General features: G+C 26.2%; 3 protein-coding genes across 5 annotated transcripts in view; 2 read left to right on the top strand and 1 right to left on the bottom strand.

Moving 5' to 3' along the window:
* Positions 1 to 11,131, top strand: part of LOC135924830 (uncharacterized) — a 15,959-nt gene extending 4,828 nt beyond the window's left edge. The window contains exons 3-4 of the mRNA XM_065459951.1: positions 10,214 to 10,377; positions 10,984 to 11,131. Of these exons, the coding sequence (XP_065316023.1) occupies positions 10,214 to 10,377; positions 10,984 to 11,073 (254 nt within the window). The 3' untranslated portion in view covers positions 11,074 to 11,131. The remainder of the gene's footprint in view (positions 1 to 10,213; positions 10,378 to 10,983) is intronic.
* Positions 11,132 to 15,472: 4,341 nt separating this feature from the next.
* On the bottom strand, positions 15,473 to 16,677 carry LOC135924643 (ubiquinone biosynthesis O-methyltransferase, mitochondrial-like). 2 transcript variants are annotated; one of them, XM_065459733.1, is made up of 4 exons: positions 16,327 to 16,677; positions 16,044 to 16,286; positions 15,784 to 15,943; positions 15,473 to 15,734 (listed from the first exon to the last, which is right to left on the bottom strand). In XM_065459733.1, exons 1-4 carry the CDS (start codon positions 16,606 to 16,608, stop codon positions 15,610 to 15,612), a joined length of 810 nt encoding a protein of 269 aa, XP_065315805.1. In that variant the 5' UTR covers positions 16,609 to 16,677; the 3' UTR covers positions 15,473 to 15,609. The 2 variants fall into 2 exon arrangements, with proteins under 2 accessions (XP_065315805.1, XP_065315806.1); XM_065459734.1 differs by having other exon boundaries at positions 15,612 to 15,744.
* A 14,371-nt stretch (positions 16,678 to 31,048) lies between these two features.
* LOC135925506 (traB domain-containing protein-like) lies at positions 31,049 to 60,395 on the top strand. Of its 2 annotated transcripts, none has more exons than XM_065460873.1 (7): positions 31,049 to 31,233; positions 31,283 to 31,423; positions 31,466 to 31,576; positions 31,615 to 31,754; positions 58,540 to 58,604; positions 59,768 to 59,867; positions 60,147 to 60,395. In XM_065460873.1, exons 1-7 carry the CDS (start codon positions 31,060 to 31,062, stop codon positions 60,256 to 60,258), a joined length of 843 nt encoding a protein of 280 aa, XP_065316945.1. In that variant the 5' UTR covers positions 31,049 to 31,059; the 3' UTR covers positions 60,259 to 60,395. The 2 variants fall into 2 exon arrangements, with proteins under 2 accessions (XP_065316945.1, XP_065316943.1); XM_065460871.1 differs by having other exon boundaries at positions 58,540 to 58,724; positions 60,147 to 60,360.
* The last annotated feature ends 11,694 nt before the right edge of the window (positions 60,396 to 72,089 follow it).

Below are 72,089 nucleotides of genomic sequence, written 5' to 3'. Positions count from 1 at the left end.
AATTTTAACTTTCTCAGAATTTTCACTATTTTTTTATTTTTAAGTGCATAAACATGATTTTTTTAGTTTTAAAATTAATCATTACTCTATGCAAGTTTAGTCATGAAGGGTGGGAGGGGGGAGGTAAACTCTATTTTTTTTTATCTAGACAAGGGTATCAAATGAAAGTCAATAAAATGACTTTGATTGTTATTAAAATTGCCCATCACTCTATCTATGACCTCGGGTCTAGGTTTGGAGAGATTTAAATATTTTTTATAAGAAATATCGGGCAGGGACATCCAGAGTATCAAACCGTTAAGCATAACGGTTCGGTTCGTTCCGGTTTTTAGTTTAAAATTTTATAAAGGTTTTGTTCCATTTCGGTTTTTTAAAAAAAATTTCATATCGGTTCGGTTTATAATTTATAACGGTTCTTTTCGGTTTGTTCCGGTTTTTATAAATTTGATTTTAAAAAAAATTAATCATTAACCATGTATATATTAATTTTAGAGAAAAATCTTTTTAATTTATAATTTCTTTTAATTTAACAATGATAATCTTATAGATATTTTTATTAAACTTAGTAAATATAAATACAAATTAAATTTTTTTTATTTCATAAATAAGATAAAAACAAACATGCCTAAAATGATAAATAAAATAACGCATAAATATAATAAAATGCATACTATTTATGTTTAAAAAGAGAATTAGAATGGATAACTAACATATTTTCTAATATTTCAGGATTTTATTTAGTTCTCTGCGCAGAGAGTATAAACTTAAGGCTAGAAAATGCTCTTTACCTGCGTAGCTGGAACTGCTAGCAGAGTGCTTATAAAGTTCTGGCATACTATTATTTACATTTTCCCAATAATTCAAAAGATTGGTATCTTTTTCTAATCTCTCTATATTATCAAATGACCGATTTATATATTCTATTTTTATACATTTATTATAATTTTCTATTTGAGAATTATTCTTATTAAAACTTTCATGCGACTTTAATAAATCTTCAAAATCATGATCTAAATTATCTTTCGAATGCGAACACGTAGGCATAGTATTTAGAATTTCAATATTCTGATTAATTAGACTTTGTATCAAGTTCCAAGTTTTACAAAGATGTTTTCTGGCGATCTCTCTTTCTTCAAATGTTAAAAATATTATTTTAATAATAAATAATTTATAATGACTTAAATGAATATTAGAATTCTGAATTTAAAAAAATAATATGATTATAAATAAAAAATTATTATATCATTAAAATATTGCTGACCATTTAATTTATTGTCATTTAAATTTTATGATCCAAGTTTTTATAATGAGATATAAAATAAACCATATTATATAAAAATGAATGTAAAAAGTACTTGATTTCTATTAGATGTTAGTTATTAATAGTAGAATTATTTAATTTTTTCCTAAATTATTAGCAAGTATTATTTTAGAAGTTTATTAATAACTTATATATATAAACTTGTTAATTTAGCCAAGAATAATTATGTGTGATTTTAAGATATCTTATCTAATTAACAGATAATTTGCCTAATCTCTAATAAATTAAGTATTTAAAGAAAAAAACAATAAACTTGATAATTGATATATAATGTTGATAATATAAAAATATTTAATTTGAAAAGAAATCACCAATTTAAAAAATGCCCCAAGGAAAATTAAAATTTCAAATTTAGGTTAATAATTTAAATTAATTATTTTTTAAAACCGTTTTGAACCGGTTTAAATCGGTTCAAAATATTTATAACGGTTCGGTTCGCTCTTTTAATATTTTCTTTATAACGGCTCGGTTAAGGTTACGGTTCAGAAAATCATAACGGTTTATTCCGGTTTGGCGGTTCGGTTCGAAACCCTGGGGACATCAAATGAAAGCGAATAAAAATATTTTTCTAATGCTATTATCTAAAAGGTTCCTAATTCTAGCTAATTGATAGGAACATTGGGAGAGGGGGGATGTAAAATCCTATTCTGAAAAATCTCGATAAGAGTATTAAATTAAAGCTGATTAAATTTTTTATTTAATTCAGTTATAGACACGTTGTTTCAAGCCTGAGTTTGGTTGGAGGGACGGGAAGGTTAAAATATTAATAACATAATATTTCCGGTTTTAAATGAAAGTTAATAAAGGGATAGGTTTACATTGTTACTCGTCATCTCAATTAAAATAAATATAATATTTTGATATGGGTTCTTATTATTTAAATTATTTTAAAATAAAATAAAAAATAGCTATACTAAAAAAAAATTAACAAATAATTAATCTATTATTATTTAAATTGACATATTTAAAAAATTATAACTATTAAAAAAAGTATTACCTAAATTTTTTTAAAATATTTTTACTCGTCTGGCTTGTGCCATTCCCTATGTCATAAATTATAAATATTTTCGCCATTCTTTCCTCTTTATTTCGGTTTGAAGTATGTTATCAAGCAAAAATAAGGAGATCTTAAATTTTAAAAATTATTTGTTCCGCCTGGATAAAGTTATCTCAAAACTATTACAGATGCCTTGACCATGATATATTTAAATGTCCCATACGACTTACAAAAAAATGGTAATATAAAAGATAATAAAGAAAAACATAATCCCGAAAATCCAATCGAAATGGAAACCAAGAAAATTATTAATTTAATTAAGAATGAAGCTTTGAATAATACTATGGAAACTCCAAACTTTATTGTGGCGAAGTACGTATCTCAATTAAGTGATTTCATATCAATGGCACCACCTTCACCGAATCTTATGAAGTGTAATTTAACGAACACGGTGTTCAAATAGTTTTGCACCTCCGAATCCTAGCAGCCTTATCGAGCTGGTAATTCCGCATGAATATACAATTACAGACAAGTATTAAGATTTCAAAGACTTTCTATAAATTTTTTGAAAAAGTATAACTATAAATCCTAAATTTTATTACGATAAGAGCTACCCGATAAGAAACCCTATTTTCTAGATTATTTATTTATCATATGTACTAGGTTCACGACCGTGTCGGAACAAGAAAAAATTAACTTCTTAGTTTTAGGCGAACATTGGTTTTCTTATGGCACATTTAAATCGTCGTCACCTTTATTTACACAAATTTATACAATCCATCATGGGATTAAAGTAATGTTTTACCTCATTGACCAATAAAAAGGATTATAAAAATATAATTACGATTATAGGTGACAACTTTATATGCACACAAAAAAAAATTATGACGGATTTCGAAATACCAGTGTAATCTGTAAAGTGTTTCCAAGTTCACACAAATGTTGTTATTTTTATTTTAGCCAATTCTTTTGGATAAACATGCAAATATCGCGAATTTAATTTACAACTTAGAAAGATGGTTTGCTTGGCATTTGTGCCATCATTAATTGAAATATTTGAATTACTAATAAACTTCGTTTTTTATTCTAACAATCAATTGTTACTCCAGCCTCTTATTGACTTTTGAAAAAACTTACATTGGTAAAACATTTGAGAGGCAGGCTACCTGCTCTGTTTGATATTGAACTATGGAACTTTTACCAATCACCTCTGAACGGAGAAGTGAAAACTAACAACGCCGTCGAAGAGTGGAATAGATGCTTCAGTTTCCTCCTACCTAACAAGCCCCATCTAAACATGTGGAAATTTATAACAAATATCTATATTATATCTATTATTTTAAAATAATTTAAAACGTATAAAAAATTACTAATTAACTTTATAATTTATGTTTTAGACATAAAAAAACAATAGGGGGTTGACAGAGTTAAAAATTGCTCAATATAATTCTGGGGAAACACCCCGAGAAAAAAATATCGAAATCCGAATAACAAGAATTGTTTCTAATTTCGAAAATCGATCAAGATTAGATTATCATTGAAATTTTTTAAATTCTTATCTGCAATAATAAAATTTTGTTTGTTTTTATATAGTCTGAAATTTTTTATATTCGCATTATTTATTTGTGACAAAAAATATTATTAGGAATTTAAGATTTGTTTGGTTAGATTCATTTACCAAGATACAGGTTTTATAAGGGAATTTACAAAAGACCCAGTCTTTCCCTACCACATCAATCCCACGATTAATATTTCAAAAATAACTTCTTTCGTTAGGCATTATAAAATTATATTTTAAACATTCGTATTCCTAGCCCTTGAGTCATATAGTTGTTTTCCCTTAAAAATGTCATCAATTTTGATGAGTAACATTATTAGTAAAATTTTATTATGAAATAATTCTCAAGGATTACACTATACAATAAGGGCAAAGTTTAAAACGAGGAAATTAAATTTTTCTTTACATTAAAGCATGTAAAATTTTTCTATAATTGTGGTATTTTTGTCCTATGTCTTTTTTTTTGTGTGGTTATTTTTACCAGTTTTGTCAGGAGAATTTTGGTCCGCATCTTTTTGCCCAAATCATTTTTGTCAGTGATTCCTTTAAATCTATAATTACACCTCTGTTTTATATTTAACAAATAAACTTTATTGGTTAAACTATTTGATATGGCTATGCTCTTCTCTTTCGTTCACATATTTAGTAAAACAAAATCATTTTTAAAAAAAAATTTTTATTATGAAATTTATTTTGTAAGGATATTTATTAACTATATAAATTAAATATCAAAAAATATGGCCTAAAGGGATCTAATAAAAAAAGATAATACTTTGCCTTACCATTTCCTATTTTAACCTTTACAAGAAAAAGACAGTGAAGAATATAATATACTATAACAATGTTGATATCAACTCTCAAAACTTTTAACCTCCTTCTACCAAATCGAAATAATAAAAAAAGGACGAAAATTCAAATAAAAATACCATTCATCCAACTCTAATTTTATTCAAATACTGATAATCACTTCATATACATCATTTGTTTTTGTTATTTTTTTTTTAACATTTCTATTTTTTTGACTATTAAATATTAAATAATGCGCAATCCCAAAATAAATTTCTGTCCTGCGAAGAATAACGCTACATCCCGCGAAATTAAAAAAATAAAAAATCCCGCTAAATAGTCATAAATTTTAAAATTTTTATAAAAACTAGTTTATTTAAGAAATTTACGTAAGAAATTTTTTATAGACATTTTGATTTTCTCTAAAACATATAATTTTAAAATCATCCTTCGAAGACAAATAAACAGAAGCATATTAAGGCTTTATTTTAATTGTATGAGGTTTTAGATGAAATAATTAAAATGCTTAAATCCAATGTAATTATAATCAATTTGTTGATATGATAAACATTACCATATCAGTTTGAATTTTACATTGCAAATGTAAAATCGTTGTTAAATAAGTGTTCTGACCAGTGGCGTAGACAAGGGGAAGGGCTGAAACCTCTCCCTGGAAAATATGATTAGGTAAAATTTTTGTTTTCATAATACTTTTATATTAATATCTAGATAAAAATCCTCCATAATTTTCTAAAAAAATAATCTCAGAAAATTCTTATTTAAGTACGTAAAAAAACTTACAAATTTAGGAATGAACAATAAATATACTATTATTTTATTTTATAATATAATTTTCACATTTTTACAAATTATTAAAAATACGTAACGCTTCTCGGAGCGGTAAACACTTAGTATTACTTTACTAAACAATAGCTCAACCTAGTAGCCTGATGAAAAAAAAGCTATTCTAATAGTTTTAAATTTTACCATAACCAATCCAACTTATTTTGATATAACATTTCCGATGCCACAAGTTAATGAGTATCAAAGATATAGATAATGTTGTTAAATGACTCGCTTTATGTCATTTGTCGGAAAAATTTCCAAGCTTAGTTAATTTACTTTTGGCTAAAATATCGAGTTAGCCTTTTTTAAAAATCCTCATATTTTGAAATTAGGTTAAAAAGTTGATTTTATAAATGATGACAGTAATATATTTTTCTAGATATTTCATTTAATTTTTTTTATTATAATTGCTTTCCTTAGATTTTTTGTTCAATCTTAAATTTTGATACAAATTTTAGTAATGCTAATAACTTTTTGGTTTATACTTAAAGGCGTGCTATCTTTATTTCGCAATATAACTAGATTTTGTTTTTTGACTGGAAAAACTGATTGATGGATTAGTATGGAATTTATGGATTGAACTCACCCAAAAATATCCAGTGCTTCTATAATGTTTGTTTACGCATGTTACTAATCTTGGTAATTTTATCTTATTTTGCCATTAATGCTTAAAATATCTACCAAACGAATTGTAGATCAATGTAATAATTTTAACTAATTATTAACGTAAGTTCCAGATTTAATGATATATTTTATTTGGCTTAAAATACCTTTTTGTGTGTGAAAAAATTGACTGAAGAATTATTAAATATTAACGTCAACTAGGTTTCCATTCAATCATGCATGCCAAATTTGACCATTTTTTCTTATTTTCCTAATAATCTTTTTCTTTATGCTGTCTATTAAATGGATTAAAAATTTAATTAACATGGAACATCGATAAAATTTTCGGAATAAATGATTTCGTCGCTTAAATCATTAGTCTGCCAAAATTTTGTAAGCACTCTATTAATACTAAAAAGCAAGAAATGTTGACATACAATTATTTCTTAGAACTATTCAGCCGCTAAATTTAAAGCCGATGATATTAAGATATATAAATCCTGGCTACGCCATTGGTTCTGATAAACAAAGTTGAGACATATAAAGAAATAACTCAGCTCAGAATTATCAAACCATCATTCATATTGAAAAAAGAGATGATTTTAATGATTATAAATATAAATATCTTAAAGCTATGATATTTGAACGATACAATCAAGTTCAAATATTTTGAAAGAATTGTATAAAAATGTAAATATAAACCTAAAAAGATATATTTTTAATTCTACATTCAAATGCTGTCTCATGACTGGGTGAAAAAATTGTTCTTCGGTCTCATTTGATCTATTAGAGGCCGAATTAATAGTAAAGCAGAATTTTGACATGAATGCGAAGAGTTATTTAATTTTTATATATTTTGACTTTATAAATATGCATATATTCAAATAAAGATTTATAAGTTTGTAATTTAGCAAAAGAATTCACCAATATTTAGAAATAAAATGTGAGTGCGTTTGTCAAGCTTAATTCCGCTTTTTATCATTTTGATCGTTGAAAATTCCACCTCACTTTTGTAATATGTATGCCTATTCCTAAACCTAAAATTTTTACAATTTACAAAATGAGAAAATTGAATAGGTTACCTATTTAACCTCAGAACTAAAATAATAGGGACTTTTTATAATTATTTTTTATTATCCTTCTCAAATACTCTTGTCAAAATTTAGAAAATGCTTTTAACGCCCCCCCCCCCGTCGTGATCTAGATATGATTACTAGTGTGACGATTTAGAGCTCAATTTTTTAAATTATCTTTCATTTGATATTGATGCCTATATAGAACTCTATGATAAAAGATATTTATAGGTCTATCTCCCTATCCAACAAAAAAATGTGTAAAATATGTAAGAGTAAATAAATAAGCAATTATCCCATTTTGCCCCTGTTTCCCGATATTGGAACATCTTTATTTTCTTGATTTGAAACATTTTCTATTTATATTTATTTTCAAAAAATCCTGATATATTTTAATTCCATTTTAGTATAAAAAATGAGTAAAAGTGATTACAAATTTAATGTTGTTAAAAGGCTCGATTTGAGCCATTTTTTAAAAATGGCTAACTCAATATTTTATCAAGAAAAATATTACGCGAGCCTGAAGATTTTGGTCATAGGTGGCACAAAGGTTTGGTCATCTATTAGCAAAATCTCGATGCTTAGTCAATATTTTCCTGGCTAAAAAAATTAAGCCGCTTAACATCACTATACAAATTGAGTGGAAGCGTTTAGCATTGTTTTTCCCCAAAACGATGTTAATTATTGAACAGGTATTATTTTTAAAAAATGGCAAAAAATTTTCCTTTATTTAAAAATTGTTTTATATTTTCTAGTTAGACTATACTATAGAATTTTCTTTTTCATATTCAATTGTGTTAAAATTTAATCATTCATGGTCCTACATTGGAAAACCGGAAACTCAAACAAGTATAATATAAATTATAAAATTTTTTACAAAACTGTTAATTATTTATAAAGTATAAATCTTATAATTATCTATATAATATTTATATAGCTACAATTGGAGAATAAAGATAAGATTATCAAGCACAGTGGCGTAGCTAAGAATTTTCCTTAGAGGGGGTCCATACAGATAAAATCCTGGGGGCTTCGCCCCCAGGCCCCCTTTATGCCCGGCCTTCGGCCGGGTTTATCTTAAAAATCATAACCACATCTTCGACAATATATATAAATATTTTTAAATGCATGAATAATGTTATTATAATTTAGTAGATTATTCTCAATGACTTTATAATAATACTACCCAGAATAAATTCAATAGTAATATAATATCCTTTCACAAACATCAAAACCAGAAAAATATAAATATTAATGGTATTTATTTGATACAAAGTCACTTTTAAGTCTTTTAACGTATAATCTAAAAAAAATTTGCTCTGGGAGGGGTCCAAACCCGAAAACCACCCCCGTAACTACGCCACTGATCAAGCAGTATTAATTTTCTATAAACTATCTCGTGATAAGAATCAAAGTAAGGAATAAGGATTGTAGAGATGAAGATGAAGGTTGTATAATAAATAATATTAGTGGTAGAAAGTTATAATCTTAGACAACCATGGAATCACATAGAGAAAGAGTTTTTATTAATGAAATATGTGAAATCAGAAAAATTAAAAAACTAAAACAACTGAAGAGTAAATAATTTATTCCAATAAAATCACATAGAGAAAGAGTTTTTTTTTATTAATGAAATATGTGAAATCAGCAAAAATAAAGTACTAAAACAACTGAAGATCAAAAAATTTATTCCAATAATTTATTCTTCATAGCCATTACAAATTTATCTGATAATGAATATTTTGAAATTATTTTTGCTTAATCATAACTTTGCAGTTATTTCTATTTATTGAAATGCGGAAAGAAGAAAAAGGGGATGTCAAAATATTCAAAAGAAATAGTTACTATTATATCAGGAAGTTATATCGATGTGCATTATATAAAAATTATAATTGGGAGGCATATAAAAAAATGTGGCATGAATCTCTTAAATTTTTTAAATAAGTATATCATATTAGACATTATATATAATTTACATTTCTATTTTTACCTCTGGGTTCCGATTAAGGAACAACAATTTTCTAGATAAACAATTTTTTTAAATGAGATTCCCATTTATGATTTACACAACATTTAGAAGAATCTTTAAAAAATATTAACTCGGAAAATTTAATAAAAATATTAACTCATAAAAATTTAATAAAAAATTTCCTAGAAAATTAAAAATAATTATTAGCAAAATCTTTTTTGATTTTAAAAAATAATCTGAGAAAATCAGTAAAAATTCCTAGCTTTCCGTATTTTTTTTTTATCTTGATTGGAAAATTCTAAGCTTTTCAGAATATTTGTTAAAATTTGCTTTTAATGACATAAAGCTCATTTTAAAAATTTAGGTGGGGGTAGGGAACTTAAATCAAATCCCCTCCGTACTTATAACCATGAGTGAGAGAAAGGCTAATTTCTTTCTATCACATCATATTTAAAACATTTCGCGTTTATAATTTAAGGAACTTTGCTAGGTAAATTGATATTCAATATGTTGTTTTAATTTAAATAAATGAATCGCAATATATAAACTGTTTTGTGGTCATGTGCTCGCTATAATGATTTCGCACAAATACATTCGCAGTAGAAAATTCGCTATAAAAGGTTCGCGATAATTCGCAAAGATGTATTTGCTCTAAAGTATTCGCGGTTAAGGTTTAGCGATATTGTCTTCGCTATAAATGTTATGCAGGAAAAAATTTGCAGAATTGGTTTTGCGATATTACCTTCACTAAAATAATCTTCACGATAAACGATATTCGTGATAAAGGTTTCGCGAAAAATGTTTCACTGAATTTACCTGATACGGTTATAAATCACCTGATTTTTATATTTTCTTTACATGTATTCTTGTAATTCTGGTCCCGATAATAGTCTATTTTGCAAATCAAATAATTTTTGTCAATAAAGTTAAAATTGACCTTACAGATTGGTTATTTGTGACTTGATTAAAAGATGATAATAGACTCGTTCGGGGTTTAAAAAAGTGTTATATAGGTCCGGTTCTACTATGATCAATTAAAAAAAAATATATAATTTGACAGATCAGAAAATTACGGGTGGAAATGTGGAGGTCAAAAAATTTGAAAATGAAAACTATGAAACTTCGTCTATATCTCTGTGTTCCCCGGAAGGGCCATTTACATGTCCATCGAACAATTCTTTCATTAGGTTAGAGTGGAAATACAATGATACTATTCTGAATTCGGTATGTATTTACTAATTTTAAATTTGGCTATTACTTTTAACAAAAATAGCCTTTTTGATAATATTAAAGTTTTCAAGTTTGTAAATATTAAATCGATTTTCAGGAATTTTTTTCTTCCCATTCATGATTAAAACAGTCGATTAGAAGGGGTGGGAGGGTAGTGCTATACTCAACATTTTATCAGAAATATTCCAATTTTTTATTTATATAGGAATGCGATTTCTATTTTTTATATGGAAATATTTATGCTGAAATTTAGGAATTTATAATAATAATATAAATGTTTTTTAATTATAAAAGAAGTCTCGCATTGTTTATTGTAAGATGTTAGGATGAAATATCCATTAAAATATTAAACTACTTACTCAATCTAATTTACTATTTAAAAGACAAGCTCTTACTAGATTTTTAAAACTCATTCCCCACATTTTATGTTTAGATGAATCTAGTTAATTATTTTCTTTGCTTTATTATGATTAGATCGCATTTTATCTATATACATATATCTTGTTCACGATGTTGCTCTTTATAAATTTATAATTACAAATAATTTTCGAGATATATTGGATAGTATAATCTAAATTTATTTCTATTATTTTTAAAAAGATCACTTATCAATATCTAGGCAGAATGCTGGATTCACTTAATACGACTATTTTGTGTTTTGACTTCAAGATAAATAATTATATAAACTAATAAGGCTGAAGATGATCATCCTTTACGAAATGCGAATCCATTTTTGTATGTATTTATTTTATAGCTTTTGTAATGATAAATAGTGATATTTATAAAATGTTTATTTATTGTTTCCTAATTTTTTATTTTTAGCAATTTATTATGAATAAATATTTTTTTACAACAGATGAATTTTAGGCCTTAGTTAAAAGGCTTTAATTATATTTAGAGTCGGAAACGTTACTCTAAAAAAATTTAAGGGCTATCGTTATTTAGAAAAAATGTTAGTTGTCGTTACTTCGAAAAGTGTGTATCACTTACTTACTCTTCGTTATATAACTAAATTGCTATAAAATAAGCAGAATTTTCCAAAATTTATAAGGACTCCCAAAGTTTCTGTTTAAAGTTGGCAGAAGAAATAGGATAATGCGATGACATTGCTGCATCTTATTTACTTAGATTATATTTTTACAACTCTAAGGTTTGGCAATATGTGTTTTCGATATTTATATTGAGGTCTGCGCATAAGTAAAAATCGGAAAATAGAATTTTTAAGCAGAGACCGGGGTAAAGCAATTATATAATAGATATCATTCTGGTGTAAAGCGGTTAAAATTTTTTGCTTGGTAAAAGCAGTAAAAGAATTCAGAGATTAATATCTATCCCATATGAAAAAAATACTGGGTCGAATTTTATTTATATTGGAGCCAGGGTAAAATTGCATACTTATACTTTACATAATATAGCTTCTAAGAGATATTATAGGTAGAGCCACACTTTTTTATTTTGTAGTTGAGGGATTGTAATACATTATGATATAAGATTGTTTTATTCTCCTTTTGCTTTTAATTTTTAAGGTAAAAATGCAAGATGCTGATTTTTTGACTATCTACTTCTTAACTTTGGTATTTGTTTGAAGATTTTATAAATGTATCATTTATTCGATGGATCAAAAATATAAATAAACGTTTTTATTACACTGTGAACAAAAATTGAGATACATCTTTTTGTCTAACGAGAATTTACGCATTCAAATTTATAATATTTTATAAATATAATCCTTACACTTTAAACTAAGAGCTTTGATTTTATAGATTAATGTTTGAACTATATTAAATTGAAAAACGTGGCCCCTTACCCCTAGTATCCCCTATTGTTTATAGGTGTAAAGGGAAAAAGATTTTTAAAAAACACAACCGAATTAATTATTCAATTCTTTATTTCGAATATGAATAATTAATTATCCGATTACGAATTTAATTTTTTTATAATTATCTTCAAATTTTCATATGTACACTTTTTATCAACAAACGTAAAATATTCCAGTTTAAAATTGAATTGAAACTCATATTTTTGTAATCTAATAGTCTATTATTTCAAAATCAATAATTATCCGGATTTTGTAACAATGACCATTGTGGGTTATTCAATGTCAACTGACGAAAAAAATGCACTCTAGGCCGATCATTTCAATTCCGAAAAAAATTTGTACGAATGTTATATACATTATATTTTGAACAGAAACGAATTTTGAACTCGCTACCTTTTATATAATCTAATATTAAGAGTTAAATGTGCAAAAATCGCCATTTTTACCTTTTGAATTTTAAATAAATAGTTATTAAATTAAATTTGGTATATAAACTAAGCTAAATTGATTTGAGAAAAATAACATTAAAATTTTTAGGGCTGTGCCGATCCACATATTTTTCACCGATTCGATATTACTTCGAAGATCAGATACCGATACTTATTTTTCACCACCCCCTATTGAACCAAATGTAATTAAGAAATCAATATTTTTTATGCAAAAAATCGAATTATGTATTTAATTTTTTTATTTCTACGATTAAGACTAATTAAAAAAATATATTTAATAATATAACCATTTTATGTTTGTATGAATTATAGAATTGTAATAATTAATATATCTAAATATATAATCGCCGTAATCAAGAAATGAACGTTTTCTTATAATCTTAATTTTTTCTATCAACTTTCCTATCATTTTAATGTTAAATAACGAAGGAGTCTATATACCTCTAATGTTAAATTATTTATTTTTTTTAAAGGAAACTTAAATTTTTTTTTTTAATACATCAACGAGATTCGAAATACTGACTATTCGATAGGCAAACGTTCTTTCCAGTCAGCCCCCTTCTATATTAAATTTTGCAATACAATTCTTCTTATATATATATATATCAATATTTATTTTTTTTATTGGAAGCTCCAGGCTTGGGAAAACAATTTCAAAATTATTATTGGTTGGCCAGGTTTGAGAATTTTTTTTTAAAATTATAGTGGGTCGGGCTGGGCTTGGAAAATATTTCTATATTTTTTTTTATTGGAAGCTGAAAAAAATTTCAAAATAGGTTTGAGAAAATTTTTTTAAAATTATAATGGCTTGTTGGAAAATATTTTTATGAATTATATTGGGCTACGCTTAGGGAAAAATTTTCAAATTATTAACAGCTTGGATGCTTGAGAATTTTTTGTTATTAGCTATGGATCAGAAATTGACCTATAACAAATAAACCAAGGTGCATAAAATCTGATTTTGATTGTATTTTTAAATTCATTAAGGTTTTTTTAAATATTTTATTCCAGTTCTAAACTACCAAATTATTATGGCCTTGGACCTTGTGTGGGAATTTTGCAATATAAAATATTAGGTATAGATGATCAGTAATATTTTAACAAATAATATTGATATGGGTAACAAGTAAAATTAAATATATTTTAACTCAAAACTTAGCATTTATTTAATGGATTGGACCTGGGCTGAAGGTGGGAGGGGGTTATAAATAATAAAAATTGGATAGTAGTATTTTCAAATAACAGGTAACAACTATCATAAGAGTAAGGAGAAAATTCTCATTCCCCGTCATTTTTGACGGGCTCAGCAATGCTAACTAACGGGAGCTCTGGTACTCTTAGTTATATATTTTTCATATTGCCCTTCAAGAAAGACGAGTCATCATACTTTTCTCCCTTATTCGATGATAGATGAATTAGAAATTAAGAATATCTTATGAGGTGTGATTCATAAATTTACAACTTTTTCGCCTAAATTTTAATATTTTTATAAAATATATTAATAAAGTATATTTAGTACCATATGCACAAACTAATTATTCCTCAACACCGTCATTCTTGACGGGTTATTAACTTGTATAATTATAATATATTAGATTTTTTAAAATAAATATGAGAGCCTTTAGATTTTCTGGCAATAAGCTTCTACAATATGGACAATCTATATCCCCTGCCGTATTGAAGGCAGACTCCGATGATTGCAGATAACGCATTTTGCTAAATTTTCTTTGTCTTTTCTATATTTCTATAATTCAGATACCATATTTAAAAAATTCAGTAAAAATAATAAAATTGGCGTTATTATTTATTAAAAAAAATTAAAATAAATAAAACTTTGGGTGTTCCTTTTTATTTTTATAAAAATACTTTTAAAAAACTAACTATAAATCTATTTAAAAAAAAATTTGGAGGGTGATGTGCATTTTTATTATTTAAAAAAAAATTATCTAGAAAATATTATAATAATGCAAAATAAATATACATAACATAAAATAATAAAAAAAAGAAAAGTAAAAAGATCGGATCGGTTTCTTACAGGTATCGGTTAGATCCAATATTTAATAACAGCACAGCCCTAGAAATTTTTTTTATATATGGCCATACCATTTTAGGTCAAGTAGAAAATTTAAAAATAAATTACTTCAACTTGTCATTATTTATCCCTAATGAATGTATATTAAGGCTATATAATTAAGTAGGAACCACAAAATGGCGCTACAACCGACTCCTATATAAGGACACGTTTAAATGCATTTAATGAATTTCAAAGTAGTATATATACATCATTGATTCATAGTGGGATCCAATCCATGAAAATGCAATAGCTGATTTTAAAAAATCTGTTTATAAGATAACTTTTTCTTTATTAAAATAAATATTCTTAAAATATTATTAGGAATGATTTATATTAATAAAAAAAATTGATCTCACCACAATAGATTTTAAAAATTGAGCAGCTGTTAAATTGTGTTGGATCGCATTGCGAATGTGAAATCAAAGGGATAATTTATTGTTAAAATATTTTTTTCATTGCCTTAAAAGTTTGTAAACCAGAAACCCTTTTAATTAGCAGAACTGGAAAGAGAATGGAAAAACATCTATATAAAAAACAGGCAATAAAAAGAAAGGTACTTTTGAATTATTTGATTATATTCTCAAAAACTATGAATTTTATAAGAAAAATTAAAAAAAATATATTTAATATATATAAGAAAATATAATTTTTTTATTAAAATTACATAAAAACAAGTATTCAACTAATTTTTAGAATGTTTAATAATTTGGTATTTTACAAAAGCAGCAAATAAAAGTATTCATTGCTATAATATAGTGTATATTATTGTTTTAGAAATATATATTCTTTTTATAATTATGTAAAATTGTTAGTTTAAAAATGATATTATATGATATATAATATATATAAAGTAATAAATTTTTTTTAGTGTTTATCTGGAAATTTTATTTATATTTAGTGTTCTTTGTGGCATAAAGAACATAATGAATGGATATATTAGGGATCCAGTGCCAATTAGAAGATAATGGATTGTACATCATGCCTTGGATGAGATTAACAGTGAATCCATCTAAGATGTTCTTATAAAAAAAAATATCTATAGGGAATTTAAATCTTACATTTTTCTAATGTTCGAATTAGATGAAAAGGATGAATAAATTTTTGCCAATGATGTGTGCCTTTGGTAACAATTCCCATAATATTTTCGGCAACATTGATTACAAAAAATTTTGAAAGTCTTGTTTTATTTATGGTGGTAACAAAGATCTTACCATTTGGCTATACAAAGTTTTATTAAAAAATAAAATTAAATAAATCATATATTAAAATAAATAATTTTCTAAATTATCAATCTTCCAAATGACTAATAATTTCATACCTTGACTGTTTGACAGCAGCTTTTAACAAAAGACTCATAGTTATCAACATGTTCCAATACTTCTGATGCTATACAAGCATCATAGTAATTAGGTTTTTGTTCACAATGCTCTTCTACTATTGTTGAAATATAGTTTAATCTGCTTTTTATGTCTGGTAAATAATTGAATGAATGGTGAATAGCAATATTAATATTCTCTTTTGTATCAATACCAGTGACATTTGCTCCTATATTTGCTAATGGCTTGTTATATAATTTATTTTTAATTATTAAAAAAAAAAACTTCGGAGAGTATTCCACCTCCACACCCAACATCAAGAATATTATAACCATTAAGTGGCTTGAATATGTTGCTCTTAAGATTGTTTATAATGAGCTTGTCTCTTATAAATGGAACCCTAATATTGTTTAAGCTATGAAGTGGTTTAAATTCTCCATCTTCATCCCACCAATTTCCAGATATTATATTTAGTGTTTGGAGATTGGAAGTAAAGTCACCAGATGATGTAGAAATATAATTTTTAAGTATACCAAAATATTTTGCACATTTAATTTTAAATTTCATATTTCAATTAATAAAATTTGGGCATTATTTAGCGGTCGTTGTTTACCAAATCATCCACTCAAATGTCCTTACAAATTAATCCACGAAAATTTAAGATATTTTGCTCTTCTAGGTGATTCAGAAAATTTTAATGATATTTTTTTTTAAAAAATGGGTAAATTATTAAAATATTATAGGAATACTATATGTATGATTGAAATAGAATTCTTACGACATTGAAAATAAGCTAATTGAATACAAATTCATAAATAAACATAGAATCATGTTAGGGTCTTCTGATTCTGAAAATTCTAATGTTAGTTTTTAAAATAATAGGGTATAGAAATACAGTTTTTTCCATAAGAATCCTCACGATTCCTTATCTAATATATAAAATCTCTATAATCAAAACATGATCGTTTTCGTATCTTCCTAATATTTAAAATTTAAAGAGACTATATAGTGTAATGTTATTTTTTTGCTCTCTACGAGAGTCAAACCACAAACCTCCCGTTTCAAAGTCGCATGTTTTAAGCATAAACCAACTTGAATGTAATTAAATTGAAATTAATTATATATATATATTTATTAATAGCTGATGTTTTTAAAATTATGCCGTTTATTACCATAATAGCTGACGGGGTTGAAGATAATTATTTAGTTTGTGTGTATGGTACTAAATATACTTTATTAATAAATTTTATATAAATATTAAAATTTAGGAGAAAAAGAGGTAAATGAGCATGTATTAGAAATATCAAAATATGAATTTGTGATGGAAATCGTATTGGATAAAATTTAAAATAGAGATGCTTTAAGATTTTTGAATTTTAAATATGGGTTATACATTGGCCTGAAATTTTTTTTTTGCAGACATAGCCAGGCCTCTGTCTGATCAAAAAACCAAGTCCCATACAACTTTCATAAAATTTTGCAATTTATTTTTATTGATTGTCTTAAATTTAATTTTATATTTAGAATAAAATTTAGATTTGTGATAGAAATCATATTGTGTAAAATATAGAATAGAAATGTTTGAAAATTTTTTAATTTTAAATATGGGCTAGATATTGGCTTAAAAATTTTTTTTTGCAGAAATCGTCAGGTCTGATTAAAAAACCAAGCTCATGCAACTTTCATATTTTGATTTTATTTTTAAATGAATTATGACTTTTATATATTTTATTTCAGTTCTCTCAACTAACAGTCTTTGGCGGGCTTGATAAAATTTTCCCAACAATATGGTTTTCAGAAATTTGCCTATCTACAGGCTTGGGAAAAAAATACAAAATTATTATGGGTTGGCCAGGTTTGAGATAAAAAAATTCAGGCCAATGTCTGGTCCATATTTAATATTAAAAAATTTCAAGCATATCTATTTTAAATTTTACCCAAAATGATTTCTATCACAAATTTAAATTATATTCTAAATATAAAATTAAATTTAAGACATTGTTATTAAATTACAATAGAAATAAATGGCAAAATTTTATGAAAATTGCAAGGGTCTTGGTTTTTTGATCAGGCCTGGCTATGCAATGATCATTGTGGCTATGTCTGCAAAAATAAATTTCCGGCCAATGTCTACCTCATATTTAAAATTAAAAAATTTTCAAGCATATCTATTTTAAATTTTATTCTAAATATAAAATTAAATTTAAGATATTGTTATTAAATTACAATAGAAATAAATGTAATATAAAATTAAATTTAAGACATTGTTATTAAATTACAATAGAAATGGAAAAAATTTGGGAAAGTTGCATGGGACGTGATTTTTTGATCAGGCCCAGCGTCTACATGGCCGGGGGGGGGGGGGTAGGAGACAAATGCCTCCAAAATATATTAGCATTTTTGGGGGTAGGTATCGATTTGAAGGGGTTGATATTAATTTTTTGGGGGTAGGCATTATTTTTTTGGGGGTAGGTATTGATTTTTGGTGGGTAATTTTTGATTTGAATTATAATCTTTTTTAATCCATTAATTGATACGATTATGATGGTTATCGTTTGATTTTCTGAAAAATGTCAATTAAAGTAAAGATATTTGTCAATTAATAAATAATATAAATTTTCTTTGTCAACGATTTTCATTTAGCATTTTATCAAGTTAATATTTACACATTTCCTATTTGGTACTTTTCTTAGAGGTTAATATATTTATATTATGTTTTTTAATAAATTTATAGATTTTAGCAGGATAAATTTTAGGTAATTTTTTGAGTCATGCATAAAAACATATATCAGCAAGCAAAGAATAATAAAAAACATAATATGTAAAAAATTATATTATAATAATTATTTCTTTCTAGATGCCAAGTAACAAAACCATATTTAAAGTTAAGTGCAATATTAAAAATCAAAACTTCTAAAATAAGAAGTGACAAGATACATGAACATTATAAACATAAACATCCTCATGTCAAGCCAGGATATGAAATTTACAAAGGTAGCCATCAAAAGAGATAATAATAATTGGGTATCTTTAAATTGTGATATTCCATAATTGTGATATTCCATATAATATCACAAATGGAGTTGAAACCCAGTTGCAAAAAAAGACAATAACATCTTACTTCCAAAAAGTAATATTTTTTATTTATTATTGTAACTATAAATTTGTGAATTAATAGAAACTGATTTAAAATTTTACCAGAATAATATTAATATTAAAGTAGTCAGGGTATAGAGAAAATAAATTATATATATTATTATTTAATGTTTTTTAACTGTTTATCACACTATTTTTATATCTATATATACTTTATAAAGTTCAATTTAACAATATGTTTAATAAGTTAATAATAATAATTTAAAACCAAAGTATTAAAAAAACTTATTAAGTTAATATAATGTAGTAAAATAAGGTAATGTTAATTTCTAGGAATTTTTAAATTTAAATCTTTTCATCTTTAATTGAATTAAGACTCCAAATTCTTTTACTTTTTTTAAATATAAATCTTATAAAATATGATTTGGATTCAACTATTTTCAAAATGTTATCTGTGTGAATTTCATCCCCTTTATTTACATTATGTGTTATATTAGGTATGTTTATTATCATTGTTTTATTTAGCTATTAGAATTTCTTATATACTTTCATCATGAATTTCACAATTTTATTTATACTTAATATTGTTTTTATTTTTACAGTCATTATAATATTGTTTTATGATTTCTTCATGTGATCGCAGTTTTATATTAATCTGCATCTATCATGCCTATGAATCTTTCAAGTATATTTTAAAAATGTTTTTACATGATCTAACAAAGTCATATTGATGTTTATGATTATCGCGTTCAAAATATGTGAATTCCCTTTGTATTCTACATTCACTTGTGCTGTACCTATTACTTGTATCATCTTTCCATTGTAACCTGATAACTTTATGTTGGACTTCATAATATTTTTAATACCTGTTTTCTCAATCATGTATTCATGTAGAATTAAAACATTTATTAAAAACTTAATTATAATGTAGTTAAAAAAAATTATCATTTGCCTAAAAATTTATTAAAAATATAGTTTTCATAAGGAAAGAAATTAAACTCCTCTTTATTTATAGAAAATCTCAGTTATTGAAGATTCACAAATTGTATTATCTCCTCATCCAATCCCCAGTTCCAGTGAGGTGTTTACTTTGCATGATGAGGTATTTAATTTAAATACGAATTATATGAAAACTTTTGAAAGAAATAAATTATGATTATGAGGTTAATTAAATATTTCCAACCTTTATTAAAAACTTAATTATAATGTAGTTAAGAATAAAATGACCATTTGACTAAAATTTTATTAAAAATATAGTTTTTCATAAGTAAACAAATTATACTCTTTATTTATAGCAAATCTCCAATATTGAAGATTCACAAATTGTATTATCTTCTCATCCAATCCCCAGTTTCAGTGAGGCGCTTACTTTGCATGATAAGGTATTTAATTTAAATATGAATTATATGATAACTTTTGAAGAAAATAAATTATGATTATGAGGTTATTCAAATATTTCCAACATTTATTTAAAACTTAATTATAAAAGAAAAAAATTACCATTTGGCTAAATTTTATTAAAAATATAGTTTTCATAAGGAAAGAAATTAAACTCCTCTTTGTTTATAGAAAATCTCAGTTATTGAAGATTCACAAATTGTATTATCTCCTCATCCAATCCCCAGTTCCAGTGAGGTGCTTACTTTGCATGATGAGGTATTTAATTTAAATACGAATTATATGATAACTTTTGAAGAAAATAAATCATTTGGCGGAAATTATATTAAAAATAGTTTTTCATAAGTAAACAAATTATACTCTTTATTTATAGCAAATCTCCAATATTGAAGATTCACAAATTGTATTATCTCATCATCCAATCCCCGGTTCTAGTGAGACACTTACTTTGCATGAGGCATTATATTTAAATAAAATTTTTATAATAACTTTTGAAGGGAATAAATTATGAGGATATTCAAAGTCCAAGTCTTATTCAGCTATACAAAAAAAACGAACCAAATGACCCTTTTCACTTTATATTATTTAGGATGACAAATATTTTGATAAATTTCATAATTGCTGTAGGCCCTTGTCAGCCATGTACAAATAAATTTCAATATCCTGTTACTAACAAGAGGTTTTAAATAATATTTATTTTCATTAATTTTTACCCATCCGTTATTTCTATACCAATATATTTTTTTTTACTTTTTAAACAGGAGCATGAATATAACCTATTATAGAAAGGTTAATATAGATGGTTCCCTCAACCCCGGAAATTGGCTATCTTATAGCACTACTTTAGACAAAGTCTTTTGTCTATATTGTATTATGTTTGGTGGCCCTAAGTCCAATACTTTTTGGACTCAACATGGGGTAAATAATTGAAAAAACATAAAGCGTGACTTAGAGAGACACGAAGCATCTTCTCTTCATAAAGATTGTGAATATGCAAACATGACTTGGCTTGCAAATAAACGCATTCAAGATCATTTGCTATCAAATAAGCTTGATATAATCATGGAAAATCGTAATATAGTTCATAATATTATCGATGCCATTATGTACCTTATAAAATGTAATATAGCCTTTTGGGGTTCTAATTCGAATGAAGGTAATTTTATGTGTCTCATAAAATTAATGGCAAAAACGGTTCCAACTTTACGTGCATACATGGATAACAACGAAAAATTGCGGAGAACAAAATCAGATAAAATTTAGAGACCTTATATAAATTTACTGTCATATGGCCACGTAAAAAAAATAACTGAAATTATTAAGATAAAAATAACAAAAAGCATTATTCAAACAATTAAAGAGAATCGTGCCTATAGCATCATATTAGATGGAACATATGATGTGTCTAAAAAAGAATGCATGGCTTTCCTTGTACGGTATATAGAAGATGATCTGCATCCACATCCTGTAGAAAGGATCATACATGTTTTTACAACATCAGAAACCACTGGGGAAAATAAAAAGAAACATGTTTTTTCTAAGTTTAATGATCTAGGTCTTACTCTTGATTATTTGGTTGGACAAAGTATGGATGGAGCAGGGAATATGAGAGGAGTATACAAAGGAATGCATGCTTTAATATTGAAAGAGGCTCCAAAAGCCATCTATATTTAGTGCCATGCACATCGGCTAAATTTAGTAGTTGCTCATGTTTGTGGATGCAAAATTGAAATGAAAAAGGCAATGGGAATATTAGATGAGTTATATAATTTTATGAATGGAGTTAGACGTCAAGGTGTGTTTGTTAAATATCAAATGAGAAAGTCCAAGAAATCTCTTAAAAGAATTAAAAACACAACAAGGTAAATAAAATATTTTTAATGAAACTTGAAACTTATACATTTTCATAAATTGATCATCATCCTACACAGCGTCTACATGGCAGAAAATTTGATGGAGACAAACCCCTCCAAAATCTACCCATACCCACCTAAAAAAAATCCTGCGGCCTTCGGCCGCGAAATTTACAGACCTACGATGGTATAGTGATTTTATTTAAAAAATCTTATCTGCCACCATTTATAACCTTACAACATAATTCTATTTACAATCTTTCAAGCCTATTTAGGGAAAAAAAATTTAAAAATTTGTAAGTGATAATGAACTTTTATTTAAATAATGCAATCTTTTCATAATTTGGTATTCACTTTATTTTCATAAAATATATATAAGTGAATTAAATGAGATAACATATTAATATTTCTATGAAAAAGATCTAAAATATTGTAAAAAATATAAGACGAATAAATTTAAAGAGGTATATTTAGCTTGATTCCACATAATTAAAAACATGTATTGTAAATAGAGCTATTATATAAAATATTAGAATAAAATGAATTATAGTATATTTTGCATTGAAATTATAAAATGTTAAATTAAATATACATTATTTAAAAGCCTATATATTCGCTGTGAAAAAGATACATTAATTATTTTATTAATAATTTGGATAACCTTATTGATGTTAAAGCAAATTGTGTTATAATATCATCAATTGTAAATTTTTCAAAAACATCAATTTCGCTGGATATTAACAGTAAATTTTCCAAAAATGGGTCCGAAATTTTATTCCGCATTCGAGTTTTGTTAATTTTTACTTTACTCATGGCTCTTTCGGCTGAACAGGAAGTTGTAGGAAGGGTTAATAAATATTTATATAATAAATTTAAATTTGAATAAGAATTAAATTGATTTAAATGTCGGTATGGTAATATAAAAGAAAATTTTATCCATTTTTTTATTTTGGTCATGATTTCGCTGTTGATATTTTCTTTGGTAATTTGATCGTTTGCAATACCTTTAATTATATACAATTACAAATAAAATATCAATAAATTACTTTCATCAATATATAACGCGTCATTCTTTTTAACTTTTAAAAGATCTTCGCAAAAAATGATTGATTGAGACTCCAAATATAAAAAGCGAAAATCATTATATTCATCAACAATGTTTTGGACATCCAATTGATAAGTATTACAAATTTCGGATATTTGCCATCCTTCTATTTTTTCATTATCCATAATTCCAGCGGGAGTAAAAATGGATATCTGTGATAAAAAATTTAAACAATCATAATTAAATCGATCATTTAGGTGATTAATTATTGCATTTAGAACAGGGAAAAATATTTCCGTTCTATATCTATAATAATAAATAATAATTTAAATTTTTTTAATTTATTCAACTTGTTTTTTTTGTTCAACATAATTATTGAATTCTGTTTGATCCAATTTGAATATTGATTTCATATTATACAAATCAGTTATTACATTATTCTTTTTCAAAAAACTATTAGATAAGGAATGTAATTTTAAAAATATATTGTTTCCATTAGCTATATTTTAAAATTATTTATAGAAATAGTAACTAATATTAACCTTTTAGTTTTTGTAATTTATTTTTTGTATGTTGTATTAATTTGGTTACCAAAGCCAAATCATTACCAACTGCCTGCATTTCAATACAAGCCTCATGTGTACATTTCAATATTTCTTTCAAAATAAAAAGACTTAATATAAAATTTTCATCTTTAATTCTTGATAATAACCCATCGGCAATGGAAGAGGTGCTTGGGTCATTAGAATCTTTTAATTCAACTAATGATGCTAAAATATGTTCATAAACATCTAAAAAGATTTCTACAGATTTGTAGGATGATGACCAATTTCTGAAAATATATAAGTTTCAAGTTTCATTAAAAATATTTTATTTACCTTGTTGTGTTTTTAATTCTTTTAAGAGATTTCTTGGACTTTCTCATTTGATATTTAACAAACACACCTTGACGTCTAACTACATTCATAAAATTATATAACTCATCTAATATTCCCATTGCCTTTTTCATTTCAATTTTGCATCCACAAACATGAGCAACTACTAAATTTAGCCGTTGTGCATGGCACCAAATATAGATGGCTTTTGGAGCCTCTTTCAATATTAAAGCCTGCATTCCTTTGTATACTCCTCTCATATTCCCTGCACCATCCATACTTTGTCCAACCAAATAATCAAGAGGAAGACCAAGATCATTAAACTTAGAAAAAACATGTTTCTTTATATTTTCTTCAGTGGTTTCTGATGTTGTAAAAACATGTATGATCCTTTCTACAGGATGTGGATGCAGATCATCTTCTATATACCGTACAAGCAAAGCTATGCATTCTTTTTTAGACACATCATATGTTCCATCTAATATGATGCTATAGGCACGATTCTCTTTAATTGTTTGAATAATGCTTTTTGTTATTTTTATCTTAATATCAGTTATTTTTTTCACGTGGCCATATGACAGTAAATTTATATAAGGTCTCGAAATTTTATCTGATTTTTTTCTCCGCAATTTTTCGTTGTTATCCATGTATGCACGTAAAGTTGGAACCGTTTTTGCCATTAATTTTATGAGACACATAAAATTACTTTCATTCGAATTAGAACCCCAAAAGGCTATATTACATTTTATAAGGTACATAATGGCATCGATAATATTATGAACTATATTACGATTTTCCATGATTATATCAAGCTTATTTGATAGCAAATGATCTTGAATGCGTTTATTTGCAAGCCAAGTCATGTTTGCATATTCACAATCTTTATGAAGAGAAGATGCTTCGTGTCTCTCTAAGTCACGCTTTATGTTTTTCCAATTATTTACCCCATGTTGAGTCCAAAAAGTATTGGACTTAGGGCCACCAAACATAATACAATATAGACAAAAGACTTTGTCTAAAGTAGTGCTATAAGATAGCCAATTTCTGGGGTTGAGGGAACCATCTATATTAATCTTTCTATAATAGGTTATATTCATGCTCCTGTTTAAAAAGTAAAAAAAAATATATTGGTATAGAAATAATGGATGGGTAAAAATTAATGAAAATAAATATTATTTAAAACCTCTTGTTAGTAACAGGATATTGAAATTTATTTGTACATGGCTGACAAGGGCCTACAGCAATTATGAAATTTATCAAAATATTTGTCATCCTAAATAATATAAAGTGAAAAGGGTCATTTGGTTCCTTTTTTTTTTGTATAGCTGAATAAGACTTGGACTTTGAATATCCTCATAATTTATTCCCTTCAAAAGTCATTATATAAATTTTATTTAAATATAATGCCTCATGCAAAGTAAGTGCCTCACTAGAACCGGGGATTGGATGAGGAGATAATACAATTTGTCAATCTTCAATATTGTAGATTTGCTATAAATAAAGAGTATAATTTGTTTACTTATGAAAATCTATTTTTAATATAATTTCAGCCAAATGGTCATTTTATTCTTAGCTACATTATAATTAAGTTAATCAATAAATGTTGGAAATATTTAAATGTCTTAATTTATTTTCTTCAAAAGTTATCATATAATTCGTATTTAAATTAAATACCTCATCATGCAAAGTAAGCGCCTCACTGGAACTGGGGATTGGATGAGAAGATAATACAATTTGTGAAATTTTAATATTAGAGATTTGCTATAAAGAGTATAATTTGTTTACTTATGAAAAACTATATTTTTAATAAAATTTTAGTCAAATGGTCATTTTATTCTTAACTACATTATAATTAAGTTTTTAATAAAGGTTGGAAATATTTAATTAACCTCATAATCATAATTTATTTCTTTCAAAAGTTATCATATAATTCGTATTTAAATTAAATACCTCATCATACAAAGTAAACACCTCACTGGAACTGGGGATTGGATGAGGAGATAATACAATTTGTGAATCTTCAATAACTGAGATTTTCTATAAATAAAGAGGAGTTTAATTTCTTTCCTTATGATAACTATATTTTTAATAAATTTTTAGGCAAATGATAATTTTTTTTAACTACATTATAATTAAGTTTTTAATAAATGTTTTAATTCTACATGAATACATGATTGAGAAAACAGGTATTAAAAATATTATGAAGTCCAACATAAAGTTATCAGGTTACAATGGAAAGATGATACAAGTAATAGGTAAAGCACAAGTGAATGTAGAATACAAAGGGAATTCACATATTTTGAACGCAATAATCATAAACATCAATATGACTTTGTTAGATCATGTAAAAACATTTTTAAAATATACTTGAAAGATTCATAGGCATGATAGATGCAGATTAATATAAAACTGCGATCACATGAAGAAATCATAAAACAATATTATAATGACTGTAAAAATAAAAACAATATTAAGTATAAATAAAATTGTGAAATTCATGATGAAAGTATATAAGAAATTCTAATAGCTAAATAAAACAATGATAATAAACATACCTAATATAACACATAATGTAAATAAAGGGGATGAAATTCACACAGATAACATTTTGAAAATAGTTGAATCCAAATCATATTTTATAAGATTTATATTTAAAAAAAGTAAAAGAATTTGAAGTCTTAATTCAATTAAAGATGAAAAGATTTAAATTTAAAAATTCCTAGAAATTAACATTACCTTATTTTACTACATTATATTAACTTAATAAGTTTTTTTAATACTTTGGTTTTAAATTATTATTATTAACTTATTAAACATATTGTTAAATTGAACTTTATAAAGTATATATAGATATAAAAATAGTGTGATAAACAGTTAAAAAACATTAAATAATAATATATATAATTTATTTTCTCTATACCCTGACTACTTTAATATTAATATTATTCTGGTAAAATTTTAAATCAGTTTCTATTAATTCACAAATTTATAGTTACAATAATAAATAAAAAATATTACTTTTTGGAAGTAAGATGTTATTGTCTTTTTTTGCAACTGGGTTTCAACTCCATTTGTGATATTATATGGAATATCACAATTATGGAATATCACAATTTAAAGATACCCAATTATTATTATCTCTTTTGATGGCTACCTTTGTAAATTTCATATCCTGGCTTGACATGAGGATGTTTATGTTTATAATGTTCATGTATCTTGTCACTTCTTATTTTAGAAGTTTTGATTTTTAATATTGCACTTAACTTTAAATATGGTTTTGTTACTTGGCATCTAGAAAGAAATAATTATTATAATATAATTTTTTACATATTATGTTTTTTATTATTCTTTGCTTGCTGATATATGTTTTTATGCATGACTCAAAAAATTACCTAAAATTTATCCTGCTAAAATCTATAAATTTATTAAAAAACATAATATAAATATATTAACCTCTAAGAAAAGTACCAAATAGGAAATGTGTAAATATTAACTTGATAAAATGCTAAATGAAAATCGTTGACAAAGAAAATTTATATTATTTATTAATTGACAAATATCTTTACTTTAATTGACATTTTTCAGAAAATCAAACGATAACCATAATAATCGTATCAATTAATGGATTAATAAAGATTATAATTCAAATCAAAAATTACCCACCAAAAATCAATACCTACCCCCAAAAAAATAATGCCTACTCCCAAAAAATTAATATCAACCCCTTCAAATCGATACCTACCCCCAAAAATGCTAATATATTTTGGAGGCATTTGTCTCCTACACCCCCCCCCCCGGCCATGTAGACGCTGATCCTACAAATCTGTAGAAATCTTTTTAGATGTTTATGAACATATTTTAGCATCATTAGTTGAATTAAAAGATTCTAATGACCCAAGCACCTCTTCCATTGCCGATGGGTTATTATCAAGAATTAAAGATGAAAATTTTATATTAAGTCTATTTATTTTGAAAGAAATATTGAAATGTACACATGAGGCTTGTATTGAAATGCAGGCAGTTGGTAATGATTTGGCTTTGGTAACCAAATTAATACAACATACAAAAAATAAATTACAAAAACTAAAAGGTTAATATTAGTTACTATTTCTATAAATAATTTTAAAATATAGCTAATGGAAACAATATATTTTTAAAATTACATTCCTTATCTAATAGTTTTTTGAAAAAGAATAATGTAATAACTGATTTGTATAATATGAAATCAATATTCAAATTGGATCAAACAGAATTCAATAATTATGTTGAACAAAAAAAAACAAGTTGAATAAATTAAAAAAATTTAAATTATTATTTATTATTATAGATATATAGAACGGAAATATTTTTCCCTGTTCTAAATGCAATAATTAATCACCTAAATGATCGATTTAATTATGATTGTTTAAATTTTTTATCACAGATATCCATTTTTACTCCCGCTGGAATTATGGATAATGAAAAAATAGAAGGATGGCAAATATCCGAAATTTGTAATACTTATCAATTGGATGTCCAAAACATTGTTGATGAATATAATGATTTTCGCTTTTTATATTTGGAGTCTCAATCAATCATTTTTTGCGAAGATCTTTTAAAAGTTAAAAAGAATGACGCGTTATATATTGATGAAAGTAATTTATTGATATTTTATTTGTAATTGTATATAATTAAAGGTATTGCAAACGATCAAATTACCAAAGAAAATATCAACAGCGAAATCATGACCAAAATAGAAAAATGGATAAAATTTTCTTTTATATTACCATACCGACATTTAAATCAATTTAATTCTTATTCAAATTTAAATTTATTATATAAATATTTATTAACCCTTCCTACAACTTCCTGTTCAGCCGAAAGAGCCATGAGTAAAGTAAAAATTAACAAAACTCGAATGCGGAATAAAATTTCGGACCCATTTTTAGAAAATTTACTGTTAATATCCAGCGAAATTGATGTTTTTGAAAAATTTACAATTGATGATATTATAACACAATTTGCTTTAACATCAATAAGGTTATCCAAATTATTAATAAAATAATTAATGTATCTTTTTCACAGCGAATATATAGGCTTTTAAATAATGTATATTTAATTTAAAATTTTATAATTTCAATGCAAAATATACTATAATTCATTTTATTCTAATATTTTATATAATAGCTCTATTTACAATACATGTTTTTAATTATGTGGAATCAAGCTAAATATACCTCTTTAAATTTATTCGTCTTATATTTTTTACAATATTTTAGATCTTTTTCATAGAAATATTAATATGTTATCTCATTTAATTCACTTATATATATTTTATGAAAATAAAGTGAATACCAAATTATGAAAAGATTGCATTATTTAAATAAAAGTTCATTATCACTTAAAAATTTTTAAATTTTTTTTCCCTAAATAGGCTTGAAAGATTGTAAATAGAATTATGTTGTAAGGTTATAAATGGTGGCAGATAAGATTTTTTAAATAAAATCACTATACCATCGTAGGTCTGTAAATTTCGCGGCCGAAGGTCGCAGGATTTTTTTTAGGTGGGTATGGGTAGATGGGTTTGCCTCCATCAAATTTTCTGCCAGCTGTGTCTGCAAAACAAAATTTTGAAGACAATGTCTAGCCCATTTTTAAAATTCAAAAATTTTGAAGCATCTCTATTTTTAATTTTGCCCAATATGATTCCTATCGCAAATTTAAATTTTGATATTTCTAATACCCTTATTACTCACGGGTTATATTGCAACAATTTTACCTCTTTTTCTCCTAAATTTTAATATAAAGCATATTTAGTACCATATACACAAACTAATTAATTACCCCTCAACCCCGTCATTTTTGACGGATTATTAGCTAGTCAATTATAGTCATTAATTAAAAATTGACGTATATTTCACATATATTTAAAATAGTAGTTTTAAATAATTATTGATAAATGTCAATCAATTAAATAATTTGTATTTTAGAAAAATAATAGATATTAATTTAAAAAAAAACATATATTATATTATTTTATGATTTTCTTTTTGTTGATTGAATGGAAAAAAAAAAATATATTAAAAAGAGTTAAAATTGGAAGAGATTTATATATATATATATATTATTGTACTCAAAAATTTGGATTCGATATTTTTGTTGGATTATTACAAAATTGATAAAAATATATTATCAAGAAACATATATTGTGATATATTATATGAAGAATGTATTTTAAATAAAGAAATTGAAATTAAATTAATTTAGTAAAAATGAGAAATATTTTAATGGGTAATGAGAAATATGTTTAATATCACCAGTAAGATCTGGGTTAAATGCTAAACCTTCCATTTTAAATAAAGAAATTGAAATTAAATTAATTTAGAAAAATGAGAAATATGTTAATGGGTAATGAGAAATATGTTAAATATCACCAGTAAAATCTGGGTTAAATGCTAAACCTTCCATTTCACGAAAAAAAAAGTTTAAAATATTGATAAAACACGTTATCTAAATACAAATATAACCCTTCCCCCTCTCTCAAAATTCTCAATTAGAAAAATCTTGGATATGGCGAATATTGACATTATTACTTTTTTAAATTTTTGACTAATAAATTCTGTATTCAAAAAATTTATTATAATTTTAAAAAGGGAAATAAAGTGGGGTACCTTTTTCTCAGGATTACTATATCTGATACAGTGTATCTGATATCTGTCAGTAAACTGTCGCAGGCCATGTGATAAAAAGCATAAATCAGTTATATTCTTTTATGGTATCGGTATATTCTTTCGATCACGATCAATGGTTAGCAAGATCAAAAAAAAGATCTGTTGATCCAGTATTGCCGAAAACAGTTACTAAATTTAAAACTGATCATGGAAGCGAAGTTTATTTAGTAGGTACTGCTCATTTTAGTAAAGCTAGTGAAGAAGATGTCTTAAAAGTGATATTTACACAATAAATTAAGCTATTAGATAAATTTATTTTCACAGACCATACAGATTACACAACCAGATATAGTTTTGGTTGAATTATGCCCTAGTAGATCATTAATCATGCAATTAGATGAAAATACTTTGCTAAAGCAAGCAAAAGAAATTAATTTATCCACTCTTAAAACATCTATAAAGCAGGTATTAAATTTAATTATAAACTTCTTTAGCATTATTTTATAGTATGGTGCTATGCAAGGTGTTGTACATATATTACTATTATCAATATCTGCTCAAATAACAAAACAGTTAGGAATGGCACCAGGTGGGGAGTTTAGAACTGCATACAAAGAAGTTTTTTTTACTTATAATTTCAATCTTAATATTTTTAGGCTTTAAAAATACCAGGATGTAAACTTGTTTTGGGTGATAGGCCAATTAATATAACTTTAAAAAGAGCTATTTCATCACTTTCACTATGGAATAAAATGAAATTTGTATGGTGCTTACTTTTTAGCAATGAATCAATAAGGTTTATATAGAAGCTTGTTTAAAATATTTCATAGTATGAACAGTTTTAATTGATCATATCAAAATTTTATTTCAAATAATTTTATTATATTATTAAATTTATAAATAATTGAATAATTTGCTAAAACAATAATAATAAGGTTATTTACTTTATTATTTTTTATATGCATAAATAAATGATTATTAAAATAAGGTTTATTTTTAGTTTTCTATATAATACTGGATGCTCAGATAATTAACTATTGATCATATAAAACTGAAATTCTCATAACCTATTTTTTCTTATAGCAGCATATTAACTAACATAATATGTTTAATAATGAATAATTTTGTTTTATAAGTATAGCATTGGCTAAATACGATGTGGGCTCAAAATATATTCTAAATATATCCCCTCTTCAATTTTTTTTTTGAAAGAAATATTTATTGTAATTTTTTTGTTAAAATTTTGATTTAATCACAAAACATATATTGGAATTGATGTGGCCAGATTTATGTTTGATTATTAATTTCACTTCTAAAGCTGATCAACCAATTGCATTTTTTTTCCAGAAATTTTTCACTCAACTAAATATGCACTCTGAATCAGCATTTTAATATGGTAACTACTAGTGATTTGAATTGGCCTAATTTTTCAAGCCTGGCCCAGCCCAAAATTTTTTTAAAAAAGTTTTGCTGGCCCCCCTGCCCTAATCCTATATTTTTAAAAAAATTAAAATCAAATATTTATTTTATTTAAAAAATTCAACATAAATAGATCAATTTAGATATATAAAAAAATTCCAAGGTCCGACCTGTCGGGGCTATGGATCAGCCTACATTTGCAGATCTCTAGTAACTACAATATAATATTGCATATTTTTTCAAATTTGGCACAATGTTATTTGAAAAAAATCCACACTTTTCAAAAGCAAAATTTTACATATTATTTTATTCTATAAATGTATTTAAAGCTAAATTCATAAACAATTCATTTAATCAATTATATTAAAACTGGTTATTATTTATTCAAGTTCCTTGAATTTAAATTTATTATTGAGCTTAATATTAGATTTTCCCATTTATTATTTGTATATTCATATTTTTTTCAAAATGCGAAATGATTGTTTGATGAATTTATTCATATCAGGTCAATTCAGCGAAACTTATCTCAAAACACTTTTTCCCGAAACTTTTATCGCGAATGTCATTTACCACCAAAGAATTTTATAGCGAAGACAATATCGCGAGTTTATTTCTGCGAAACCTTATCCGCGAATACATTTTAGCGAAACTTTTCTTTACAGCGAATTTTTTACCGCGAATGTTTTTGCGCGAAGTCATTATCGCGAGCGCATTACCGCGAAACAATAAATATATTGCGAATGCATTTATATAAAGAAAAACAACATATTGAATATTAATTTACTCACAAAATTACCTTAAATCATAAATGCGAAATATTTTATGGATCTTTTGTACATATTGTCTATTAAGTAAGCATGTAACCTTTATGATAAGAAATAAATTAACCAATATCTTTCTGGGTTCTTCTCCCACATGGTTGTAAGTATGCAGGAGATATTTGGTTAAGGTTTTTATCCCAATAAATTCACCTCCCCCCCTCCAACATAAATTTTTAAAATGTGAAAGTAAGTTTGAACAAATATTTTGAAATACTTAGAAATTTTTCCAATCAAGGTAAAAAATAGTAAAAGCTAAGAATTTTTGCTGATTTTCTCAGATTATTTTTAAAAATTATAGAAGATTTTGCTGTGATTTTTTTAAAATTTTCTCAGAATTATCTTATTATTAAGACACAGAATAATGATTAATTTGGAAACTTAAGAAAACATGCTTATACGCTTAAATAAAATAAATAGTAAATATTTCTGAGCAATATAGTACATTTTTTAAGAAATTCTATGAGAAAATTAAAATTTTTACTTAGCAAAATCATCTTTTGGGAATTCTGTAAAAATTATTTTATTTTAATTCTGAATAATTAAAGGAAAAATAATAATATATGCTGTGGCACTAACTTAAGAACATTACATATTGGTTTAAACTATAGAATTAATGTATGAAAAGTTTAGCAAACTATTTAAGCTGCGTCTCAATATTAGATTAAGATTCCTATTAAATTTTGAACTATTATTTCACAGAAAAGTTGCATCACTTTATTGTCGGAGTAAAAATATAATTGTAAACATGTTAAATTGAGATTTCATTGAAGATGAGCCATAGAAAGTAACAATTGTCATGTAATCTTTATTTTTTAAATATTTTTGACGCAAATAAATAAAAAACAAATCTTAAACATTTAAATTGCGATTTTAAGGAAGATGAATTATAAAAAAGTGACAATTGTCATAATCATTATTGAAGCAAATAGGTAAAAACATATATTTCAAACATGTTAATAGGGAAGATGTACCATAGAAAAATGACAATGTTTATAATCGTTATTTTTAAACTTTTGATCATTTTTGAAGCAAATGAGTAAAAATAAAAAGTGTAAAATTAAAATTTCAATGAAGATGTACAGAAAGTGACAATTGTCAGAATCTTTATTTTTAAGCTTTTTTGAATTATTTTGCTGAAACGAGCGAGTTTTAAGCTCACGCTTGCCATCTAAGATGCGGGAGAGTAAAATAATTTTATAAAACGGACGAGTGGGCGGATTAAATAATTTTTAAACTCTAGACATGTTAAAGTTATAAACAGCAAAATAAATTTTAATAAAAATATAATTTATCGATTTTAAATCTAGACAGATTTTATAGACTTTAGATCTAACTGATATAACGTTTTTTTAAAGAGCGCGTAGTCAGCGAGGGGAGAAATCCCGCTCCCCTCACCACCGTAGCAAAAATTTTTCAAAAAATATAATAGATTCAATATATTATGTTTACAATTTAATTTTTGCACTGATTATACAGTGATGCAAGTTCGGCTCTTAAATTAAATTTAGTCGACTATAAGTCAACTAAACCGACTAAATGGATCAACTTTAGCCATCGACTAATTTAGTCGATTTCCTCGTCTAATTAGCAATACTAAACAATTATCGCGATATTGACCTCTTGATATTAAATTCGCTATAATATCTTCGCAATATTTTGCGAAATGGTTTTCCCTATATAGTCTTCGCGATTTGGGTTTCGCGATAATGACTTCGCTATAAAATTTTCGCGATTATTGATTCGCGATAAAAGTTTTGCCGTGATGTATTCGCTTTAAAGGTTTCGCGATAAAAGTTTTGCCGTGATGTATTCGCTTTAAAGGTTTCGCGATAAGAGTTTCGCTATAAAGAATTCACGATATTGTCTTCGCAGAAAAGTAATCACTAATGTGGATTCGCAGTAGAAGTTTCTCTATAAAATTCATTCGCGATAAAAGTTTCGCTGAATTGACATGGAACCGAATTTATTAGTTTCATTCTGAAATGATGTTATTTTATCATGATCAACACATTTATAAGAATTTGTTTAACAATCAACATAAAAGCTACTTGGGCTTATAAAGTTTTAACTAATTTATTTTGAAAAAGTCTCCACTGCAATTGTTTCGGATTGCAATTTTTAACCAGTGTTTAAGGTCGTCCCTATATTAAATAAGCCTTGGCCAATATATTTTCAAAAAATAATTTGAAAATAAATTTTTTTGAGATAATAAGATATAATACCTTAATTATTTTTATAGTCTTTAGAGAGCCGCTATTAATGATAGCCATTTTGTTTGAGCAATTCGTAGAAGTTTGGACCATTAGATATCTTGAGAGTCCATAATATTTTTTTAAACAGACACCCTGTTTGAGGATCTTTTAAATTCGGCATAACATTTTGTAGTAATTATTTCTAGCTGATAATGAAACCTTTCTTCCTGTATTGTGTTATTTCACAAGCAACCAATGGGGATAATGTATTTATTAAAACTAATAATTTAGCAATTACACTTTGCCTTTTTTTCAAAATTCACACTTACGTTATCGGCACAAAAAACTGTTACATTTGATAGTTAAAGGTTAGAATTTTCAAGGCTCTGCACAAACATATGCAATATCCTTCTATTTCTCCAAGTTGGATGAAATTTTTTTTAGAAGTTTACTTGAAACGCGTTTTTATTAAAATAGCACAGTTTTATTTGGAATGTTTTAGTATTTCCATTTGATGCATTCATTAATAAAGAAATTGGATGATTTTCCTTCAAATCATGCAATATATAGATAGATAAATAAGTGAATGTTTTATCATGTAATAGATGAATGTCGTTTCGGTTGCTGCAGTATTATCATCACATAAATGGCTGTTTTTGAAGTATGTTTGTATTAGAGGGCTGCAAATATTTTTTAGAAAATTTAACCTACCCGTCCACCCATAGTTTTTAAAAATATATACCCGCCCGCCCTTTAGTCTAAAATTCTTTACTCGCCTGCCCTCACATTATTCTAAAAAATTTTACCCGCTCACCCATTTTTATAAAAAAAATTTTAACCCACGCTGCCCATATAAAATTTAAATACTCTCATTCTTTCAATTTGAAGCGTCTAATAAAAAATGATTTAGTTTAGCGCTACATCCCTTCAAAAAAGTTTATAGTTTAGGAAATTACTTTATTAAACATAATAATTATTCAATTTAAATTGCGGACAAGGAATTTATTTGATCTAATAAAATATTTATGTAATATTATAAAATTAATATTTATTGATACTAAAAACGTTCCAGTAATGCTTTCACGTTAAGAAGAAGCACTGTTTGCTAGAATCTCCAATATTTTTATGCTAATCTTGATAGCTTTGATAAATTTATTTCCCATCGTTCCCATAAAAGTAGGATATATGTTTGAAGTATATCCTCTACTCAAGTGAGATATTTAATAAAAAGTGAAAACATTAATAATAAATAAGAAATTTCTCTTTGAAGGCGTATATCTTTGGATCTGGTTGAGCTAGCAATCTAAAATTTTGATTTTATTAACATTTACAAAATAAATAACTAACATGCCAAGTTTCATTCATTTTTGAGATGGTCGGCCGAAAATTTCGTTTTTTGGTCGATTCTCATTAAAAGATTTAAATATTTTATTATGTCGGTAATCTCCGTAACAGATATTTAAATAAAAAGTGACCATTAGTAATAAATAAAGAATAATATTTTAAATTAATTGTTTAAAATTTTAAAATTAAACTAAACTAAGTAGTCTAAAATCTTCTATAAAAACTCATTACTTAAAGATTTAAATATTTTGTTGTCATTAGATAATACTCTCCTCTGTAACAGCCACATTTGACGTGGATGATATCTATTTCAAACTTTACATTTAAATTTAAAAATTTTGATAAAGATAAAAAAAAAGTAAGGGCCTGTCATTTAGACATAATTTTTAAATTAACATTATTTCATAACTATTCATTAAATTAAAATTTGATGATTTATGTTAAATTTGTTCAATTTTAGCAATATAAAGAGTGATAACTCCTAAACCCATGTTCATCCCAGTCTAGGATTTTGTACAAATATAAAGCAGTGTGATATCTATCTAAAGAAAAAAAATTTTGTGGCCATTTCCGGTTTTACACATTCGGTTTTCGATATTAATAAAATGTCCATCATATTTATTTTTATGTAATTTTAAAGAACTTTTATTAAGCTACAAAATAAAATTTAAATTATTTTTCTAACTTAATTATTTCTCGAGATATTTGAAAATAAATGAGGTGCCTTTTGTCAAAAATGTACCATTTTTCCGCGCTTTAAAAGGCCATATCTCAGCGGGTAAACAGTGTTGGAAGGTAAAATTTCATTTTTACTTAGTTATAGTATATACTACCAGTATACAAAATTTAAGAAATGAAGGGGGTCGGGTTGAAACCTTGGTTGATTTGATATGGAATTCACCTTAATAAATTATTAAAAATTGGGAGAAAGCGTAAATTAATAGATGGCATGTTTTCGCATAAACTAAAGTAAATCGGGAGATCTGGCAACTTTGTTACTTTTAGCACCCAATAGAATAAGGAAATGCAAATTTTTAGTGAGTAAAGAAAATATATATAATATAGCCTAAGTTTATAAGTTTTTAAGATGATTAAAAAATTTAATTAATATCATAGGATTGGTTAAACAAACAGGTTTTATTTTTGGTTTTATATTTTAAAATAATTTTGTTTTTGAATATGGTTTGTTTTGAATTATTAAAAAATAAATTTTATTTTTGAAATTCAAAAATTTTTCTTGATCTTTTTTTCCCTACTTAGTCAGACCTATTTTTTCATTTCGACCTACTTTAACATGTATTCTATTCCATTACCCAGGGATGTGAACCCTTCGACAAAAAAAAGGGTCCGGGTTTGGGTCCGGTAATAAATTTAAAAAGGACCCGGGGCCAGGGTTCGGGTCCGGGTTCAGAGGAAACATAAAAATAATGACTCAAAATAAGACTTTTTTTCATTCATTTTTTATTATATTTCAATATATACACATTTATAATTCGAAATGAGATAATTTATATTTTAAATATTTTATTCAATCGCACAATCATGATATCTTCTAAAATATCTGTCACAATGATGAGATTTATCATTGTGAATCAAAACCTAAATATAATTGAAATAATAATAATTAGGAATGTTGAAAGTAAGGCATATATAAAAAGAAATTATAATAATTAGGAATGACGAAATCATGAAATCAATTTCATCCTTTATTCAAAATTATAACATTATCAAATTAACAAAATTATAAAAGTAAAAATAATAAAAAAGATTAATAAAAATAAAAATAAAAAATAAAATACAAAAAAGTTGATAATTATGAAAGATGATTTGTATGGTAAAAATTGGCCTTTTTATACTCTTTTCAATCTTCTTATAACTAATATTCATAACTATTCAAATATAATATTTTTATCACGCGTTATAATAATAAATCCAAAAGAATTCTTTATGCAAATTAAATATAAAGTACAACAAAATCCAAAAGAATTCTTTATGCAAATTAAATCTAACATTTACAACACCTCCCTACTTAAATTAGACCCAACATTCTGCGAATGATCTATCTTCTTTCGATCTCGACTTATTCTTCTTAATCTTTGCTGTCTTCTAAGTTCTAACGAAGGCTGACTCTTGTCTAGTATTCTTAGTTTCGAACGACCGTTTGTATCCGATTGTCGCTTGAAATTTTTGGATTCTATCTTCTGTCGCTTGTCACCCTGTGAAACGATCAGCTTTTTATCTCTGTAGGCCACTGACGAACTTGATACACGCCTGTTTTCCACTATCCACGATTGATGAACGATTATTGATGACATCCAGTTTCTTTTCCTCTCTTGTTTTTTGCTAGTCTGTGTTAATCTTTTTTACAATTTATCGTAGCTTGTTTCCTATCATTCTCTTGTAATCGATTGGTTGTTGCCTCTAATTCTTGTAATCGTTTATATCTTTTAGACTTCCGGGTCTTCTACGACCGTTTGCCCTTGCTGAGATATCGGGTAATCACATCTAATCTACTTCTACCTAAAATAATCTATTTAAATAACTTCTGAAATATTTTATCACTTTTTATATTTATTCTCAAATATAAACTACCTAATACAATTATACTAATAAAATATATAAATATACCAACTTCATCCTAATGTCTACATTTATCTCCTCTAATCTAATTCTGCCTTTAATAAATGGCGTAAATTATACTAAATCTTACATTTATAATACGTAACAAAAATATATATAATAAATTATAAAAATATATCAAATTCTATCACCCCTTTCCCCTTAATGAAGCCTAGACCCATATTTTCATTGAAAAATATACTTGTACTCATCCTTTAGCTATTGATCCTCATCTTCTTTTCAGCCATGTCTATACTAAATTTATATCTAAAAATCCTATTCTACAATATATATCAAAATCTTTCTTTTACTCAAGTCTTTAAAAAAAACTGCTGAAATATATAAATCTCTTTTCATACATACGTTGTCGAGAAATCAATGACATTTAATCATAAAAGTTTTCATACTCACGTTTATGAACAACCTATTAACTCTAATCACTATGGTTTTCACCCCACGTCTTTGAAGAACTTATGAAATCTAAACATTATAAATTTTCACACAACCGTTGTTGAAAACTGATATGTATATTTCTAAAGCATGTTTTTCTTTCTGTTATTATTAGAATAATGTTGCATAATTGATCTCAAATCTTATTTATGATTCAAAAAAATAAAAATCCGATCTCTAATTGAGCTCGATTGCGGCATAAATTTTATAATGACGAAAGCCGTTTCTCTTTATGAAGATTTTTTGGTTAATCAACAACCTGATATTTTGCTAAATATTATCAACTTAAATAACAGTTAAACGTATATCTTTAATAAAAATTTATAACGAATTTTTTTTAGCTACATCGATCACTTGTACGTATAACGATCTCTTGTGACGCATTCTTTTTAGCTAAACAACTAATTTTATTCTTTTCCGGAATACGACCATTAATATTGATACCATTGTTTTATTGCTCTCATTCTTTGTCTTAGTGTCGATAGTCATTTCATACATCCCCTTCCCCCTTTATTTAGAATCTCTTTTCAGAGTTAATTAGACTGAATTGTTGTAATGGTCCTGTCTCCTCCGCTCTCCAACACCAATGTAACATTTTAGTATGTTATGGAGACTGAATATGTCCATAGAACATAATGTTTCGGTCCACAAATGTAGGGGTTGAGAGAATTTAGAGCATAAGATAAATAGTATAAATAAACTACTAATACTTTATTAATTAATATAAATACTAATTTCATAATCATAATTAAAATAAGAAATTAAAATAAGAATTTAAAATAAGAAATTAAAATAAGAAATTAAAATAATATAAAAAAATTAAAATTATGAAAGATGATTTGTATGGTAAAAATTGGCCTTTTTATACTCTTTTCAATCTTCTTATAACTAATATTCATAACTATTCAAGTATAATATTTTTATCACGCGTTATAATAATAAATCCAAAAGAATTCTTTATGCAAATTAAATATAAAGTACAACAAAATCCAAAAGAATTCTTTATGCAAATTAAATCTAACATTTACAACAATATCATTCTTCAGATTTCCACGTAAATTAGTCAACGATGAAAATCCACGTTCTACGCTTACCTAAAATAGATAGTCATTTATATAATACATAAATTATTGTACTTGTGTCGCCGGTACAGCCATGACGATTCTAGAAAAGGTATATAATTCTGGATATATTGAAGAATTTTCCTCCCAGTATTTTAAAATGTTTGCATCTCTATTTATTCTCATAACTTCCGAGAACTTTTCTATTAAAGATACAATGGATATTTTTTGCTCCTTTCTATCAGATGATAATTTAATTTTTTTTTCTCTATCTAATAGTGAAATTTCCAGATCATCAATATCGTTATCATTATCATTGTTATCGCTACAACCAGTAGATATTGTTGTAACCACCAATGTATTGTAAATAATAGAGTATTGGGTAATACGGCTACCCTAGCCGTCGGCGCCGATTTCATTCTTAATTCCTACAAAAATAAACCAAGACGGCATTCGCCGCACCGCTGGTTTAGAGCGGATTTAATAACGAAGGTAGATCCTACCTTAAGTCAATAAAATAAATAAAACGGCATTCGCCGCACCGCTGGCTTAGAGCGGATTTAATAACGAAGGTAGATCTTACCTTAAGTCAATAAAATAAATAAAACGGCATTCGCCGCACCACTGGTTTAGAGCCGATTTAATTACAACTAAATTTTGAAAAAACGTGGAGGACATATAAAAAAAAGGGGATTTGTAACAGGTGGATGACCACACAAAAAAAATCAATATATATATAATCAAAATACAATGTTTTTTTAAAAAAAGGTGTTTTTTTGTGGAAATACGGCATTCTCCTTCCCGCTTAAATTGGGCTACCCCGGGGTGGTAGGTCCAAGAGATCTTGTGGGTTATTTGAAATTTGTTGAGTCTGTTTGTACGTAGTCGTTTTGTTATTTTGGTTAAGTGCTTCGGCCATTTCCCAGGTTTGCGCAATTTTTAACTTCCCTTTAAACGTTATATTATCGGACGTGATTAAGTGACCTCTTATTCCGGAGGATTATATCCCCGCTCCGAATTGGGAGGACAGGAAAAGGTCCCAGCTGGGGCCTAGATCGCACTGTGAGGCCAAAGCTATCAAAGCTTCCGCATATTCAGTAATCGTTTCGCCATCTTGCTGGATGCGTTGACGAAGCTTGTTGATTGATAGACCTTTGTTGTTATTATTGTTTCCCAAAATCGTTTTTACGTCCTCTATTGACAGTTCCAACATAGGCCTTGGTGCAAAGGCTAACTTTAATTTTGTATATAGGCTGTGACCGCACGATGATAAGAATAAGGATAGTAAATTTGCCTCAGGTTGATGTCGGTGGATAAGCATAAAACGTTCGAGGTAATGATCTATTAGTTCTTCCTTTTGGGAAACAATAATAACAACAAAGGTCTATCAATCAACAAGCTTCGTCAACGCATCCAGCAAGATGGCGAAACGATTACTGAATATGCGGAAGCTTTGATAGCTTTGGCCTCACAGTGTGATCTAGGCCCCAGCTGGGACCTTTTCCTCTCCTCCCAATTCGGAGCAGGGATACAATCCTCCGGAATAAGAGGTCACTTAATCACGTCCGATAATATAACGTTTAAAGGGAAGTTAAAAATTGCGCAAACCTGGGAAATGGCCGAAGCACTTAACCAAAATAACAAAACGACTACGTACAAACAGACTCAACAAATTTCAAATAACCCACAAGATCTCTTGGACCTACCACCCCGGGGTAGCCCAATTTAAGCGGGGAGGAGAATGCCGTATTTCCACAAAAAAAAACACCTTTTTTTTAAAACATTGTATTTTGATTTTATATATATTGATTTTTTTTGTGTGGTCATCCACCTGTTACAGATTCCTTTTTTTTTATATGTCCTCCACGTATTTTCAAAATTTAGTCGTAATTAAATCCGCTCTAAACCAGCGGTGCGGCGAATGCATTTTTATTTATTTTATTGACTTAAGGTAGGATCGGATCTACCTTCGTTATTAAATCCGCTCTAAGCCAGCGGTGCGGCGAATGCTGTTTTATTTATTTTATTGACTTAAGGTAGAATCTACCTTCGTTATTAAATCCGCTCTAAACCAGCGGTGCGGCGAATGCCGTCTTGGTTTATTTTTGTAGGAATTAAGAATGAAATCGGCGCCGACGGCCGGGTAGCCGTATTTAAGAGGGGAGGAGTGTTATGTTCTACCTCCCCCCCTCTTGTCCCGTATAACTTATTTCTTTTCTTTAAGTTTTTCTCCACTTGTTTCTTTTGTTTTCACATCGTCCTTTTTTTTATATATTGATATTATACCTTATTTTTATATTGTATTTGAAACTGGTTCTGACCAGTTTCAAGAATGATTGTATCGCGATATTATATAACAACATGTTATTTTTTTTTCTTTGTTTTATAAATTATATAGGGTAAATTATTAAAAAAAAACAAACAATTAAAATAAAATAACAATATGTTTTTTTATTTTTGCACTACCCTCAAAAAATAAATGACAATCAAATATATAATATATAACAAAACAGATTTAAAAAATACATTAAAAATTGGATATTTTATTTTTCATTTTTTCTTTATATATATATTCTCCTTTTTCTAAATTCCTTTAAAATATATTTCAATATAAATTATATTTTTATAAAATATTGGTTGTCCTCGATAACCAATCTCCAAAAATTGATGCATTTTATTATAATAATTTGAAAAATCAAAAGTATATTTTCTTCTTGGAATAGCCGATGTTGGATCAGTAATAGAATCACCACTTACAGAGGAAGAATTGATCATATGGAAATTATTTGTAATATTAGGTATTGAATTTGAATTAGATAAAACAGGATCAGGATTTAATGTAAATGAATTTGTATTACTAGATAAAATTTGTCGTATATTAAACATTTGAAAAAAATATTAAACTCTATTTTATAAAAAAAATTAAGTTATATAAAAATTGTAAATGCAAAAAAATTACCGTATGTATTTTTTAAATCTGTTTTGTTATATATTATATATTTGATTGTCATTTATTTTTTGAGGGTTGTGCAAAAATAAAAAAACATAATGTTATTTTATTTTAAATGTTTGTTTTTTTTAAAATAATTTACCTTATAAAAGGTTGCAAAAATACTTTTATTTGCGGGATTCTTTTTTTTAATGATTTTACGGAATATTTTTTGTGTATAAAATTCTTAAAGTTTTATTCTTTGGTAAATTGTGATATTTTAACAATAAATTAAATTACTAAAATTACCCGATGATGACTAAGTTAAAACTCAACGTCAACCTACCAGAAAATCCCGGTCCCTCGAATTCTACCGATCCCTCTCCCTATCCTCCGGGAGAACAGCCCGCGGTCGTGGCCGCGAACATATCACTGTTCTACCTTCCCCCCCCTCTTGTCCAGTATAACTTATTTCTTTAAGTTTTTCTCCACTTGTTTCTTTTGTTTTTCCCATCGTCCTTTTTTTTATATTGATATTATACCTTATTTTTATATTGTATTTGAAACTGGTTCTGACCAGTTTCAAGAATGATTGTATCGCCTTATTTTTATATTGTATTTGAAACTGGTTCTGACCAGTTTCAAGAATGATTGTATCGCGATATTATATAACAACATGTTATTTTTTTTTCTTTGTTTGATAAATTATAAAAGGTTGTAAAAATACCTTTATTGGGGGATTCTTTTTTTAAAATTATTTTACTGGATATTTTTTGTGTGAAATAAAATTCTGAAAGTTTTATTCTTTGGTAAATTGTGATATTTTAACAATAAATTAAATTACTAAAATTACCCGATGATGACTAAGCTAAAACTCAACGTCAACCTACCAGAAAATCCCGGTCCCTCGAATTCTGCCGATCCCTCTCCCAATACCCCGGTAGAACAGCCCGCGGTCGTGGCCGCGAACATATCAGGTATGACATAAATTTTCAAGATGGTCTATAGCCATTTGTTTTTGCTCACTACTTAATAAAACTTGATATCGCGGGTCTAAATATATCGAAGCATATACAACACTATTTTGTAAATATTGTTGCTCTCTTATTTTCGTATTTTCTAATACTTCATTTGAAAAAGAACTTGTTAATCTCCCTAACTCTAATCGACATCTTAACCATATGCCATAAAAATCCGATAAACATAATTGTTCAGCTTGCACTCTTAATGTTGTTATTTTTAAAGGAACCAGCACACTAGTAAGCTCTTTTACTTGATTCCAATCATCTTCTGACAAAATGATTTCACATGCTCCTATGATAAAATCATTACAGAAATCTTTCAAACTTAATAATCGCTCTAGCATCATACACATAGAGGACCAACGTGTTGTGCAATCTAAAATTGCCATTCACCTTTTCATGGATTTTAATATTCTAACAATTGTGGGAGTTTTTAAATATTACAACATCCCTTGCTTTATCAATTATAGTTTTAAAGTGACTATTTTTTTATGGAGATTCCACGAAAAAAATTAATAAAATTATAAAAATTTTATATTATTTTTTAAAAATTAATAAAATTATAAAAATTTTATATTATTTTTTAAAAATTAATAAAATTATAAAAATTTTATATTATTTTTTAAAAATTATATTTTTACATTAATTTTTTAAAAAAAAATTTTATGTTAAAAATTTTTAACACCCTGAACCCTTGGACCCTCCACTTTTTAAAAGGGTCCGGGTTCAGCCAAAATACGAGGGTTCAGGTTCCGGGTCCAAGTTCACATCCCTGCCTTTACCCTCATTTTCTTCTTTTATTTTACATCCCTTCACTCTACCTCATTCCTATCTAAAAAGGCTCTCATCATAATTCTTTGCCCCCCTTCAATCACCCAAAACTCTCATCATAATTCTTTGCCCCCCCCCTTCAATCACCCACTACTTTCTCATCTTTTTTGTCGAATATTTGCCTCCTTGTATATATTTTATTTTACCATATTCCCTAGGTATTTACAAACCAGTAGTCTCCATTTATTATCTTCACCTTCATCCACCCTAACCTATTACTCTCCCCTTTTCAGAATTTAGATTTACAATGCCCCTTTTCATTCTTCATGTCAGAAAACATATATTTTTGGCTAATACCAAATATTTAAAAAAAAAATTTTGAGGGGGGGGGGGTTGGGGGCGATATTTTTTCAGATTAACATTCTATTAGGCCAACAGCATTAGCTTTACTCCTGGAGATAGAACCTAAGACATCCTTTTATAATTCTTATCGACTATAAGGTTCTATCACCACTTTTCTTAAAACATTTTTTTGCCGTTTAAAAAATGGATTTGTTATTGTTTAAGGTATTTAACATTTAAAATAAATTATAGTATTGGCCAGAGAGCAGTGTTATTTGTCAAAAGCGTTCCTGAAAAACTGATTCGAGTCGACATAAAACGCTAAATAATCAGAGCAAATTATTAAAATAAATTATGTGGCCCATAGCCAATGCATTTTCCATTTTAAAGTTTAAGATAGCATCTTTGGCTATTTGAAGCTTAAAAAATTAACATTACTCAAACTTAAAAAAATAAAATTTTAATTTTAATTGCACTTTAGCGCCAACTTTCGTTAAAAAATTTATTTTATAAAAAAATTAAAAATTAATTTTTAATGTTTTTTTAGGTAAAAAGCTAAACAATGTTAATTAAATTTATGCAAATGGTTTTAAGATTAAGATGATATAATTCCTATGAAAATTATTATTCTCTAATTTTATTTTTAAAATAATAATATAAGAATTATTTTTTTATAAAATAAATTTTCTATTAAGATACAAGAATTAAGTTCATTTTTAAAAATTTATTTTTATGCATATTTTATAATATATTATAATTTTTATTTGCTAATCATATTAACATTATAGTGCTGGTAAACTACTTCAAAAAAGAAACGCGTTACTCCTTACCTGTTGTTAAAGTATCGCGCTTTTCAGCAGCTGTAGCTTAAGCGCGCAACTTTAAAATAGTGATTAGAAAGTAGCGAAGTAGAACACTACTTTAAATTTTAATATAATGAGTAGGCATAAAAATTGCTAAAATATATTTATAATATAAAAATTGCATTATAAATCTAGTTTTCAAAATAATTTAAAATGTCGATAGAGATTGATATTGAAAATAATCTTGGTATAGATCATATGGACAAAATAATTTCCTGGAAAATGATGATAATATAGAATTTCCTTTTCCTTAATTCGCAAAATATTTTAATCTCAATAAAAAAATTAACAAAGGGTATAAATTTTATTGTAAGATGGAACGGAAGATTTTATCATATAATAAGCTTAATTGCTTCAACTAGGAAACAGTTATTATCAAACAAATTTAATATCAATGTTTAACCCAATCTTTAATCTTTAAGATAAAATTTGAATTAAAGCTATATCTATAATAATTTTTGAGCTATATGAGTTTATGTGAAAGTTGATATTCTGGCACAGTCTAAACATGGTATGTTTCAACTGGCCATAAGATATTTTTCAAGAATTATAGTATAATAAATAATTAATGTTAACATTTTATTTCATCATCGGACTCATCTATTTATAATATTAATATCAGAGACCTGTAAAGGTACCATTTGTACCGCCCGGCCCAGATTAAAAAATTTTCGGCCCGGCCCGGATTTTTTTTCCAAAAATTTTTTGGCCTGGCCCGGGTTTAAAAAATTTAGGCCCGGCCCGAATATTTAAAAAAAAATTTTTTGAAGCCCGGCCCGGCCTAGATTTAAAAAAAAATTTTTTTTAGGCCCAGCTCGGAATTTTTAAAAATTATATTCGACCTGGTATATTCAAAAAATTCATTATTTCGTATTTTATCATATTTTTCGGCGAGTATTATCATTTAATAAGCAAGTATATTAGCTAATGTTGTTAAACGGCTAACTCAATATTTTCGCCAGAAAAATATTGACTAAGCCTCGAAATTTCGATACTATATGTCTAGACCTTTGCTCCTTCTATGAGCAAAATTTTCAGGCTTGCATAATATTTTTCTGGATAAAAAACTTAGCCGTTTTTAAAAATCGGCTCAAAACGAGCCGTTTAACAACACTAATATATTTTATATTTTTTATTCTAAACAGATATTTAGTATATTACAAATACTATGTATTTATAAAAAAAATAAAAAATATAACATATATATTATATATTATATAATAATGTATTTAATCCTTTGCCTATTTATTCCATGGCAGAAAAACTATAATTTTAATATGTAATAGATACTATGAGTGTTAGTTAGTGTTAACTTTCACCAAACATTATATTAATCATAACTATATATAATCATTATAACCATATCTAATTGACGAATATAATAATTCATGTTGTATAAATTTTTTAAAAAAATACGGCCAATTTTCAAGCCCGGCCTTGGTACCCCCTGCAGGTCTTTGATTAATATATTATAAATTTAAAATAATTACTCATCTATTAATATATTTATAAATTTTATCTAAACATGCTGAAAAATATTTCAATCTTTTCACATTTTAAACAATTTTGTGAGAAATTGGTTCAATACATAAAATGTTAAAGGGCGGTGGTCTGGCTAGTTTGCAAAGCCACCCATTATCCTCTACTCTAACTATTACTATTATAATTTTAGACTGACCTAGCTAGATGAAAACGCCACCTACTATAGATGATTTTTTTGAAATAAATAATGACTATTGAAAATCTTAGACGCATTTTTTGAATCTAAAAATACTTAAATGAATATTTTTGATGATCTCTTTTATATAATATATATATATTAAATCTAATACGACATTTCATGCTAGTGTTAAACGATTAGTGTTTTGCTAAACGGCTCGATTTGAGCCCATTTTTAAACGGCTAACTCGATATTTCATCTAGAAAAATATTACAATAGCCTGAAGATATTTATTATAGATGGCACAAAGGTTCGGTCATCTAACAATATCTGAGTTAGCCGTTTTTAAAAATCGGCTCAAATCGAGCCGTTTAGCAATACTAGTAGTCATAGCGTATGCTTTCTGATCGTAGCTCTAGACTTAAGAAAGACAATATGATAATTGTCATATTTTTTATTTATGGAAATAGAGATACGTAATAAATATTTCCAAAATATTCTAAAGTAGCGAAGAGAGCGCTACTTTTTATGCTACTTTATGGGCAGGTTTTGGTGCACCTGTCTGCTCATTCATTTAAAAATTTTGTTTAACTTGCCTGTCCAATGTTTAAAAAATTATTATATTGGTTGATTTCGCTCTTTATGTATTATTTTAATGTTTTTTACTTAAACTTATAAATTATGAAATAAAAAAATTACATTAAATAATAAATAGATGTCAGTTGATTTTGCCTGAAATATATTTCATATTAAAAACATTAGAATGCTAAAAAAAAAATTGTGGGAGAAATTAAAAAATTGTGGGAGATTTCTAATTGTGGGAGTTTTGTGGGAGTGAGATGTATGTGGGTAAACTAAAAAATTGTGGAAGACTCCCACTGATGGGGGGAGACATGGCAACCCTGATCATAGGTAACTTAAATCTATCGAAATCACTCCTTATTATTTCACTATTATCAACAAATTCTGTAGTTCGATTTCTAAGTTTATCGAGAACTAATTCTTGTTTATCCTCTATCATAGGTAACTTAAATCTATCGAAATCACTTCTTATTATTTCCCTATTATCAACAAATTCCGTAGTTCGATTTCTAAGTTTATCGAGAACTACTTCTTGTTTATCTTCTATACTAGGTAACTTAATTTTCTCAAAATCACTCCTTATTATTTCATTATTTTCATCATTACCTACAGGGATAGTTTCGAAAAAATTCCACCAATTATAAATTGGACCTAACGTTCTTATATCACACCAACCTAAAATTGGTTCAATTTTCAACGTAGTTATCCACAAATTTATACTTTTATTAACTCCAACCTTACCCTATAATACCCTAAAATTTTCACCACGCTACCATCCAATTGTTTGGCTCTTATCTTTTTTTGTAATAAATTCTTTCTCTGGCCAAAATCTCATAAAATCCTTAATACTTATCAAACTAATTTCTGCTCCTGTATCTAATAAAAAACAAATTTCTGCTTCATCCATATTTATCTTTACTCTCGGGCATCTATTCATTAAAAAATTCTCTAATTCCATTTTTCGTACGTCTACACAAGTTGCATTTTTAATTCTGTATATTTCAAAATCTCTACTTTTTATTTCTATATCACTTTCACTTCTATTAATATCGCTTGAATTATAATTATCGATGTTAAAACACTTTTTATTATCACAAAATTTATCGTTCTTATTACAATAATTAATCTTACTTGCACTATCAACATTATCCAAATTATCATTATTAAAATTAAACTACTTATTTTTACTACAATTATTAACATTAAACAAATTATTATAATTATCAAATCTATCATTAAAATTAAAATGCTTATTCTTACCTGAACTAAAATTAGAAAAACCATTATTACCAAATTTATTATTAAAATTAAAATATTTATTCTTATTTGCTAACAAATTATTAACATTAAAAAAATTATTATTATTATAAAATTCATTATTAAAATATTTCTTTCTTAGTCATTTGTTACATTTCTCTTGAGTGTGTCCATCCTGGCCACAAATATTGCACCTTAAAATCAAATTGTTTACTCTGCATCTTATAGCTACATGGCCATTCTTGCCACATCTCGCGCATTTCAAATCCTTTGTTAAATCACAATCACGCGACATATGGCCTGACTGACCACAGCTATAGCAACTAATTCGTCTGAAAATCTCTGTACTTTTAGAAATGTTTATGTTTCTCTCCTTATTTTCCTCATTTAATATATTTTTTATCTTATCTAATTCCTTATTTTCTATTTTTATGTACGATGTATTTCTACCTAAAATTAAACCTAATAAAAATGCTAAAACTATTACCGAAAATATTATTACCATTATATTTTCCAACAATAAATTCCTTAAAATAATTTGACTTATATACATTACAAAGAATTCAAAATAATTTTAATCACAAATAACTTAATGCTGCGGCCAAAATTATACAAAATGTAATTAATATTATGATTAAAATCAAAGCATAAAACGGCATTACAAATAAAAGAACAGAATATATATATATTTTTTTTTACCTTAAATACGCTTATATATACAAAGAATTGACTTCTAATCACAATTTACTTCTTCGAAATTTAATTGTATAGTCTATTTATTAGACTGAAAATCTGCGGTCCCTGAGTATTTTTACTCTTCGGACCAGTGTTGAATTTCGGTGTTTTTGGTATAATTAGCAAGATAAATATATTCAATATATATATAATAATACCTTTAATGATTCAATTTTATTACTCCAATTTTATTAATCCAATCTTGTTAATCCAAATTATGTAAAAAAAATGAAATATAATGAATTAATTTTCGATTCACAAAATACGGGTTTTTATATGTTAATAAAAAAATTAATATTCAAAAAACAATTTTATATGCAAAATTAAAATAAACAATAAAATTCTCCGTACATTCAAGTTCGTTAAGGATAACGGGTTTTTATATGTTAATAACAAAAATTAATATTCAAAAAAAAATTTTATATGCAAAATTTAAAATAAACAATCATATTCTCCGTACATTCAAGTTCGTTAAGGATAATTTTTATATTCATCTCTCATTTTAATATTCAAATAATAAAATAAAAAAAACTTTTTTTTTTCATAACTTTAACAATAATAATTTTTTATTTATATAATAACATTGATTTTCAAAATTTGGATCAGATAAACAAGAGCCTTAGTGCTCAACACAGCTTTCGTCGACCTAAACACACGCCCAATTTCCTAGAGGGTGGTACGGTTGTATTATATTTAAAAAATAAAAATTTTAATTTAGGGATTTTAAATAATCTTTATTGAAAAAAGTTATAGATAACATCTTTAAAAAAAATCTTCATTCAGATCCTTATCAAAATTATTTTATTCTTATCAATAATCTGGTATGTGTGTTGTTTTTTAAAGAAATCAAGTTTCAAGATATTTTCTCATACTGGAAATAAGTTCAAGCTTTTTATCAAGGTCTAATCCAATTAAAATAGAGGGTGAATTATTGTTGATAGTATATTATAGATGTGTTTGAATCTATTGAAAATTAAAATCAAAGTGTAAACAGTATTTAAACTATACCTTTTACCTATGTCTTGCATGATTAATAAGTGGCTTGCAAAGCTTGAAATTATTTAAAGCCATTTTTTTAAATTTTAATATTATAATAGTTATCGTGTGAGATATCCCAAATTCCCTAAAATCGAAAGAGAACAACAGGCTATAAAATCATCACATATCATTTTTTAAGTAACACTAACCATACAATTTTCATCTATGAACGACTTGTCAATATCTGAAAATCTTTGCAATTTGAATTCATCACAAGATTTATCAAATTTCTGGTAATTCTTCTTAATAAGACTATCTACTAATTTCATGGAGTTATAAAAAGAGTTCCATCTTGTTATAACCGGTTTAATCAGATATCTTACAATTTTTTCCCTAAAAATGGCTGCACAGTTTAGAGACTACCTATATTTATTCCCCAATTGTGGCTGAAATATTTGAGTTAGGACTCAATTTACATTTACTAAGTGTAGACATTTTAGCCTAATTTTCTTTATTAGTGTAAAAAATGTTGAGACATATCGGTTAAATCATTTCCATCTGAAGAAATATGTACAATTGACATAATATTTTTTATAAAATAAATTATAATATTAGATAATAAGAATATGAATTAAATATCTTGATAAATTGAATATTAATTAGATTAACATCTTGACTGAAAATTAAAATGAAGGAATTTGGTGGTTGGTCGAATTAAAAACTCGGCTTAAATTATTTATTAATTTTTTTTAAAAAATAAAATAATTTCATAATACATTAAAATATGTTTTTTCTAGTGAAGTTCGTTTTTTTGAAAAAAAGTGATGAACGGCGTTCCTTTTTTTTGACGAACTTTGAACGGGAACGCGTTCCTTTTCTTTGATGAACGCGTTCAATTTTACGTTCGTTCAATTTTAAAAACACTTTTTATTTTTATTTATTTGAAAAATTAATATTAATCCGCATTTTTTAACAAAAAAGTCTTATATTTTTATTTTTGAAAAATTAATATTTAATCCAATTTTTTAACAAAAAAGTCTTATATTTTTTAATCAGCTGTTTTTACTTTTTCCTCTTTCATATTGCAATTAACGTACCATAACGTGCTACTGCTAGAGAAGATAAGATTAAAGTTTATTAATTTGAATATTTTATATTTTAATTTAATAGATTAGCATTTGCATGGATATAAATATTTCATCATCAGATTCTGAAAATCAAAATTCAATATTAGATGAATTAGAATTACCATGGCCCAAATATCAAAAATATTTCACTGTTTTAAAATTAATTCCGAGATATCCTTTTTTTTGACGAGGAAGAAGAGGGCAGATTGAAGGATGATAACATAGCTCAATTTTTTGAGACAATGGATTAAACATTATATGTTTTTAATAAATTCCCCCTTTTAAAAGAATTGTTTATCAAGTATAACACCGCAATCCCTTCATCTGCCCCTGTTGAGCGAGTTTTTAGTATAGCTAACGCTGTATTAATTGCCAAGCGTTCATACCTATCAGATGAAAATTTTGAAAAGCAATTATTATTAATAATAAGAAAAATTTTTTATAAATTTATTTTTTTATCGCTCTATTATATTGTATTTATAATTATATTATCAAAATAAAACTATTATTTTTTATCATGGCTAATATATTGTGTTGAAAAATATAAGGCATTTATTTATATTAAATTATATTTAAAAAAAAATTTATCATAAAATTTTGAACGCATGAACGCGTTCATTAACTTGAACGCGTTCCTTTTTTTGAATGTGAACGTGAACGCGTTCGATTTTTGTCAATGAACGTTGAACGCGAACGCGTTCGATTTTTTTAAAAATGTTTACAGCACTAGTTTTTTCCATACTTTTTAAGAAAATATTTTAAGAAACATTTTGCGTTACCGTTACTTAAAAAAAAGAAACGCGTTTCACGTTATTCGTTACCTCTTACCGCCAAAATTTTAGCTCGAAATGTATTATCGCGAATGCATTACCGCGAAATAATATTATAGTGAATGCATTGCCGCGAAGCATTATAGCAAATATAATACAGAGCAAAAATATAGCGAATGCATTAGCGCGAATGTATTATAGCGAATACATTACAGCGAATGAATTATCGTAAATGTATTACGGCTAAAGCATTATCGCAAATGCATTGCAGCAAAAGCTTTACCGCGAATGCATTACGCGAAAATATTAAAGGGAATTTATTATAGCGAATGAATTATTGCGAATGCATTATAGCGAATACATTAGCGCAAATGTATTAGCGCGAATGTATTATCGCTAATACATTATCTTAAATGAATTACATCAGTTGCAATATCGGGAATTGAGCTTGATGAAAATTATAATTTTATATTTATCGGCCTTTAGACAGACTTAGTTGAACCTGGAAATTAAGTTAAAGTTGGGCTTGGGCCTAAAAACATTTTTATTTGAAAATAGAGCCAAGGCTTTTGATTTTTTTGACTCAAAATATATAAAAAAGATTCTAAGCAATAAAATAGATTTCTCTAGGAATAGGGTAAAGGAATTAAATTTTTATATTAATTGATTGATAAATAGGCGTTAATTATATTTTTCAATTGAATTTGGGACAGGATAGGCTCAGCCCTAAAATTTAAAATAATAGCTAGGCTTGGCCCTAAAAGTAAATAAAAATTTTGAATAGAGCTTTCGCTGAAATAAACTAAATTTGCATGCGTTATTTTGAATAATTTTGGCTGTATTCTATAAATTGTTTTATAAGGAATTTATGACCAGTAAATTAATACTAAATGCTTATGATTTCAATGGATTAAAATATAATTTAAATTTATTTTTAAAAATCATCTCGGGTTTTGTAAAAAAAAAATATATGCCTGGTGTACTATTTGAAACAGTTGGAGCTGTTCTTCTACTAAGGGCAATTATTTAATAACACGTGCAACCGTTATAAAATGAATGCTGCCGTAATTTCTTGAATTCAAAACCATTGGTGATCCCTTATTTGTTTTGAAAATCGATGTTTTAAAATAATTGTGATAAAATTGATTTTGATTGTTAATATTTATTTCTCACTCAAAAACACTGACGGCCATTTTCTATAAAAATTAATGTTTGAAAATAACTTGGATTACTATGACTGCGATTAATATATGATTGCTAATAAATTAAGTTCTCGCTTAAAAAATATTGGCGATCATTTTTAAATAAAAATTGATGTCTGGGAATTAAAATGACTGCGATTAATGCCAGGAAATTTCAGAAGCAAGAAATCCTATCCCTCCTTCTACTGGGCGTTATTTTTAAAATATAATTTAAATAATAAATATAATAAATCCTTAATATCAAAGTAAAATAATATAGTAAAGTTGTTATAGCGATTAGCATCCGCTATAGATCAACATAATGGTAACACGTCTAGCCCATTTTTAAATAAATAAAAATAAATGAGGGTCTTAAGTTATTTTTTGTCAAATATTAGTATTTCAAATTTTATAACGGATTAACCTAATTTTTAAATATCAAGTAACCTGTTATAGAGTTATAAAAATATAAAAACGCTACGTTAAATAAATATGGAAACATCAATTAGGATGGTTCTTTGGTTTTTTGGAAAGGTCTGAGCTTGCTAAATGAGTTACAATATAATTAGAGAGTAAAGAATTTCCTTAGAGAAAAAGAAATTCGGTCAAAAATATTATCGACCAGGAACTTCCAAAAGGTAACGAATTTATGGTTGCCAATATATTAAAAAAATAAAAACATATTAATGATGAACTCCTTATTATAAAGTAAGTCGATAAGTAGCAAAGAATTTCAATACTTGATGCATTCGCAATAATGCATTCGCGATATTGTATTCTCGACAATACATTCGCTGTAATGCATTCACGATAATGTTTTCGCGGGAATGCACTCGCGATACTGGTCTCGCTATGATGCATTCGCGATAATATCTTTTCGCCGTAATTAGTGTTGTTAAACGGCTCGATTTGAGCCGATTTTTAAAAACGGCTAACTCAACATTATAGCCAGGAAAATATTGCCTAAGCTTCGAGATTTCACCAATAGATGTTCAATCCTATATGCTCTTTATGAGCAAAATCTTTAGACTTGCATAATATTTTTCTGGATAAAATATTGAGTTAGCCGTTTTTAAAAATCGGCTCAAATTGAGCCGTTTAACAACACTAGCCGTAATGCATTCGCTATAAAACATTTCGCGGTATTGACGTGATCATTTTTTATAATAACTTTTGAATGCAGCACTAAATTTATATACAAAAAAGAAGCAAATCCAAAATTAAATAATATAGAGTAAAATGAGAAGAATAAGGAAGGAAAAGTCTAGTGAAGATCTGTGGAGAATAATTCATCCTCTCATCAATTTATATTAGCAATTATTTTATTAATTTTTATATTATTTTGCAATAAAATATGTAGGGAAAAAAACAATTTTAATATAATGTGATTTCAATTAAATAAAAAGTTTAGTTATGATGGCAGTAGAGAGGGTTTAATTATTTTTATACTCATTAACATGATTGTTAATATAAAATGTTCTAAGATTTTTAATATTCTTAGATCAAAAAAATGATATTTTTTTCCCAACTCTGATTATAATCGTCAGTAAATACCAATAAATAAATATTATATATATATATATATTATATTTTGGAAGGAAATGCATTATTATCTTAAATATATCTTTACAAAATTGAATGTTAAATGCCGCTTGATGTGACTGTCCGACTTTAAAAATATAAAAATCAAGGCTGAGCCGATTTTTAATTCTTTTCTTCAAAATGATATCAATTAATTAATGATAAAATTATATAATGGAGCGTTTAATATTAATATATAGCGCATATTTTTGATTTTACCTTACGATTTACAAAATTATTCAAAATAACCGAATTTTAAAAATTCCATGCTGTAAAATAATCAAAAATTAAAATTCGGGCTAAAAAACTCCTGGACCCCGGAGCCAGTGGGAATTACTTTTTTTCAAATTTGGGTTGGGCTTAAAATCTCAACCACTGAAGACCTCTGATAAATAATGTTAATTATTCATAGCAATTTTAAATATGAAAAACACTAGTTTACATCTGACCTCTTTTTTCAGACCCGATCCAAGTAAAGATTTAAAAATTTATATGGCCAATCTGATCCGAGGATTTTTTTCAAAGACCGGACCATCCGATTTTTTTATTGGAGTGTTAAAAGGTATGATTAATCAACAAAATTGAGAAATTTATATTCTTTTAACGAAAACAAAACACTTCTGTGGTTATTCTTTATAAAATTAAGGTACTCCTGTTTATATGTATAGACATTTTTAGACACACTAAACTCTACCGAGACAATTGACGGCATAGTAGTTATATTTAATTAATAAAACAACTTTATATTGAGATAACCATAAATATTAAAATCCTGGCACTCATCTTTATAAAAAATAATTCAAAATTTAATGAGTGACAAAACTTATATCATCTAAAAGGTGCCCGAAAATAAAAGATGCCCGAAAAATATAATATTAAATTATTTTATTTATTTTCTGAGATTGTCTAGAAATATTGATCTAAAAATTATGATATATATTTTTAAATTAATATAAATAAAATAAATTATTATAAAAAATTTACCATGTTGTCCTCATCCATTACATAAATTAAAATTTGTCTGGTTTGTTTTAATTATGAAATAAACTCAGACATATTAAATAAATTTAATTCAAATATTATTATCATATAAAATTATATAAAAATTTATCTATAATAATTTTTATAAAAGTGTATCTAGATTCAGATACCACAATAGCTAAAATAAAGTTTCCTTATGCTGCACCGTCACAAATATAAAAATCGACGGATCGCAGATCCCCAATATTTTTAAATCGGGTGCAGGGATTGCCAAATTGAAATTCTATCTTCAAATTTGCAATAATATAATATAAACAAATTGCCCTTACACTCCCTCCGCCAGTCCCTCTCCTCCAAAAATGAATAAATAATTCGCAGAGTTCGGGCCTTATACTAAAAAAGATTCCAGTTGCAAATATTTTCAATAGGTATAACTGATTTCTAAATCCTATTAGAAGCCTGCAATGGGTGGTTTGTAACCCGAACGACCGCGTGTACATTTTTTTTAAAATAGTTTTAACCCCTACCCAATGCTCGACTGCCTAAACCTCTAAATTCTATCTGAAAAGTTTTTTAAAAAAGTTTGACCTTCGAAAAGCTTCGCTAATAAATAAATTAAAAAATATATATTTTGACTAAATATATATTTAAAAAAACGCTTGATAAAAGAAAAATATCTAAACGATTTTAATATTTAATATTAGGAATTTTTTTATAACATTTATGAGAGTATGACTAAAATTTCTTTTATTTCACAATTTTTAAATTCTGTACAATTAAAGGAGTAAAAATAATCCTGAGCATTTCCATTTTTATCTTGAACGAAATTATAGTATAAATCTTAAAGTAAATTCTTAATTTATTTTATATGTTTTTATTCCTCTTAAAAAAATAAGCAAGGAAGATGTTGAAAAGTACAAGGAAAAGGACATGCTGGAAGAATTTTTGGAGTCCATGGCAGGTGAGTACCCAGAATTAAGATTAGTTTTCGTTGATGAAAGAGATACTTTTCTAGCTCATTCTCTTAAACAGGCAGCCTCCCCTATCATGATACACAATCCCGAGGCCCCCGATGAATTGAGTTCTAATAATATACACAAAATTTATAAAATATCAACATTTTTTTAAAAAATTAAATTTGAGACAAAATTTATTTGTTTTTACCCCTGTGCGGTAAAGTGGAAAGTAATAACGCGACTAGTTAGGTGGGGCATGACTCACTCCCCCCATCTCCATTTTAAAACTATTATATCTCATTCTCACTTTAATGATTAGGCTTTGATATTTTCGACATTAATCATTTAACCTTGAATTAATTATAATTTAATGACCTATAATAATACCTAGACTGAAGATGCATTCATAATAATGCATTTGAAAGTGTCGTTGAATGCAAATCAGCTGGACCCGCCATTTTGGTAACCCATATAATAATTATTCTCATGTTAAAGGCTACTATTAAATTGATAACTTGTTCCTTATTATCTCGATGATCAGGCAATTCTTTAGTAAAGCTTGCGTCAGGCATAGGAATAAATTGGTCTCTCGTTTAAAATTTTTAATAATGATATGGGTAATCAAAATAGCGTTTTCATTGATTTTTCACTTTTAATGAATGTATCGTCAGTCTAGGTATTATTATATGTCATTGTTATAACTATGAAAATTTTGAAGTTATTTTCATTAAATAAAAATATACAAATTTTATTATATTTTAAGAATATCGAATATGTAAAATTACCTTAAATATTGTTTGACAATAAAAATCTATTTAACTTGCAAATGCAATTAATATTTAAATTGTTAATATAAACTTGTTTTCAAGTTATAATATATATTTTTTTAAATTATAAGAGTAAAAATATGCATTTTTGCCTACAAAAAATGTTTATATTTTATTAATTATCCAATAAAAATGTAGGAAATTTACAAAAACATAGTTAATCATAAAATAGGAGACAACTGAACAAAATATTCACAGGTTTTATTTATGATAAAAAATTAAAAATCTCTGGAGTGTTGTTATGCCCCCCACACCACTCAGTAGTTGAATGCTGGTTTTTATAGAGGAGAATTTTTTTTATTTTTTTATAATATATATATATATATACATTATTAAAAAAGTGCTGATACCCAAAGTAGTTGTAGGTGTAGTAGGTATGGGTCATACGATTGGAATCGAAAAAAGATGGGGAGAGAATATTGATATAGAACCTCTTTTAAGGTAATAAATTTATTATTTATGGCTTTAAAAATAAACGATATTTTGTTACACAAGTTTAATTTGTAAGTTAGAAGTTATATAAAATTTTCGACTAAATAACATCGTATCCTACAAAACAAAATTCCAAAATAATATCTAAGCAATATTTCGATATTGAATTATAAATAGTGCTGAAGACTCTTTTTTTAAATAGTAACGCTTTGCAGTTACTTTATTTGAAAGTGTTACAACTTTACAAAAAAAAAATTACTTTTTTAAAAAAAAACTCAAATAATATAGATTACCAGCTGAATCATCTTCCAAACGGATAATAAAAAAAGTGGCTTTCACTTCTTGCATAATCATCTTATCCTATGGGGGTTATCGACTTGTCAAGAACACCTTTTTCTAAAAATAAAATTATTATAACACATATCTTATCACAAATATACATGGGAAATTCTATTGATATATTATTTGAATTATTAATATTTAAGTTACTATTTATTTAAATATAAATATCTTATATAAAATGTATATTCTTAATGTAAGAACAATGTCTATGATCAATATATAAAATATTCATTAAAAAAATCTAAGTATCACCATCAATTAAATAAATGCTTTACGTAGAGGTGACCAATATAACTTTTTCTCTGAGATATAGCCGATATCAAGTTGTTATTAACTGCTGATCAGTATCTAATTTATCAAAAATCTATCTGGAATAAAAACTTAAAAATATCCCTTAAAGATCCTGGTTTAAAATTGCTATAATTTAAAATTTTTGCAAGAAACATGGTGTTAATATTTTTTATTTATTTGTTTATAGAATGATCAAAAACTCGATTATGTTCATTGTAAAAATGTAACCTATATTAAAAAAAAAAATTTCTATATTTAAATAAATTCGGGGCAGGTGGATTAATAATTTTTATTTTAGGTCGGCTTATAAAAATATTTGGTTTTAAATTGGGCTGGGACAGACAAATTTTTTTAAAAAAATTCGGGCTGGGTTGGGTTTGAAAAATTAGGCCTGATGCTGATCACTAATTTAAATTCAGCATTTTATGTATTATATGAAAAATATCGCCATATTATTTAAAATTTTATATCATATTGAAAGCTTTATTTAAATTGTTTTATTGAATAGTTATCATAATATACAAAATTATATAATAGTTTGATTTAAATTTATCAACCCAAGTGATAGATATATATCGCCCACACTATTTGCCTTTAACTACCAATCACTTAAATGTTCCCATAATTAAATCTAGTATATCCCCCCCCCCCCTCCTTAGGTGATGTGATGCACAATATGTTAATCAGAGTTAAGTTAGAAGTCAAATCTAGGAACTCGGTTCTATCAAACGTACAACCATTAATATAGAGGGTTTATTTAGTGCATCTTTGAAACAAACATTTTAAAATAAGTAACAAATATTTATTTTTTGAATCTTTTGTCATTATGCCATAAAAACTTAGAGAATTAACATTAATAAATTGGCTAAAATCGGAAAACAAATATGACCAGTTTTTTGTAAAATTATGATATTTTATTATATATTATTCAGAAACCTGGAGAGGTACCAATTTAAATGCGAAAAATATGAGTGACTCGTGGATATGAATTTTCTAATTCTCTATATTGGTTATGCCTATTATTCCCAAAGGAAAAATGTGTTTGGAATGATAAAGGATTTTCAAATATAAATAATTCTTCGAAGGTAGTTATATGACACTAAGAATCAGACGTATATTTGCAATCAATCATTCAAGAACATTTGGCAAAAGTCGAATTGAAAATATAGATTCGATGGGCAAGATATAAATCGAAAATTTATTCAAAAAGAAAGAAGAATTTCTTTTATTTATAAACTTTAATTTTTTGCATGGTTTAATTAAAAAAAAATAAAAAATGTTTTTCAATTGCTTCTTGTAAACTTGACGCATCGTCACTGCAGTAAAATATATATGGAATGATGTGATTGGTATTAGAGTTGGGCGCGTGCCGTGAAATTACGCTTATCAGGGTGAGTGTGAATAAATTTTAAATTATTAGGCGTGATAGTCCTTCCCAAAATTTTTGCCGGGCGTGATTGTGCGTAAACATAAATTTTGCGTGCATAGGCGTAGCCAGGGGGGGGCAAGGTGAAATTCCCTCCCCCCTTTAGAAATTTATCACTTTTTGTAAATATCATTTTTAGCTAATAAAAAATATCCCCCTTACTCGTCCCCCCACTCCCTTACCCTTATGTATGCATATATCTTAAATAATAATTTGAAAGAAAGAATGTAAAAGTTGATATTTTTTTATAAAACTATTCATCATAATTTATAGATTTTTGGGAAAATAAATTTATAAATATATAAAATGAACCAAAAATGTTTTTTAATAAATGGAATATAAGCCAAAGATAAGTCTTAAGACAGAAGTGAAATGTATTATAATTATTAATAAAAGATCCATAAAATTACTAAATAATATGATATATCAAATATAATTTTTTATAAAGTGAGTAATTTTAATTTTTATCTTAATAAAAGTAAAATATAATTATAAAACTATTGATAAAATTAAATCATAAATTAAAAAAATATTAAGGCACAATACAAACAGTGGAATATTATATGTCGAGTATACCTAATTATCAAATGACAATCAAGTAATTTTTACCAATATAGCGAATTATATATTTTACAGAAAACTATAAAATATTGATAAGGACATCAGAAAATATCTTAAGACATTGTGGGATGAATAATATGAAGATTAAATTTTAATATCATTTTTACTAGAAATAAATAGATGGCGTTAAATAATTCAATTCAAATTGTTGCTATATTTAATATCAAGAGCATTGATTAGTAAAATTTGTTAAATTATTAACTGTCATATATTCTCTAACTGTCAAATATGACTGTAAAAGTGGAATTTTACCTAGTATTTTATAACTAATTCTATATAATAGAGTAAAATCAACTATATGTCTACTTACTTTTTATAAATAAATTTCTTCTAATTGGTTAAAATAAATTATTACCATGCTCTTATATTAAGGCATATACAATACAAGTAATATTATATTTAATTTTATAATTATGATATATTTCTAATTTAATTATTTTAAAAAAAATAATAAATAATATTCGAAAATAAAAAACTTAAACATTTTTTTCCCTTCTTGTAAAATTTCAATTGAATGAAAAATAATAAATCTCAACTCTCGTTCAGCAATGGAAATTTGTTAATAAATAAATTTAATTTAAGTATATTTTATTTTCATTTATCTTTACTAAAATTTTATCAATATTTAAAGAATGCTCTGATAATCTGAGCGCGGATTCTCATCCCACAATAAATGAAGTTTATATATGGAAAAGGTCAACCTTCTGAAGGTGATACAATAATAATCAAAACGCTATAAAACAGTACAATATTTCTTTTAAAGGAAAGATTTATTAAGCATCCACTACATAAGGTAGGCATTCTAGAATATAATTTCAAAAGTCTTAAGTTTTTAATAGACGAAAAAAAGGAAGATATATTTAGAACTATCTTAAATTGCGAAATAATAACAAATTAGATGATATGCATAAGTAAATGCCAACTAAGATTTATAACTTTTCTAATTCATCCTTGATAAAAAAACCGTATATTCTAATTTAAACATTTAGAAATTTCTAAATGATTTTTATGAAGCATCAACATCCTATGAAAGTTATGAGCATGAACTTAAAAACAAATAACAATGACAATATTTTGAAATTTTGGGAGCAGAAAAATTCATTTCCTTTGAGAAAATTAGCTAGTAAAATTTTGTCAGCCCCAGCAAGTTCGTTATTGAAAGGTTATTTTCTATAATCAATCGCATATTAGGGGAAAGACCAACACAATTGAAATGAACATTCTTCTTTTTCTCAATAAAAATTTTGGTTTATAAATTGTAATTATTTTTTGTTATTAATAAAATTAGAGAAATAAAAATATGATAGAATAAATTCAAAAAAGCTTAAAAGTATAGCAATAAAGTTTTGAAGAATTTAAAAACACCGGGAATTTTCTGGCGTGATCAAAATATTGTTTTTAACGGGCGGGGCAATATTTTTTAGAAATAAGCATAGGGCATGAATTTTTTTTATTGCCACTGTGAATGGGCGGGCCGTGAATAAAAAATTAGTCCCGCGCCCATCTCTTGTTGGTATATTTAAGTTATTTATAATATTTTATAAAATTTGATAGTCTATAAAAAAATTTCCTGTAATATTAGTTGAACTCTTATAATTGTCTAAATAGTAACTATTTCTTTCATAGTTTATGTAATTTTTGACTAAAAATAAAAATTATAAAATACATTTTCACCTTTTTTATTTTTTATTTGTGGAGTCACATTTTTTAGAACCCACTATATTAATTTCTACTGACTGAAGATGTTTATTAGTGAATCAATTGTTAATATTTCATATACAACGGACAATGTAATATAATTTATATTTATATATAGAAAAAAAGACCAGTGTCTTGGATTGATTCATGAGTGGAAACTTCCGAGTTAAGAGTTCTATTAGGAGAGTAAAATAATACTTCACCAATAATCTCAAATTCTCATAAATAATGCGAGATGTTGCCAAATGCCATTCCTTGTCGGCTCTTAAGAGTATGGCCTGCATATATACAGGATCCGTTAAAACGACTAAAGAAATTTATAATTCGTTAAATTGAAAAAAAGTTACAGAAATATTGTTATACCAATTAACAACAAGAAGCAACTTGTGATTGAAGCAAAATATATAAGGCATTTTTATTAATTTTTTTGGATCAAAATTTATACTTCTCCATTTTAACCAGACAACGTCTAGATGAGGGAAGGGGGGGGGTATTATGCATTCAATATTTTTGAAGGGGTATGGGGTAGGCAATTAAGGGTGGTAGGCTAGGGATAGGATATGGGGGGGGGTTATCTATTAAACTTTTAGATGAAATATGCAAATGTATTGCTGTGAAAATTAATACCTTGACCTATTGTAATATAATGATATTGCTAAACATCGACCAAATATATATATTGTACACAAATATAGACATTAATTTCCAAACAAATAGTGTATTGAGCATTTTTTAGTATTGATTTTTTTAATTTTTCATCTTTTTGGCAGGTTTATGAAATCATTGCTATAAAAAATCATGAAAAATAAATTATATTTTTACCATCTGCAGCATCAGCCACGAAATGGGAGCTTTTGTATAACCGACTAAGCTCAATTTGATGGTTTATGGAAATTGATGATATTTCTGTATCCTTCTTTATAACGATTTATAGCCATATTGAATTTAAATATCTAGAAGTTTCATGTTTTAACAGCCATATTTTTCTAAGAATTTTGTTGTTTTCTTCAGTTAGATTTATTGGTTAATGGCTTATGAAAATTTAATAACTAATATATTTAAATTTGAGAGCCAAAAATATTTTAGAGGCCATTTATAGGGGCCAAAAATCTCCTCTGTGGATACAGCACTGTGTAGGAAAGGCAATACCGTTTAATAAACAGTAATTCTAAATTTTAGAAATCATCCTATATTGATAATGAATGAAATATATATTATTTTATATATTTTAAAAGGTAAATTGAAACTTAACTAGTTAATTTGTCAATACAATTCAAAAAATGCACTAGTTAAAGTTACTCGTTATATTTTTTCAAAGATTACTAAGTTACTTTAACAATACTAAAAAATATATAATTTTATCATAATTCAATTTAAAAATATTTTGAAAAATAAGGTATGGTTAATTTTTTTGACATACAAATATGTATGGTTCTTTGTTCTAATAATTAATATAATGCGGGGACCTTCTCTAATTTGGCAAGCTTTTTTATATTGATTGTTTTATTCCTAAGGGGCATTGTATAATTTTTTCTTAAATTAAAATTTATTCTTTTATATTTATACTCCTTCAGCAATTATATTGAAATTAAAATCATTTAATCACCAGTACTTTCCTGAATAAAATTTATTAAGTTTCTGATATTATATATTTAAAAAATTTCATCTGTCAAACTTTATGGGCATTCTTTCTTTTTAATAATATCATATTATGACGAAATGATAAATATAAATACTAAACTCGTACTAAATGTGGCAATGAATAATATTTTTAAGACTCCTATTTAAACGCGCACTAAAAAAACCTTTAAACGTCTAGAATAAATACTAAGACCATATCCTGGTTCTACATATTCATAACCAGGCTATTTAGCTTCGATTAAACAGCCTAAAAGGTAAAAAAAATACAAAAAAAAGGATAAAAAAAATACTAAAAATAACAATGCCCCAAACATTAAAAGCTTAAGTATTTCTAAATTAAGTCGAACCAGGACTCGGCCTAAACGCTTAGAGGAATGGTAAATGAGAATGATTTCTTACTGTTAATAAACAAAAATGCTAAGAAAATATAATAATTGCTCAGATGTAGCACTGAAACGCTCAGGTATAAAATTGAATTGTTTAGAATAATGTATGAAACGGCCAGAATTATTACTTAATGGCTTAGGAGTAAATAAAAATGTATAGCAATAAATTATAGATCCAAAAAAATTTACTTGGAATCAAAATATCTGATTCCGTTTTACAGGGTTTCCCATCCAAAAAAGGAAAAGTCCCAATCAAAAAAGGAAAAGTCCCAATCAAAAAAGGAAAAGGTTCAATCAAAAAAGGAAAAGTGTCAAACAAAAAAGGAAAAAGTTCAATCAAAAAAGGAAAAGGTCCGATCAAAAAAGGAAAATTGTCAATCAAAAAAGGAAAAGTCCCAAAGGTTAAGGAAAAAGTCCAATCAAAAAATGAAAAGTGTCAAACAAAAAAGGAAAAGGTCCAATCAAAAAATGAAAAGTGTCAATTCAAAAAGGAAAATTCCCAAAAGAAAAGGAAAAGGGTCAATCAAAAAAGAAAAATTCCCATTCAAAAAAGGAAAATCGTAATTTTTTAAAAAAATATATAAACTTTTCAATTTTTCTTAAATTTATTTATTTTTGTCATTCCTTCTTATTTTATTTCTAACTTTTTGCGATTTCTTTATTTTATTTGTATCTTTTCTCAATTTTTTTTCTTCTTATTTTTGATAATTCTTTTAAGTATATTTAATTTTCACTAAATTTTTGGCAGACAACTTTTTTATTATAATTCTTTACATATGAAATTATTTAATTTCAATTACGATATATATTTAATATAGTACGAAACAAAAATTTATATTAATCATTAATAATTTCTCCCCTTCTACATTTTGTGATATATGTCTCCATATTTCTAAAATAATTTTTTGCATTTTCTTCAGATATTCCTCTTTCTCCATGTTCTATATAACGAATTAATTCTTCCTCGTTACTAGGATTTTTATTTCTGACAAAATCCTTCCATTGAAAAAACACATTCTCAATAGGATTAAGATACGGAGTGTAGGGTAGTAAATATTTCAATGTATGTCCTTTTCTTTCGATCGATTCCCTAATTGAATGATTGTGATGAAATGGAACATTATCCATCACAAAAATCATATTAATCATGTTAGATTCTTTAAAATGATTTAATATTTCATTTATAAAGTTGCTAAAATATATAGCATTGCAAGGGCCATCAAGAACTTCGAATCGAAATATTCCTGCAATTGTGAGAGCCGCAATGATAGTGTAATTTATTGTCTTTATTCCTTGAACATTTTTAATTGCCTTTTTATTTATTTGGGAATATCCATATAATCGCCTCATTGATATTGAAAACCCGCTCTCTTCGATAAATATAAATTTTCCCTTCATATATGCTACATCTACAAACCAATTCGCGTATTCTTTGCGAATCTCTATATTTGATTCGTTATTTTCTCTAACTGAACGTAATGATACTCTTTTAAAGCTGTACCTAAATCCTGAGAGTAACCTTGATACCGTATTTTTTGATATTTCCACATCATATCTTTCTTTAATGATTTCACATAACCTTTTTAAGAATAAAGTGCAATCAAAATTTATACAATTTAATATATATTCTTCCTGCTCTTTATTTAATTTCTTGCGTGCGCGTGAACCTCCTTTGGGTAAGCTATATTTTATTCCATTTTTGAGATGAGAGTATTTAATATTTGTCACTGTCTTATAGCTTACTTTAAAACATGATGCTATATTTTTGATACTATCTTTTTTTAACGCGTCAATTATTAGAGCTTTTGTTTCACTGTTAATATTTTTTACCCTTTTTACCATATCTTCATAATTTTATTTTTTAAAACAAAAAAATTTATTTTTAAAGTATATACTCAACAAATGGAAGTGAAAAAGATTATAAAATTTACCTCATTTGCGTTTAATTTTTCATAAATCAAAATAGTTTAAAAGATAATTAAATTACAAAATAATAATTTACTTGCTAAAAAGAATAAATGCGTTTTGAATATATTAAAATTTTAAAAATATAAGAATTTTAAAATGATTATATTTTATTAATTTACATATCGTTTGGTATTACAGTTCAAACTTATTTATTATAACCAAACGATTAATTTAATATTGTAATTATAAATATATGTATGTAAATAATAGTCTGCCAAAAAAAATAATATAATTTTAAAAAAGAATTATCAAAAATGAGAAGAAAAGAAATAGAGAAAAGATATAGTAAGAAAAATAAATTGAGAAAAGATACAAATAAAGTAAAGAAATAGCAAAAAGTTAGGAATAAAATAAGAAGGAATGACTAAAAATAAATAAAATTTAAGAAAAATTGAAAAATTATAAAAAAATTACGATTTTGCTTTTGAATGGGAATTTTCCTTTTAAGATTGAAACTTTCCCTTTTGATTGGACCTTTTCCTTTTTTGAATGGGAAACCCTGTATGTTGAGGGCATGACAGTCATACCCATCAAGACAAAAAATGAATAATTTAAATCTAAAAATATTTAAATTAGATTTTATTTGATACCCATATCGACATTTTGTGGTGATAAAAATATTCCTGACCCCCCAAGACCTAGACCCGCCCTCTATGCGTGATTATTATTATTACAATAAAAAAATATTTTTATTAGCTTTTATTTGATACCCATATCAAAAAATTTAATTTTTTACCCCCCCCCCCCCCCAACCATCCTCAGACCAAGTCATACCCATCCAGACCAAGAATGAAGACTTTCAGTTAGACCATATTAAAATTAGCTTTTATTTGATACTCATAATAAAAAATTTATTTTTACACCCCCTCCCCCCCCCACCCTCAGACCAAATCATACCCATCCAGACCAAGAATGAAGACTTTCAGTCAAACCACAAAAATTAGAAGAAAAAAAATTGAGAAGATACAAATAAAATAAAGAAATCGCAAAAAGTTAGAAATAAAATAAGAAGGAATGACAAAAATAAATAAATTTAAGAAAAATTGAAAAGTTTATATATTTTTTTAAAAAAAATATGATTTTCCTATTTTGAATGGGAATTTTCCTTTTTTGATTGACCCTTTTCCTTTTCTTTTGGAAATTTTCCTTTTTCGATTGACACTTTTCCTTTTTTGATTGGACCTTTTCCTTTTTTGTTTGACACTTTTCCTTTTTTGATTGAACCTTTTCCTTTTTTGTTTGACACTTTTCCTTTTTTGATTGGACTTTTTCCTTAACCTTTGGGACTTTTCCTTTTTTGATTGACAATTTTCCTTTTTTGATCTGACCTTTTCCTTTTTTGATTGAACCTTTTCCTTCTTTGATTGGGACTTTTCCTTTTTTGATTGGGACTTTTCCTTTTTTGGATGGGAAACCCTGTATTATTACAATAAAAAAATATTTTTATTAGCTTTTATTTGATACTCATATCAAAAAAATTTATTTTTTACCCCCCCCCCCCCCACCCTCAGACCAAGTCATACCCATCCAGACCAAGAATGAAGACTTTCAGTCAAACCACAAAAATGAGAAGAAAAAAAATTGAGAAAAGATATAGTGAGAAAAGATACAAATAAAATAAAGAAATCGCAAAAAGTTAGAAATCAAATATGAAGGAATGACAAAAATAAATAAATTTAAGAAAAATTGAAAAGTTTATATATTTTTTTAAAAATATTACGATTTTCCTTTTTTGAACGGGAATTTTCCTTTTTTGATTGACCCTTTTCCTTTTCTTTTCGGAATTTTCCTTTTTCGATTGACACTTTTCCTTTTTTGATTGGACCTTTTCCTTTTTTGTTTGACACTTTTCCTTTTTTGATTGGACTTTTTCCTTAACCTTTGGGACTTTTCCTTTTTTGATCGGACCTTTTCCTTTTTTGATTGATCTTTTTCCTTTTTTGTTTGACACTTTTCCTTTTTTGATTGAACCTTTTCCTTTTTTGATTGGGACTTTTCCTTTTTTGGATGGGAAACCCTGTATAATGAACTTATCATTAAAATGTTTTGAATAATTTCAATAATAATTCAATTTCAAAAGGTGAAACTTGCCTTAATCGTTATTTAAAAACTTTTCATTTTCAATTAATTGAAGAAGAAAGTCAAAACTAATTTTAAAAATACCTGGGCTGGGCCGGTAGTATTGTAAAATCAATACCATCTAAAATTAATACGGTATTGATTCTACAATATTGTAAAATCAATACCGTATTGATAATTTATGACCGAACCACAACTTTTACGAATAAAATCTAAATTATAATTTACAAATCTTTGAATCGGCATTTATAGATGAATCTACAATTGATTAGCACATATTAAAAACTCATAGATTCTCATTCAATCAATAGGGTACATTTAATTTGTTATTCAAATGAGTAAATAACTAAAAATTATATAGGATATCAAGAATTGTAACTTGAAAAAATTATATAAAAGAATGAAAATCATTTTTATAATCATTTAAATATATTTAAAACTATTAAATCTATTTTAAATAATTTTTTTACAAATCGAAAATGGCCGTCAATATTATTGAAGCGATGATTATAATGAATAAATATTACAATTTTAATGGCCGTCAATATATTTGAAACGATGAAAAAATATATAATGAATAAATATTTTACAATTTTAATGGCCGCCAATATATTTGAAGCGATGAAAACATCTCTTAAAAATCAATACGGTATTGATTCTACAACACCAAAATATCACTAAGGTATTGAATCTACAATGATAATATAAATACGGTATTGAAGCTACAATGGGTATAGATAGTGTTGTTAAACTGCTCGATTTGAACGGATTTTTAAAAATGGCCAACTCAATATTTTATCCAGAAAAATATTACTCAAGCCTGAGATTTTGCTCATAAGTGGCACAAAGGTCTAGACATCTATTAGCGAAATCTGGAGCCTTAGGCAATATTTCATTGGCTAAAATATTCAGATAGCCGTTTTTAAAAATCAGCTTAAAATGAGCCGTTTAACAACACTAGGTATAGATGTCACAATCCTACACCGGGCTTAAAAATTTAAAACCCGGGCTAGGCCAAAATTTTTTTTAAAAATAATCCAGACTGGGCCGATTTTTATTTACAAATCCGGGTCGTGCAATCATTGGGACGCTAATATTTTCCAGTGTTTGTTCAAAATTCTATTTTTTATGATCTTTATAGTAAACTTTATATGATGATAATTTCTAATAAATATTTAATGTTCCGGAAAAAATCATTTCAATAAAACGATACCCCCCCCCCCCCCCTCCCGTATAAATTTTTTATCTACGTGTCTGATTTAAATTGTTTGCTCGTATATTTTACGAATAACATATCTCCTTAGCCATAACTAGTTACAAATTCCAAGGTAAAAAAGAATTATGAGAAATTTGCCTACAGTATTCTACATTCGGAACAGTTGAAGAAAATGATTCCGAGCGTTTTAATTGTTTTTAAAGTGTGAAATAAAGTAAGTCTAGTTTTAGTTTTGATTTTATTCATATCTTAATAATTTATTTATAAAATAAATTGAAAATTTATTGGCCATGATATTAACTGATTAATAATTTATAGATTATTTACTCAGGGATTGTTTCTGGAATTTATTTTTATACCTTAAGTAATAAAATAAATTAATTAAACAGGTATAGATCAGTTTTGCAATCAATTTTTTTTTTCGGCCAGAGCCTGGTTCGAAAATTTTAATTATTTAAATAAAATTCGATTAAATGAGGAGGATGATGTATTTCTTGCCCAAAGTTGAAAGTCAAGAAAGCAAAGTTTGAAAGCCATAACACAAGTGCTCAATTCTATGTAAT

The sequence above is a fragment of the Gordionus sp. m RMFG-2023 genome, chromosome 2 (genome assembly GCF_954871325.1).
Source record: "Gordionus sp. m RMFG-2023 chromosome 2, tfGorSpeb1-WG-v2, whole genome shotgun sequence".
NCBI lineage: Eukaryota > Metazoa > Nematomorpha > Gordioida > Chordodea > Parachordodidae > Gordionus > Gordionus sp. m RMFG-2023.
Note: the sequence above shows the minus strand (reverse complement) of the source record. Positions and strands in the feature narration are given on the sequence as shown.

What these genes read in the sequence shown, in the direction of transcription:
- LOC135924643 (XM_065459733.1), bottom strand. Translation starts at nt 16,608, where the DNA reads ATGAAATTTAAAATTAAATGTGCAAAATATTTTGGTATACTTAAAAAT. An exon ending in GCTGCTGTCAAACAGTCAAG is followed by an intron (nt 15,944 to 16,043) that starts GTATGAAATTAT and finishes AACTTTGTATAG; the next exon opens with CCAAATGGTAAGATCTTTGT. An exon ending in AATTCGAACATTAGAAAAAT is followed by an intron (nt 15,735 to 15,783) that starts GTAAGATTTAAA and finishes AGAACATCTTAG; the next exon opens with ATGGATTCACTGTTAATCTC.
- LOC135925506 (XM_065460871.1), top strand. Translation starts at nt 31,060, where the DNA reads ATGGTATCGGTATATTCTTTCGATCACGATCAATGGTTAGCAAGATCA. An exon ending in TTAGAACTGCATACAAAGAA is followed by an intron (nt 31,577 to 31,614) that starts GTTTTTTTTACT and finishes TAATATTTTTAG; the next exon opens with GCTTTAAAAATACCAGGATG. An exon ending in GATATAGAACCTCTTTTAAG is followed by an intron (nt 59,868 to 60,146) that starts GTAATAAATTTA and finishes CAAATAATATAG; the next exon opens with ATTACCAGCTGAATCATCTT.